The sequence below is a fragment of the Coenobita brevimanus genome, chromosome 29 (genome assembly GCF_032717465.1).
Source record: "Coenobita brevimanus isolate Jiangsu-jjx chromosome 29, ASM3271746v2, whole genome shotgun sequence".
NCBI lineage: Eukaryota > Metazoa > Arthropoda > Malacostraca > Decapoda > Coenobitidae > Coenobita > Coenobita brevimanus.
Genome location: NC_136982.1, coordinates 43,604,263 through 43,656,762, shown reverse-complemented (window position 1 = coordinate 43,656,762; position 52,500 = coordinate 43,604,263). Strand labels below are relative to the sequence as shown.

The following is a 52,500-nucleotide window of genomic DNA, read 5'->3' as shown; positions in this document are numbered from 1 at the left end:
TGTAGATGAGATGAAGAGAGAGATGAGATGAAGAGAGAGATATGGTTACCACCCAGCGAAGTAAACGGCTTCCAGGGTTAGAGGAAAATATTTTGGTTTGTCATTCAGTGTGGAGTCACCTAAAAAAGTACAGTTTGTTAGGAAAGGAAAATTATCGCAGTAATTTGTTTTTATAAATCTGGATGTGCAAAATCTTCGTGAGAGATAGATAGAGGGAGAGAGAGAGAGAGAGAGAGAGAGAGAGAGAGAGAGAGAGAGAGAAATTAATCACAAAAGGAAAACTAAAATAATCGTAAGTTTTAATATTTTCTCCAAGGCGATGATCGTTTTAGCTCCGCGGCGGGCACAAAGGTAGAGTTTGGGCCGCGACGCACCGACACAATGGCAAGGTCTATGAGTGTCCTGGCCCACAGCTCACTCCACACAATGCCCCTGGTCCAGCTCACAAAGCGTCTTGAAGGACTCTTTGGTGTAGTTTGACCTCGTGTCCATAAGAGGCGAGATGGAGATGAATTTCAGGAGTGAGAATGGATTGGAGAGGAGGAGGGGGAGAGAGGAGGAGGAGGAGGGAGAGGAGGAAGAGTTTGGAGGCGTGAGTTAGGAGGAGAGAATGAGAATTTTAGGAGATGGGTAGGAGGGTTGGAGTGTTTGGAGAGGAGTGGGAGTGTGGAAGTGTTTGGAGAGGATTGATAGTAATGGAGAAGTTTGGAGGCGTGACTTGAAGAGGAGGAGAGAGTGGGAGTGTTTGGAGAAGAGTAAGAGGGTAGAGAGTAACAGGAGAGGAAGAAGAAAGTGGTGAGAGGAGAGTAAGGAGATAGAAGCTAGAAGAGAAGAAAGGAGACAGAGAGAGAGAGAGAGGAGAGGAAAGAAGGAAGAGAGGAGAGTGATGGGAGAGGACCATTCGGAGAAGTTTGGCCCGGTGTCCACAACAAGCGAGGTGGAGATGAGTTTCGGTGAAGAGAATGGATTGGTGAAGAAGAGGAGGAGGAGGAGGAGAGGGGAAGAGGGGAGAGGCGTGACTGAAGAGGAGGAGAGAGTGAGAATGTTTGGAGAGAAGAAAGGGAAGGGTAACTGAGGAGGAGAAGGAGGAGGAGGAGAAGAGTAAAGAAGAGGTGGAAGAGGAGAAGAGTGAAAGACTAACTGGGTGGAAGTAGAGAGGAGAATGATGAGAGAGAAATAAGAAAGAAGTTTGACCCATATGAGAGAGAGAGAGAGAGAGAGAGAGAGAGAGAGAGAGAGAGAGAGAGAGAGAGAGCCTGTATAGTACTGGTGGAAGATATAAATTGCGTAAGAGAATAGCAAAGTGTAAGTTGCAAAATAAATCGGTAAAGAACAAGAGTTACGGTGTCTGCTATAGGGCTCAGTGTCTCCCCCAGGTGTGCACTGAAGGGGGTCATGTATAAGAGGCGTTGCAGTGATATAAATTACTTTGCTGGACAGAAAATCATAATATACAGTGGTTGGAATATGTGTAAATTAATAGCTGGAAATGCATTTTTGTCAATAATCTGCTGTTGCTGCTGCTACTACTACTACTACTGCTACTGTGTGTGTGTGTGTGTGTGTGTGTGTGTGTGTGTGTGTGTGTGTGTGTGTGTGTGTGTGTGTGTGTGTGTGTGTGTGTGTGTGTGTGTGGCTATTTCAACGCCTTTTTTTTTAGTAGAATGACCAAGTTTTTTTTTTTTTTTATGTATCAGACGGCCTTCAAACACCTTTCAGCTCAGCAATTGTAGGTCCTGAGGGTGTATTTTGAGTGTGAGGGGGTGTGTAAGTGGTGTGAGTGACAGTGTCCAGTGGATCTGTGTATTTCAACATATTATTTTATAGTACTTTTTTTCAGAGTTCCCTGGAGTTTTCTGTGCACCTGGCAGCACTTAAGCACCTCTTAACTCAGCAACTGGAGGTCTTGAGCATGTACTGTGAGCGTATGGAGCGTGTCGTGTGCGTGTGAGGTGGCGTGTGTGACAATGAATCGTGTGTGGTGTGTCGTATTTTTTTTTCTCCGGTGATCTTTGTGTTTTTCTGCAAATCTGTCAACATTCAAACACCTTTTAACTCAGCACTTGGATAGCCTGAGCATGTACTGTGAGTGTGAGGAGCGTGTCGTGTGCGTGTGAGGTGGTGTGTGCTGACAATGTACGTGTGTGGTGTGCCCCGTCGCGCTGCCATGTTGTCGCTCTGGCCCTCCCGTGTCACATGGCGGGGGTCACCAGCCCCCCCTGGGTCCTCCAACACGCTACCCCGCCTCGAATCACCCGCCTCTCCTAGTTAGTATCGGGCTTGCAGGATGTTAATTGCCCCATTCTTTATTACCCCTGATAGAGGTTTGCATCTGTAATTGAACCTCCTCCTTGGCTGTGCATAAGGGTGGACTAATTTAAAACATCGACGGGGATATACTTGCTCGGACATGGCCTGCAAGCCTACTGAGTTACCCTACAGGAGCTCCACGCTGGCCCCGCCTCTCCCGGACTTCTTACCTCCTCCCTCTAGCGGACGCTCTGGGAGGTAACTGGGTGGAGGTCCCATGGGAGGAGTCAAATAACGGTGAGGGACAAATGGGACGCTCCGGAGGTACGGGAAGGCATGGAGGGCGGGGCGTTTGGTGTGGTGTGCGCCCAATCAACGCCCCGGCCGGTGAGCCCCGCTGCGTGCACCAGTGGGCGAGCAAGACCCCCCGTGGAGCCCAGCCAGCCCTACCGCTATAGCCTTAATGATGAATCGCAGGGAGTTCACACGAAGCCCAGGTGCTGTGGTGGTCGTAGCGCGTCGCACCGCTCCGGCGGAGTCAGTCGCACGCTCGGGCGCGCATTACACGGAGTGCCGCAGTGAAACAGTTCAGTGCCGGTAGTGAAGTGTTGTGATATAAACCTGACCGACCGGGAGTGGCATTGTTCAAGACCGGGAGTGGCATTGACAAGACCGGAAGTGGCAGTGTCAGCACTGGAATTGTATGGTCAAGACCGGGATTTGCGCGGCCCAGACCGGGATCTGCATGGTGTAGATCGAGAGCTGAATTTTCAAGACCGGGAGCTGCATTGTCCAGGCACCATGTTGAACCCTTTCATGGACAGTGGCCACATGGGGTCACTGATGGGCCACAAGCTCAGCCCGCCGACGCATCACATGGCCACGGACGGGCTGACGCACACGCAGGGGAACCAGTACAACAACGGGTACGGCATGACGCACCACACCATGCATCACGGCCACATGGGCACCTACCCCCGTGACCTGTTCCTGCGACGGGACCACATGGCCTCCCTGGGAACCCTTGGCACGCACGACCTGGCCAACAACCAACACCACACCATGTTCGGAGCCACTCTAGCGGGCCATGATCCCTCCTCCATGATGTTTCCCGGCCTGCATGACGCGCATCACGGCCACATGAACAACATGAACAGACTGGCCGGCATGGACTGGTCACATCAACAAATGGGTTCACAGTTCCACCACGGCATGAACCACATGAACATGAACCCCATGGCCGCCGCCCATGCCCCAGGCGCCTTTTTCAGATACATGAGACAGCCGATCAAGCAAGAACTCTCGTGCATGTGGGTGGATCCGGACCAGCCGAACCCCAAGAAGCCATGCAATAAGACGTTCACGAGCATGCACGAGATAGTCACGCACATCACGGTGGAGCACGTAGGCGGACCGGAGTGCACGAATCACGCCTGTTTCTGGCAGAGTTGTCCTCGAAATGGGCGAAGCTTCAAGGCCAAGTACAAGCTGGTGAACCACATACGCGTCCACACGGGGGAGAAGCCGTTCCCCTGCCCCTTCCCCGGCTGCGGCAAGGTCTTCGCCCGGTCGGAAAACCTAAAAATCCACAAAAGAACGCATACGGGTGAGTAGGTACAGAAATACACATCATTTATCAGTCAGACACGTAAAAAAAAAAATGATTAAAAAACTGGTCACTGGTCAAATATTTTCTATAGATAAGGCAATACAACACTTCTCTCAACAGCAGAAACTCAAAAAATAAAAAGAATCTGTAGGTAAAGCAAAAAATAATCAACAGGATGGACATGTTTTTTAAATCCATAGTGATCGGTGTTTATTTCATCTATAGAACGGATATATTTATAAATTTCCGCCCGCTTGCCAAATCTTTAAATTCAAAAAAAGGCGCATATATAACAAGACACATATATACGCAAAATAAATAAATCGAATATGCTTCAAAATTTTGTAGTGTTGTTTTGCATTTTCTATATAGGCAGGAAATAATTATAATATCTTTTCCGCTAGCAGACAAAAAAAAAAATACACACACACACATACGGGTCACTAGGCGCAAAAATCCATAAGAAATCTATAAGCGGAAAAAACTGAAAAACGCACAAAAAAAAACAAAAAAATGCGTATTCCTCCATTATGCACAATTTTTATATGCGAGAATTTATATAAACTAAAATACTCATGTAACCAAAAAATATAAAATAAAAATAAAATCTCAAAAAAATTTAATATGGATTGGTGAGTAGATCCAAAAATAGACGGTCTCAAGGTCGGCCATGTTTCAAAATAATATGATTAATCAAATATTTTCTATAATTTTTTTTTTTTACCTTCGCTCGATCAGAGGACTTAAAAATTCACACACACACACACACACACACACACACACACACACACACACACAGACGAATACGTACAGAAATACACACATATTCTGTAACTCGACATATTATAGTAATCAGTAAAAATTTTTCTTTAGGCAGAATATATAAATCTTCTCCCGCTCCGAAAATTAATAGATAGAAAAACAGATAGATACATAGGTGGATATACCGGTTAGTAAATATATCAGGGCAGTTTTCATGTAAGTCGAATCTATTTTTGAAAATGCTATGATCCATTAGTTATCAATTATACATGTTTTCAGGAGGCTGGATATAATTAAAAAAAATATTATAATTCCAAGGCATACATTAATTATAGTCAGAGAGAGAGAGAGAGAGAGAGAGAGAGAGAAAGAGAGAGAGAGGTCTTGAAACGCACTCTTGAAAGTCCACACAACATATCAGAATATTTGTAACAGTTCCATAATTACACACCTATAGATTTTTCCTTAATAATAATAATAATAATAATAATAATAATAATAATAATAATAATAAGTCAGCCCTTCAGAATTGCAGTACTGCCTATATTATTTTTATCTTTTATTTTTTTCTGGGATTACAAATTGATGAAGTGAAAATCCAATCCTTTCAATCCTCTTAGATGTTACTAGTAAAATAAAGACATTCTTCTATTGACCAGATATTTATTGGAACTCTCTCTCTCTCTCTCTCTCTCTCTCTCTCTCTCTCTCTCTCTCTCTATCTATCTATCTATCTATCTCTATCTCTATCTCTCTCTCTCTAACACGTCTGTACTGCGAATTTAACAAGTGCTTTTTAAAGACTTGGAATATTCATATTGATCATAAGTGTTCATTTAGTTAAAATCTTATTCCAGTCAGACACCCTTCTATCTATTGAGGCCCTGCTTGTTTTTCTGACCACCTATCTATCAGCCTGTCGGTCTACCTATAATTTTACCTGTCTATCTGTCTGTCTATTCATCTATCAGTCTATACTCCTATGTCTATCCATTTATAGCTCTGTCTACCACCTATGTATCTTTCATATCTATCTGTCTATCCATCCATCTATCTATCAGTCTATCTGTATCTATCTCTGTCTATTTATGTATCTATTACCAGACACATTAATCCTGGAGGGAGTGGCCATAGACAATATACTTCCCCGCCATCAGTCTGCCCCATCTCCAACTCACTACCGATGTGTGTGTGTGTGTGTGTGAATTTCCTTTCTTGTTTTCTATTAAATATTAACAAATCTTTTCTGTGTGTGTGTGTGTGTGTGTGTGTGTGTGTGTGAGAGAGAGAGAGAGAGAGAGAGAGAGAGAGAGAGAGAGAGAGAGAGAGAGAGAGAGAGAGAGAGAGAGAGAAGGACCGGAAGGAAGGTCATTTATCTCCTTGAAGTTTAAAATGTTGGCCTAAGGCGGTGGTGGATGGGTGTTAGGGGAGGGCGGACGGAGGTATGCCCGCTCGACCGTCTTCTCCTCAGTTATACTCCTTGTTCTCACTCGCGACGCACGCCCTTCACAAGCCTCCTGGTGTGGATTAGTGGAGAAGGGAAGGATTTTGTGTTTTTGTTGGCTAGATTATTTGAAGTTATTACCGATATTTAGAAGTTATTACCGATATTTTTGGAAGTTATTACAGATATTTAGAAGTTATTACCGATATTTTGAAGTTATTACCGATATTTTGAAGTTATTACCGATATTTATTTGAAGTTATTATTGATATATGTTTGAAGTTATCACCGATATTTATGAGAAGTTATTGCCGATATTTCTTAGAAGTTACTACCGATAATTATCTGAAGTTATTACCGATAATTATCTGAAGTTATTACCGATACTTATTTGAAGTTATTACCGTTATTTGTTTGAAGTTATTACGGATATTTATTAGTAAAGTTATTGCCGATATTTTTTTTGAAGTTATTACCGATAATTAGAAGTTATTACGGATATTTATTGGTAAAGTTATTGTCGATATTATTTCTGGGTTAAGTATTCCCTTCTTGATTATTTTTTCCTTTTTTCTAAGAGGTAGAATATCTGGTATTATTGTTCTTGTGGATTTATTATTATTATTATTATTATTATTATTATTATTATTATCATTATTATTATTGTTATTATTACTCCGCTTACAACCATCCTCACTCATCATTTCAGTCTCGTATTCAAAGCTGTTATTATTATTATTATTATTATTATTATTATTATTATTATTATTATTATAGATCAGTTAGTATTAGGAATTATATTTATAAGGAAGTTAGCATCGGTTTTTACTCTTCCTATTACTTCCTGAATTACCATATTTTTGACTAAGTCGCTGAAATGAATGAGTTTGGTTTTGAAAATTATTAATATGAAGAACAGTCGTCCTTACAAATTAGTAGTTGTTCTTGTAGCATAGTTATCGTTTTGTTATTGTTATTTAGGTGTTAGGAATTGTTATTGTTAGATATTATTGTACTGGTATACTCTTTACTGTGCTCCCTCTCTCTTTCTCTCTCTCTCTCTCTCTCTCTCTCTCTCTCTCTCTCTCTCTCTCTCTCTCTCTCTCTCTCTCTCTCTCTCACACACACACACACACACACACACACACACACACACACACACACAAACACACACATACACACACATTCATTACATCATTCTTGTAATTAAATTTAACACCAAAAATCATGATTATTATCATTCTTCTTCTTCTTATTATTATTATTATTATTATTACCATTATTACTATTATTATTATTATTATTATTATTATTATTATTATAGGCAAGTTAAATTCATACGATCTTACTCCAGCTTAGGTAATACCAAAAGTTACCATTTTCGGTATAAGGTATTTAACAGTGACAGGTTAATTAAGTCCAGGTATTTTTTGGAACAGGTGAGGTAATGTTAGTAACTTTAATTGCAAGTTAAAGATAGGAATTATTTTCTTGGAAGTTGTTTTAAGACATTATTGATTTCCTTTGATTTTCTTGGAAGCTGCTTAAAGACAACTATTTCTTCGATTTTCTTGTGAGGTGTTTTAAGACAATGCTATTCTTCTCTGTTTTTCTTTTATTTTCTTAGAAGTTGTTTTAAGACATTATTGTTCTTTGTTTTTCTCTTATTTTCCTGGAAGTTGGACTAAGACATACCTGCTTTTCTTTGATTTTCTTTGATTTTCTTGGAAGTTGTTTTAAGAAATTACCGTTCTTTGTTTTTCTTTCATTTTCTTGGAAGTTGGATTAAGACGTACCTGCTTTTCTTTGATTTTGTTTTATTTTCTTGGAAGATGGATTAATACATACTCGCTTTTCTTTGATGTTCTTGTGAGTTGTTTTAAGACTTTACTGTTTTTCTTGTATTTTCTTCGAAGTTGTTTTCTTTTCTTGGAAGTTATTTTAAGACGTTACTGTTTTTCTTACATTTTCTTGGAAGTTTCTTGAAGACAATATTGTTCCTCTTTCATTTGCTTGGAAGTGGTTTTAAGACAGTGCTGTTTTTCTGTTTATAGTAACATCATGTCTTGTTGTTTTTAAAGTTAGTTAAAATTAGGTATTGTATTTTAGAAAGCGTACTCAACACCTCTTTCTTACCGATTTATTCCTGATTCTGCTCCTTCTTGTGTGTTATTCATGCAGTCTATTTCGATATCTTAACAGACATATGATGCAAACTAGAGGATATTAATGAGTGGTTTGGAAAATAAATCGCTAAGGAAGAGGTGTTAGGGAGCCTCCTTACCCTACGAGAATACGGATCTTAGACATACCCCTTTACTTAGTTACATTACGTTATCATTATTTTTACTGAATGACATCGAGAATTATTATTATTATTATTATTATTATTATTATTATTATTATTATTATTGAAATTAGTTCGTAATATCAAGGATTTTTTTTTTTTTGCTTATTTAACGTTTCTATTATTTTTTTAATTTTGTAAAGAAACTAAAATCGCGTATAATTATTGTTTCGTGTGCTTAATGAAGTTTGTAATTGTTTTTGCTTTAAGTTAAATAATGGAAGGTATTGTTATTATTATTATTATTATTATTATTATTATTATTATTAATACTGCTACTACTACTGTTACTGCTACTACTTAAACTACTACTACTACTACTACTGTTATTATTATTATTATTATTAGTAGTAGTAGTAGTAGTAGTAGTAGTGGTAGTAGTAGTAGTAGTAGTAGTACTGTTCGATGTTAATTAAATCAGGTATTACTATTCTTCTTAGCTACATAAATAAGACAATAATTGCACTTATATATTAATTAACACCAGGAATTAGTGTTTATAAGGCTAATTAACACTAGGTATATTACTGTACCTGCACGTTAATTAATACCAGGTAATTAGGTATATATAAATTGTTTAAAAATAAATGAAGTTCGAAAATCAGGCAGCAATTTATTTTTTACATAGATTATATATTATTATTTTCTATATCTTCGTCAGGCAGTAAATTGTTTTTTTCCATAGGCTATGAATCATTATTTTTTATCAGTATTTTCATATATTAAAAGAAAAATTATGATAATACTGATGTTATAAACGGCTTTTGTCTTTATCTCGCTCCCTTGTGTCACGAGGAAGCAATTTATTCTTTGCGTAACTTAACATATTCCCCTGATTAACTTATTTTTCTGTATGGCACGTTGATATGATGTTCTGTTTTATTCCTACATATTTTATCGGTATTATATTTAACGCGGGAGAATATTCAGCCAAATGCGCCAAATAATATCATACCAATTTAATATGCGCCAAAAAATATCACACCAATTTCTATGCTCATTTCTATTCTGTTGTACTTCACCTATTATTATTATTATTATTATTATTATTATTATTATTATTATTATTTTTGGTCCTGAAAGACATGAACAACGTGAAGAGTAGCACTGAAGTGCAGTATAGAATCTAAATATTCACTTCTATATTTCCCTACGCGATGTTACTCCTGTCTTTCATTTATATAGATTATGTTGAGATGAGAGGAATATTTAACACAGAAAAAAATGCTTAGTTCCATTAATAAGAATAAACCGCTTAGGAGAAGGTGTTTGGGAGTCTCTTACCCCCACGAAGAAGCTATATCACCTTGGCCTGCATTCTCGCTAGGTCAGGAAGCTCCCTAACACCTTTTCCCAGGCGATTTATTTATTATACGGTACTCGTCTGTGTTGCTTCATTTTAATATCGCCAAATTCTGCATAAGTAAGATCCAAAGCGATATTAACCAGACAGATCCCAGAAATAAGTCGCTGAGGGAAGTGTGTTAGGGGACCGATGATAAGAAGGTGCCTTGTGACTCCGCCGCCGCCCGCTCCTGTCCGCCCGCCCGTCCCTGAGCTACGCGAGGCCAGGTAGTCACTCTCACCTGTACCAATTAATCCCTTCACTACGAGAGACCTCCGCCTCTGACCTGAGTAAAATCGTGTAGCGGTAATGAGATGTAATTATCTAACGTGTAATGAGGCTTAATTAACGTGTAAACAAGACAATTACATGACGGTATATGTAACAAAACTTAATTATTTGTTTTTACTGTATCTTTATTGCAATACTGTTACGCAAAATTCATAACGAAATTGAAAGTTAAAATTCCTGGTATAATTCAGTGTTCAAGAATGTTATGGTGAATTGTAGGTAAATGGTTGAATGTGGTAGTGGTGGTGGCAGTGGTCGTGTGGTACTGTGGTAGTGGTGGCTATTGGTGGTGGCAGAGGTGATGGTGGTAGTGGTGGTGGTGGTGGTGGTTGTTGGTAGTGGTGGAAGAAGAGCTGGTGGTCAGAGCAAGGTCCTTCGGTCATAGCTCGGTTTTTGAGGTCTCTCTCTCTCTCTCTCTCTCTCTTCTTCCACTGCCCACCCTTCTCTGATCTTTTTTTCTTCCTTATTCTTCACTTTTACACTCTTTCTCTTCTTTCTCCTCCACACCATTCCCTTCTTCCCTGTAATTTTTCTTTCTTTCCCTGTTCCTCTCTCCCCCTCCTTCTCTTCTCTCTCCCATTTTCCTCCTCCGTGTGATCTTTTCTCTCCACTCTCTCCCTTCTCTTTCTCTCCACTTCCCCTTCCTTCCTTTCCTCCAGTTCCTCTCTCTATTCTACCCATTCTATTCATCTTTCCTTTAGCCTCTCTCCTCAGTCTCTCCTTCCCTTCCTTTTTCTCTCTCCCCCTTTCCTTCCTTCCTCCTTCAGGTGGTTTCTTTTTCCTCTCCACTCTTCTCCCTTCCCTTCCACATTTTTTCACCTCTCCCTTAACCCCTCTCCACCTCCCACTCATTCCTTTTCTCTCTCGTCTCCCTCCCTCTTCTTTTCCAGTCCTCCCTTCCTCTCTCTCCCTCATTCCTCCTTATTTTGGTCTCCATTAATTCTTCTGTTTTCCTCTCCGCTACTTTTCCTCTTCTCTCCACCCTTTTCCTCCCTCCCTCCTTCCCTCCAGTTTCCCGTCCTCTAAGACTCCCTGCTTCCCTCTCTCCCTACCTCCCTCCTTCCCCTCTCTCCTTCCCTACTCCCTTCTGCCAGCTTTCCCTCCCTACCCCCCTCCTTCCCACCAAGTACCCATCCTTCCTCATTCCCATCCCTCTCTGCTTTCCTTCTTCCCTCCAAATTTTCACCCTTCCCTCCATCCTTCCTTCTTTTCCTTCCCTACTCTCACCAGTTTTCCCTTCCTATCTCCCTCCTTCCCTCCAAATCCCCACCCTTCCTTCTTCCCTGTCTCCCTCCCTTCCCTCCTTCCTCCACCTTTCCTCCCTCCTTCCCTCCCTCCCTTGGTCCTAGGCTGTGGTCAGTTATCTCCACTAGGCGTGTTGTGGTGATGTGTGTTATCTTGTACATGCTCAGGAGTCCTTAAACACTTGTATCTTCTCCTTTAACCTTCCCTTCCTCCTTCTCCCTTCCTCCCTTACCTCTCTATCAGTCCCTCTCCCTCCTTCCTCCCTCTAAATTCCCTCCCAACTACCTCCTTCCCATACCTCCTCTCTCCCCCTCTTTCCTCCCCCCCTTCCCTTCTCTTTTCCATTTCCCTTCCTACCTCCCTCTTCTTTCCACATGTCGTCCAACTTTCTTCCTTGCCCATACCTTCTCTCTCCCTCTCTTTCCCTCCCTCCCTCCCTCCTCTCTCCCCTTTCCCTTCCTACCTCCTTCTCTCCAAGTTCCCATCCATTCATCCTCCTTCCCCTCCCTCCTCTCCCTCCTTCCCTCCATGCCTCCCTCCTTCTTTCCAGGTGTGGTAGGTAGGTTGTGGTCACCTTATTTCCACTAGGTGTGTTCTGGTGGTCTCTCTTATCTACGAACACTTGTATCTCAGCTTCCCCTCCTCCTTCTCCCTTTCTCCCTCATCTCTCCGTCATTCCCTCTCCCTCCATTCCTCCCTCACCTCTCCATCATCCCCTCTCCCTCCCTTCCTCCCTCATCTCTCCGTCATTCTATCTCCCTCCCTTCCTCCCTCTTCCCCCCAGATTTCCTCTCACCCTTTCCTCATTCCTTACCTAGTTCCTCCCTCCTTCCCTCACCTCTTACCGATTTTCCCCCTTTCCCTTATCTCTCTATTATTCCCTATCTCTTCTTTTCTCCCTCTTCCCTCCAGATTTCCTGTCACCCTTCCCTCCCTCCTTGCCTTGTATCTCCTTCCTTCCCTTCTCTCTTTCTCTCTCTCTCTCTCTCTCTCTTTTGACTGTGACATTATTTATTACCGCGACTGTACAGCACTATTTTCACTGTTTCATTATACACATTCAAAGTACTATTGCTTCAGGGATCTAAAATTAATCCCTTGTCAATACCGCTGATGCGTGTGTGGTAATTACGCAGTCAGATCTTAGGTAAATTTAATCAGAAAAATAAGCAGAAAAAGAATAGGCACCTTTTCTTTATTTTTTTCCCCTTTTCCACTGTCAACTACCTAAATACCGGTAATTTCTCCACCCTTCTCCATTCGCCATGCTCCTCAGAAATGGTGAACGTTACTCGCGGTTCAGAGGGTCTTTTTTTTTTGTCTTTTTTTTCAACAGTTAATTATCGTTGTAAAGTGTGCCCTTAACTCGTCTGGTTTTAAGGCCTCCCCCTCGTCTTCCTCGGTGCGTCTTTCCCTCTGCCTATGACCTCCAGTATTTAAGCACAGTGTGTGGATCTTGATTTTGTCTTCCTCTTGTCCTGTTTTCTTAAGAAGGGAGAAGTCTAGAAGAATCTCACTCTTTGACTTAATTCTCTTCGTTCCCGTCCTCCTCCTCAGTGCGTCTTTCCCTCTGCCTATGACCTCCAGTATTTAAACACAGTGCATGTGGGTATCTCAGACTAACTGGATCTTGATTTTGGCTTTCTCTTCTACATTCTTAAGAAGGGAGAGGATTAGAAGGTTCCTATTCCTTGCCTTAGTCCTCTCTTGCTGGAAAAATGGTGTGAGAGGCCATCTTGTAAGAAAATATAACCAAGAGTATTTATTTATTTATTCATTTTTGTTAATCCTATAAAATGCCCTGATTCGAGAGTTTTCGTTTTCGTAAATAGACCTTTATCGCCATGGCACTATCACCTCCATTTTTCCCCTGTACCCTACACGAAAAAAAAAAAAAACGAAAAAAGGAAAACGAAAGAAGTATATGGGGAACAGGTGAGCTGAATATTTTACCCCTGATGATGAAGAATATTAGTCAAAAGAGGATGTGAAAAAGTGGGTGTTGGTGAAATGTTAGGTGAACTTTTGTCTCTGGCTGTACATGTCATCGGTGCCACGGATATTGAAAGATTATTATCGTCATTGTCATCGTCATTATCATCGTCATCATTATTATTACACACATCATTATCATCATTAGCATCATTTTTATTATCATTATTTCATTATTATTATTATTATTATTATTATTATTATTATTATTATCAGTAGTAGTAGTAGTAGTAGTAGTAGAAGTAGTTGTAGTAGTAGTGTACAATAAGTAGCTGTAGCAGTAGTATCATAGTCACGCCATTATCATCGTCATTATTTCATCATTATCATCATCATCAATCATCATCATCATCATCATCATCATCATCATCATCCCGGCCATCCCAAGAACGCGCAGGCCACACTTTACAACACCGTCCTTCCTCTTGGCCATAAACCCGACCTTCCACCACCAAAACAAGTGACTCAACAGCCACGCAGACTCATATACTCGTAAGTGTCCTGCCCAGGGAGACACGGGTACTGGGCAGGAGGGGAGGGCACTGGGCAGGAGGGGTGGGTATTAGGAAGAAGAAATGGGTATTGGGAGAGAAACAGGGGTGTGAGAGATAGGTATGTTACTGGTGAGGAAAAGACAGTTTGTAAGAGGTAATTGGTACTGAGCAGGCGGAACGATTATTGGGCAAGAGGTGAGGGGTATTGGGCATATGTGGGTATTGGGCAAGAGAGACATGGGTAAAAGGGAGATAGGTATGGTATTAGTGGGCAAGAAACAGGATATGGTGGGCAAGAAACATTCAGTAAGAGACACCGATTTTGGGCAAGAGGTGTGGATATTGGGCAGGTGTGAGTATTGGGCAAGAGAGACACAGGTATATAGAGACACGTGAAGGTCCTCAGGCAGCCCGATCTACCTTGAACAACAAATAAAAGACGTCAATTTTGCAAAGTTAGAATGTGAGTAGGAAGGAGGCTTGAGAGGATAGCTTAGGGAACTGAATATAGCAAACTTAACAATTCCCGCACGAGACCCAACATGTAAACACCCTCGCTCATACCATCACACTGCCCTGAATGAGGTGAGACAGTCTTGGCATGTGTTAGCAAGTGGTAGCAAGATTTTTACAAGGATGAGACTCAAGTGCGTTTAAGTCTAAGGAATGGTTTGGCGTTTAGGGGTCACAGAATGCTGCTCAGGGAGGAGGGACTGGTGACTCTGGCTTTAGATATCAGAATCAAGTAGCCTCGGCTCCAGTTCCTACGCTCCCGGTGGTAATCTGGACAGGAGGTAGAGGGTAGTTGAGGTAGTTTGAGGTGTGAGGTGTCCGGGCATCCCTTAAGCAGGCCACCCACGGCTGAGGCGATGGCATCAGTAAGGTTCATTAGGAGAAGGTCCCCAGCACACGGTTTACCACACTCTCAGATTTAGGCGAGATTTTGACCCATAACAGATTACTGGCCTTGTTCTGGTGGGCTGCGGACGCTTTCTGTCACGTCTTCCTTAGTAATCTGCTTCGCCTATTCCACATTAACCCCTCTAATACTATAACATTTTTTTTTTTAGTTTGTTTCATGTTTATCTCTCTATTATCGTTACTTCTATGGCCACTGCTCTTCTACGTTGTCTGCCTGCTTCCCTCCTTCATTACAACCAGCTCTCAGCACCCGTCTGGCAGCTCACTCTCACCCCTTCTCTGTCCAGCTTTCTACATAGGAGTTAATCGGTACTCTCAGTCCTTCATGTAGGCACCAGGTCAATTCTGGAACTATCTTTCTCATTCTGGATTTCCCTCTGCCCATGACCTCCAGTCTTTCAAATGCAATGTGTCCAGATGTCTCGAAATTCACGGCTCTTGAATTAGACTCTCTCTTATATTTATTTATTTATTTATTTATTTTACAGAAATCGAAACTATATAAAAACTTAATCATAGTTCCGGAAAGTGCTAGAATTTGGCTCCATGAATTCCGAAACCCCAAGGACGAGCGAGGGAAGGACTGAAGGCAGGTAAGCATACAAATAAATACCTTCCCAGTCCCGTCTGAAGAAAACTGACAACTGACGAAATAGAGTGAAAAACCCCATCTCTACCAGTGCGTGTTTCAGATGGTTCGATTCTTCCCATATAGTTTCGTCAAATTTTAGGGATGATACATGTTTCCTTGACGCGCCTGCTTAATCAACTTGTATATAGCGTGGTCATGTTTTCACGGATTTTTCTCGCGTTTCCGAGAGGCCAACGCTCGCATTAGTTCCGGGTTATTGGGTGGCCTTCCTTCGGTGATCTTCCCTTCGGTGGTCACTCTTTGCCCTACCCCTCCTCTCACCTCCCCACGCCTCTCATCTCCCCACTCCTCTCACCTCCCCACTCCCCGCCACTCCACTAAATCCCTTTTGTCTATCATCTCATCTTTCTGTCTATCTGTCACCCTCCTACTCCTCTCTACTCCACCCCTTTCCACTCCTCTCCACTCCACTACACTACTTTGTCTATCACCTTACCTCTTCTCCACTCCTCTCCACTTCACCCCTCCCTACTGCACTCCACTTCACCCCTCCCTACTCCTCTCCACTTAACCCCTTTTCTATTTATCTATATATCTATCCATTTATCTATCTATCTGTCTAGAGAGACAGACAGACAGGCAGACAGACAGACAGACAGAGACAGAGACAGAGTTATACATACAAACTAAACAACAGCATTTAACCTTCACCTTACCACAACACCTGTCACACCTTGCAACCAGGTACGCCCATAAATACATCCACTACCCTGTTAGCCAAAGCAGAGTGTAGATGGAGGCTCAGAGGTACCATATATTGACCACACACACACACACACACACACACACACACACACACACACACACACACACACACACACACACACACGCACACACTACCTCTGCCACCCATCTCACCTCCACACACCTTAATTGGTTAACCTTCACTCCATATTTACCTTGACGTCTTTGGCCTTTCGCAGTTGCTCCCGAAATACATCGTTTGTGTTTTCTAATTGTTCCCTTTATACGATTTTGCTGGGCCTCTCGTAGTGAAGGGGTTAATAGTAATCCCCATTAATCCCCTGTTATAATAATTGTAATCCCTAGCTTTCTAAATGCTCAAGTTGCTCTTCTGTAATCCGCCATCCTCCTTTCAAGGGAGAGGGGAGTAGATGAGGGAGGTAAGGTATAACAGGGCAACTCCACCGCTGTGTCAGTGTAACCACGAGAAGGCCCCCCCTCTCCAGCACCTTAGGATAACACACACACACACACACACACACACACACACACACACACGAGAGAGAGAGAGAGAGAGAGAGAGAGAGAGACAGACAGACAGACAGACAGAGACAGAGAGAGACTGGCAACCCCTTCACAACGAGAGTCCTCCCTAAACAGAAAAAAAAAATGGTTTAGGAGTCACAAGAGTAAAATAAAAAATACTCTTCATAACACAGAAGGAATTTTAAGGTCTGACTAAAGAAATCTCAGCACATTGGGGACGACAGGAAAGAGAAAATTGGACTCGAAATATATCCACCAATAATGTGTAAGGAGAGAACGTGTGTGGTACGAGGGATGGGGAGAGAAGGAGCTGAGGTTAGGGGAGGTGGGGAGGAAAGGGAGACGATGGGTGTGGGGAGGAGGACGTGGGGATGGTTGGGATGGAGAGTGAGGAAGAGAGACAGAGAGTGTGGGAAATGTGCGGGGGAGAGGGATGGGGAAAGTGAGGGAGGGAGAGATGTGATGGTTGAGTGGGGTTGGTTAAGTTGTGTGTGGGGAGGGTGGGTTCCTGTGTGTGTGTGTGTGTGTGTGTGTGTGTGTAACAGGGAACATTAGGAAGGGAGAGAGGCAGACAGGACTGTAGATAGGAATTCGAAGCAGACAGAATTAGATAGCAACAGGAAAGGTGACATAAAAAAACAGCAGAATAGGAAAGCAGGCAGGGCAGGGAGACAGAGGGGTAGGCATAAGAAACAGCAGACAGGGAAGAAAGCAGAGGATGAGACGGGAAGAAAAACAAACAGGGAGACGGAGTAGCATTAAATAAAGCAAGGGAAGAGAACTGAACAGGGAAACAGAGACAGGAGGGAGGTGAGACAGAGAGGGAAAGAGAGCAGTAGGAAGGCTCACAGAAAGGAGAGTGGGCAAGGGAAAGGAAGAGCACAGAAACAGACAGGAACAGAGCAGTAGAGACACAGACGGAAGCAGAGACAGGCAAGGTGGTAGGTAGGGAGGCAGAGGAAGACAGGGTTGGAGACCATAGGGAAACCAGAAAGGGAAGGGAGTAGGATAGGGAAAAAAAGGGCAGAGAACAGTAGATGGAAAAGGGATACAGACAGTGAGAATATTAGAAGGGAAAAGACAGAGTGGCAGACAAGGCAATAGGCAGGGAGTTGAGACAGACAGAGAACAGACAGCAATATGGGGAAGCAGACAAGGCGACAGGGAGGCAGACAGAGGGATAGAGAGGCAGGCAGGGCGGCAGACAGGGTGGCAGAGGCAGAGGGGCGAGGTAGGGAGGTCTGGTGTGGACGGCGGGGGGATCAATACCCCAGATCGGGTATTGTGACCGCGTTCTGACACCCGCCATTTGTATCGTCGCTAACCGGGGGAGGGGCGACGATACCTCCTAGACGACTGGTTGGGAGAGTCACCTGGGGATCGCTTAACACATCCTCTTTAGCGATTTATTTTCTGCAGAACTTAAACGACGGATCTGTACAGTAAAGTCATCTGGGGCCCTAAATTTGGGTGTGGATGGATCTCTTAACACACCTTCCTTAGCGATTTATTTTTTTTACAAGGCCGTATTTTAGTAAGCAAAGAAGATAACCTAGCACTTTGTCACTATACTCTCCTTACTCTGACTTGGCCAAAAATATGATAATGATGATGATGACGATGGCGATGATGATGATAAGTATAATGATGATGATGATGGCGGTGATGACAATGATAAATATAATGATGATAATGATGGTGACGATGACAATGATAAATATTATGATGATGATGATGATGGCGTTGATGATGACAATGATAAATATAACAATGATGATGACGATGAAGATGATAAATATAATAATGATGATTTGTCTTCCAATAATTCCGCCAAATCACTCAGGTAAACGCACGTAACTCCAAAGCAAAACCTGATTCAGTCCGGTTTCTCGAGTTTCAGCTCAGAATCGATCCTGAGACCTTTTGTGGCACCAAAAGTAGGAGACGGGTGATGGAGATTGGGGAAGAGGGATGGAGGAGGAGGGAGAGGGAGGGAGGGAGATGGAGGGAGCGAGGGGGGAAAGGGAGTAGAATGGAGGAAAGGGAAAGGATGGAAAGAAAATATGGCGAGAAATATGGAAAAGGAGGCGCAGAATCAGAAATAGACCAAGATTATTCACATTTCTCATAATTTCTTCACTACCACACACACACACACACACACACACACACACACATTCACACAAGCAGAGCCGTATCTACGTGTATTAGTATGAGTGGGATATGCTTACGTGCGCATGTATTTATGTTTACGTGCACAGGTATAAGAATGTGAGCTATGTACGTGCGCGTGTGTAAAAATATAAGCTTACGTGTACATATGTAAGCACAGAAGTCAGATATCTTTACGTGCGCATCTATAAAATCACAAGTGAGATATATATACAATCGTACGTGCAAAATTATGAGATGTTTACGTGCACATTTATTCATGTCTACGTGGAAGTGTATTATATTTACGTGCGCACGTAGAGGAATATAAGTGAGATATGTTTACGTGCGCATGTGTGTGGCCATTAAGGTGTAATAATCTTAGAATGTGGCTGAGACATGCTTCCGCTGGGGAAAGGAGGAGCGAGAGTGAGTTTGTTGTGTGTGTAGGGTGTAATGGCTGGATCGCGTGCACAAAACTTTCTCTCTCTCTCTCTCTCTCTCTCTCTCTCTCGTAGTCTGCCATACCTTACCTTGCTCCGCCTCGCGCTTCTTGTTCTTCGTCATTTTTTCTCTATTTCGTTTCATCGTCATATTTTTCTTTCGTCGTCCCCGTTCTCTCTCTCTCTCTCTCTCTCTCTCTCTCTCTCTCTCTCTCTCTCTCTCTCTCTCTCTCATCGTCATCATCATTTATCTCTTTCATCTTACCCCTGCATATCTCTCCCTCTTTCTTCCTTCCTTCCTTCCTCTTATCTTCTCCTCCTAGTCTTCCTTCCTTCCCCTTTCTCCTCTTTCTCTCTGTTCCTTTTTCATCATCATATTCCTCCTTCTCCTCCTTCCTTCCTCCTCATTCTTCTTCCTTCACTCTCCACCTTGCATGTCTTCCTCTTTTCCATCGTTATCTTCCTTCGTCCATCTTTCTGCCTCTTATATATCTCCATGCCGTACTGTTTCATCATCATCATCATCATCATCATCATCATCATCATCATCTTTTCCCTACCCATCTGCTCCTTCATACCAAACTGAACAAAAACGCGTGACGGTAACAAGACGAAACATTTAAAAAAATCATCACCATAACCTGCTGAAGGGAATCGTGTGACAGTGAAAGGAATAAAAGCACAAAGGAGCGTCACCATACCTGAGCTGGTTAATTCATCACGCTCACCTGTCAGCGGATGTTATTACCTGTATGGGAGGAGGGGCTATGGTGGCTATGGTGGTCTATGGTGGTCCGAGCTGCCATACGTCACAATCAAGATGACTAATTGCACACAAATGGAGATGGAAGTTATCGTGGAGTCAGCGCTATCGTAATTATATCTTTTCTTTAATATAGGTGGGATATAAAGAGTGGGAAAAAAGCCAGGAGAAGCGTAGGGTCCCAGGGCTAGACTATCACCATTATCACCAGCCATAGATCATCATTATCGAGATTAATTACACGCAAATGTAGATGGAGAGTATCGCCTGGTCACCGGTAATATAGATCTCATTATTAGTTCATTATATGGGAGTAAAAGAGTAATATCCATTCTTATATTACCTTTATATTAGTAGGAGGGGAATAAGGTAAGTTTTATTGCTATATTATCTTTCTTTTATAGGAGGGAAGAAGAGGGTAATATCTGTTATATTTTAATTTTCACTTGCATTCGTAGGAGACTGAGGGTGGGAAATAATACTTCAGAATATTACCATACATCATAGTCACGAATTACACACACACACACACACACACACACAGATGGAACTTAGAGTAGGGGCAGCGATAAAAGACACCATTTGTTTTTTTTTATATTTTGGAAGGGAAATATCGAAATAAAAAAGGAATATTTAGACCCATACTTCCCACTGGAAATATATAAGTCCGAAGAGAGGAGTATCACCATTACCGTGACTAATTACATGCAGGAAGAGATGATAATTATGTAAGTGACCAGGAATAAGATAATATATACATGCAACCTTAGTTTTTTTTCCATTTTCTTTTAATATTAATCTAGTTTGCATTAATTAAACACGGGAGGTTGTTAAGGTATAATTGATGTAATAGATAAAATTAATCGGTGACGATGTGGTGCTGCGAAATCTCCAAAATCAGGGAAAATACGGGACAAGTCAGCCATATTTCGCTGGTACAGACCTCACAGTACTTAAGAGATTTCGTAATACCTCTTCATTAGCTATTAATTTCGCCTATTTCACTTTTACACTGCCTCCTACGGTGCCTGTAACTTTATTATCAAAGTTTACATAAAAAATACAAGATAGAATTGCAAGGAGTAACAGGGAAAATTAATATATAGCCAAGAAAGAGAGGCGCCGAAACCTCCGATGTGAACGTAAACAAAGGCGGGAGATGGCGGTCGGTTTCATCCCTAAGATTTAAGATGCGAGTCAGTGCGGTGGACGTGACCCCGGCTACCGTCATTACGCCTTGCCTGTCGGAGGGCCTGCCGCTCAAAGGGTAGGGTAGGGACGATACGTAATTAGCACTCAGGCTCCTATGACTCACTGCTTAATTAACCTATCCTAACCTAGCCCGTGCGCGGAGATGATGGTGGTGGTGGCGGTGGTGGTGTTGGTGGTGGTGGTGGTGGTGGTGGTGGTGGTGTGTGTGTGTGTGTGTGTGTGTGTGTGTGTGTGTGTGTGTGTGTGTGAGAGAGAGAGAGAGAGAGAGAGAGAGAGAGAGAGAGACTATCCAAATGAAGTTTAGGATTTTTTGATAAATATAATAAAAGTTAGCACTATCCTCTGATCATCTGGCAAAAAAAAATAATTAATAAAAAGAATTGGACGGTCCTCTGCTCATCTAGTGACTATTGATCTAGCGAAATTTTGGACTGTCTGTTGATCTAGCAAAAGTTATTCCTGTTCTTCGTTCATCTTACAAAAATTAATACTGTTCTCACTAACTCAGCACGTATAGAACGAGTATATTGAAGAGGAAAATCAAAAAATATCGTTCACGCCTGTGCTATCAACACCTCGGCGCCCTGCTAGAGTTACCCCGAAGGAGGGCGTGTGTGAGGCTCGCGTGCTAGGAGGCGGCCAACGTCAACAGCCCCCCCCTTGTCAACTTATTTACCGCCTCGTGTCAGGGGATTTCAGGGCCCCCTCATACTCCCTTATCCTCCCTCATACTGCGGTCTTTCTCCCTCATACCGTAGTTTCTTCCCCCCTCTATTGTCGTCTTTCTCTTTCATACTGTGATCTTTTTCCCTTATACCGTGTGTCTTGATTCCTTATATTGTGATCTTTTTTCCTGATATCATGGTCTTTCTCCCTTATATCGTGGTGTCTTATAACGTGCTGTCTTTTCCCCTCCCTGCCTCCCTCATACTACCTCATACTGTGATCTTTTTTCTTCCTCATAATGTGGTTTTTCTCCCTCATATCGTAGTGTCTCTCTTCCTCATACCATGGTCAATATTCCACATACCATTTTCTTTCTCCTTATACCTTAGTGTCTTTCTCCTCATACCTTGTGTCTTTCTCCTTACCCTGCTGTCTGAATGAGTGTACAGGGCTTGGTAAGATTCCTAGCACCCCTTATTTAGATATTTATTAGTAGATTAAACCTTTATTGTTACCTGTATATTATCAGACATTTATATGGTGAAGAGATTTACATAATTTTAATATTTAGTGATGATATTAACGTGGTTTTGATATACAGATACTTTTGCATGAATTACATACAAACAGCTCGACGTTACAGCGTAGATATGAAATGATAAGAGTTGTATATTGCTTCTTATAATACGTCTTAGCATTGTCTTGCATATGTCGTCATCTTGTCTTTCTGATACCGTAATAACCTAAAAAAAAACAGCACACACACACACACACACACACACACACACACACACACACACACACACACACACACACACACACACACACGCAAGAACATCAGCCTACCCAAAATAGAAACCAACCAACACGAAAGAGATACTACTAAGCCTTTTATTCCACCGAAAACATGACACTCTCCCTCCGTATTGTTGGTTTCGTGTTGATATTCGTGTGTGGCGTGCGTGTGGCCCCGTGTGACGAAATGGAGTGTCATTATCACTCTTAATGCCACACTTCCTGGGTGTGTTATCATGCGAAATTGTCTTGTCCTGAGAGAACTTGTATAAGCAAATGTTGAGATGGTCGTGATGGTGGTGGTGTGTGTGGTGGAGGGGGAGGAGGTTTGAGGGGTGTTGTGGGTGGGTTGTGGGGTGGTGTAGGGTGGTAATGGTGTGTTGCGTGCGTGTGTGTGTGTGTGTGTGTGTGTGTGTGTGTGTGTGTGTGTGTGTGGCGATGGTAGTGTATGGGGGTTCGTGGTGTGCAACAGAATATCGTGTGTGTAGTGTTTGACAATGTGCGGCGTCTGGCGGTGTGTATGTGTGGTGTGTGGCGGTGTGTGGTGTGCGGTGTTTGACAGTGTGTGGCGTCTGGCGGTGTGTATGTGTGAGGTGTACCGGGGTGTGGTGTGCGGTGTTTGACGGTGTTTGGCAGTGGTGGTGGTGTGTGGTCGCTTCTTAGGTGGCCCCAGCTCACTCAAACAGGCGCCATGAACCCGCCAATATTGCAGCAAAAACACGGCCTTCCCTCACGAACACCTCAACGTCCAAATTGACTGAGAAAAAACAGAGAAACACTGAATCAAACGGCCTCAAAGCATTTCCCAATTAACTCCACAGTGAGCAGGGAATCAATTGGGTTTTATATTTTTCCTGGTCACCATTAGATTATTTTATCCGGGTCTAAAAGGCTATTAAATGCCCAGTGACGAGAGGAACGGAAGCAGTAATCCAATCTCTTCAACATGACCACGATTATATTTCTTTTGCAATCTGTTTCGCTTGGCTCATTGCCCACATTAGACAACATTACGACTGTGCATCCCTTCCACAGCCCTTCTTCGTGACTAGCACCATATTTTAGCGTTATTGCCACAGCTCAGCACTCAAGACAGCGGGATGGCAATTTTACGCCAGGTGAAAGTGAACAAGGTATACTGCAATTTGTCTGATGGTTGGGTAAAGCATTATAATCCGGTAATGTCAAATACTTAGATGAATTAGCAGTGAATTAGAGGTTAGAAGAGGTCTTTTATTTTTTTTTCTAAGCTTTTCTCTCACACGTCGGTTAGATCTTAGTGGAATTAGTCCTTCTTTCCAACATACAACCTCGCCATCGGCCAACAACCCCTCTTATATCTGTGCTTCCTATGTCCTCCTTTGTGTTCATATTTTTCAGTTCCTTCTTTCATATTTCAGTGATCAAGTATATCCTCTCTCTCTCTCTCTCTCTCTCTCTCTCTCTCTCTCTCTCTCTCTCTCTCTCTCTCTCTCTCTCTCTCAGCTTGGGTCTCTCCACCTTGGCGACACAGACGAGTTTCCTCCCCGTCACCTCTCCACATCTCTGCCACTGACACCTACCTTCCTCCCTCCTTCCCTCCCTCCTTCTCTCTCTCTCCATGCCTTCACTCCTCTCCCTCCATCCCTCCCTCCATCACTATCTCCCTCACTTCACCTCCTCCATCGTCTTTCACCATCTCATTTACCTCTTCATCAGCTCACTTTCCTTCATATTTCCTTCTTCCTTCCCTTCCTTCATCTCTTTCTCTCCTTCCTCTCCGCACCCCTCCTTCCATCCCACCCTCCTCCACTTCCTTTTTTCCTCTCTTTACCTCTACCTCCTTCCCTTCCTCTCTCACCACTTCCATCAACCTCCAATCTTTCCATGTCTTCCTCCGTCTCTCCCTCTTTCCTTCCTTCCTTTCTTCCTCTCTTTCTTCCTTCCCTCCTTCCTTTATTTCTTCCTTCCTTCCCTCCTTTCCTCCACTTCCCTCACTTTCCATCCTTCCCTTTTCCACCTCTCTCACATCTTCATTTTTTTTTAAATGTATCTCTTTTTTCTTCTATCATTTTCTTTGCTCATATATCTTTCTCCTTCCTCTCTCTCTCTCTCTCTCTCTCTCTCTCTCTCTCATGGCATATTACTCCTCAGCCGCCATTTGCTGGGTCGATCAACCTCCATCACATCCTTCTCTCTCCCTTTCTTTACTTTCGCTGTCTATCTATCTATCTATCTATCTATCTGTCTGTCTGTATGTCATTCTATTTTTCTATCTATATATATTTTTCTTTCAATTTATGTCTATCGTTCTGTCTTCATCTTTTTCAATTTCTTCACGCCTGTCTGACTTCCTGCCATTCTATCTATCTATCTGTCTATCTAAATTTCTCTTCCTACCCGTCTCTATCAGCCTATCTGTCTATCTACCCATCTATCTGTCCATTGATCTATCTAGTTATCTCTCTATTTACCTGTCTATTCACTAACGCCGCATGCTGTGAGGAGAATTATAGAAGGGATTGAATCTTCTCCCCTGACATCCTGCCCCCCCTATCAAAGTGAGCTCTCTTTATTTTCTCACTCTCTCACTTTTCCCTCCTATAAGCATATGAAAGAGACACGGGGCGCCTAAACACATAAATAAACCCATGAATAAATAGTGAAAATGGGGATCTTTCTCAACAATGGCGGGGGGGGGGGTGGAAGGTGGGAGGGGGGACATCCATGGGTGAAACACAGCTGATACCTATAGATCTCTCTCTCTCTCTCTCTCTCTCTTCCTCACTTTACATCTCGCTAATGGCCCTTCTTCCCCTCTCTTCTCTTCCTCCTTACTTACCTCTCTCTCTCTCTCTCTCTCTCTCTCTCTAATATTTTCTCGTAATTTATGGGGTATAATCCGAGGGGCGGTTCGTGGGGGGGGGGAAGCTGGTCACAATCGCTAAGAGTTCCTGTCATTGTCTGAGAGAGAGAGAGAGAGAGAGAGAGAGTCCAGAGACCACATTTCCAGTCCTGGGATGTCTTCTAAACACATACTCCTTAGCGATTCATTCTATATATGCCTTAGTATTTCTTTTTTGAATATCCCTCTTTCGCCTATTTTGGTATATCTCTTTCAAATATTTTTCCTTTTATTCTTTTTACACACCCTTTTACTGTGAACGTAGTTTGGATTTACACCACACGAGAGAAAATCGACTTACAATGATTGACAAACTATGAAGAGAGATTTGAGGACTTGGTGAGGAGCCTGCCCTTCTCCTTCCCTACCTTTCCTTCCTCCCTATTGACACTTCCTTTTAACACATCTTTTAAATAGGTAACAAGGAAATAGCGTTCTAGATTTACAGCCAATTATCTCCCCGCCTCCTCTGCTTTCCAATTAACATTTCATTTTCACTTACACCTTTTAAAATAGGAAGCAACGGAATATCGCGGACCACTTTGAGGGTGAGACTGACGAGGAGAGTGTATGTGAGTGAGGTGGAGGGGGGGGGAGAGGGAGAGGGAGGCCAAGGATGAGATGGAGGGATGGAGTGGAGAGGTATAATTATGAGAGAGGCGTGTGTGCGCCGGGAGCAGGGCAGTGAAAAGGCGGGGGACAGAGCGACATGGAGGCGATTTGTCTGTGGCCACCCCTTACGGGATTAAGGCGTCTGGCGATAGATAGATAGAATAGACTTTGAGGGCAGGTGTAACCCAATTTTTGAGTCTGTGTCAATCACCAAAATTTCGGATATGAACGCAAATCATCACTCATATTTCACTGACTAATTTCGCTCTCTCATTTCAGACACCCTTTTGCTAGGCTGTGAAATCTGTCTAATTCCGGCAACATGAATTTCAGAATAGAGTAAAAAACATCCATGAAATACAGACTTCAGAAGGACCAAGTATTAGTATAGGTCCAAGGAAATTAAATGCGATATAAATCTATCTATCTATCTATTGCCAGACGCCTCAATCCCGAACGGGGTGGCCACAAACAACTCGCCTCCACGTCGCCCTGTCCCCCGCCATTTCACTGCCCTGCTCCCAACTCACACCCCCCTCCCTCATATAAATAAATAAAATAATTAAAAATAATATACTCCTTTCATATTAACTTGGTATACCCTCTTTCCACCCTCAATAGTGCCCATTCGTAGCAGTAAAGGTGCACTAGTAGATGATGCTAGTCACGAAGAAGTGCTGTGAGTAGTATGTAGATCAGTAGCACTATCTTTTTTTACCTTATTAGGGGGAAAATCGTGGCCGAATTAGGGTGAAGGAATGCTAGTCACGAGGAAGTGCTAGGAAACCCCCTATGACCCCTGCGGAGAGGTTTGCAGGTAAAGAAGATATACGCCTCTCTCCCCCCTCTTCTCTCTCTCTCTCTCTCTCTCTCTCTAATCGCCTTTGATAACCCGCGGCTGCTCATACGAAAGACGGTTTTACGGCAGCTGGGTCGTGAGATGCCCATTATTATCATTATTATTTTTTTTGTGATAAATTGCTCTATCCTGGCCACCCCGAAGCGTTGGTACCTCGTTAATAATAAATAATGATAATAAATAATGGGGTTTTATTAGTGGGTGTCAGTAAGCTTGTTTTATGGTCTTTATTTTCATTATTGGGATTATTTTTATTGTTATTATTATTATTATCGTGATGGTGATGATGATGATGATGATGATGATGATGATGACGATTATTGTTGTTGTTGTTGTTATTATTATTATTATTATTATTATTATTATTATTATTACTACTACTACTACTACTACTACTACTATATTCATCAACAGTGAGTTTTTTTTTACTGAAGGACAGGGGAAGGCAACTGAGGGATGGAGGTAATGGAGGGAGAAGAAAGGAAGGGAGAGAAGGGCTAGCAGAAGGAAAGGGAGGGAGGAGGGGGGGGAGGAAGGAAAGGAAGAGTGAAAGGGGAAAAGGGGAGGGAGGGAGGAGATAGGGGAGGGAGAGGAAGGGAGGGGGAGTAAAAGGAAGGGGGAGTTGGAAGGGAAGAAATAGAGGAAAAGAGGAGAAGTAAGAGGGATAGGAGATGGAAGGTAGGAAAATGAGAGAGAGGGAAGGGGTAAGAGGGAGGAGAGATAGGGGAGGGAAGGAGGAAAGGAGGGGAGAGGAGAGAAGGAGGGAGGGAGGGAGGGGACAGGGTGGTTAAAAAGTACGCCACATTGAGAGGAAAGAGAGTAAATTCCACTTGAGATCATTTCAAGAATTTTCCACTCCTTTGTGTCCCTTAGAAATCAGACATCATATTCCCCTTCTGCCCTTCAAACCCCGTGGACAACTCTACATGAAGGTCGCGCGTTCGATTCCTGTGTGGCCGAATTCCCGTATGGCTTCGGTGGATTACGTAAAATTTCTTCTTTGGCGATTTGTTTTATTTATTTACTTATTTATTTTTTGTATCCTCTTGTCAATTTTAAAGTTATTTCGTGATGTCTTTTCCTCAGCGATTTATTCTGCCTCATATTCTTTGGCCTGTTACTGTTGCAAGCTATGACGATCTTTTATCAGTGTTCGTACGAGCGAGCGAAGCGAGCGAGCGAGTACACTTACACTCTAAGTTTGCTCCCCAGGTTAGCAGGTGTGTAGAGGTGTATATTGGAACGGCCTGTGTTGTGGAATTTTTGAAGTTACGGCTTGAATTTTTCGATTTTGAAATCAACGTGGAAAATTAATATGACCGTGGGATGTACAGTCTCTCAAAATTCACCCAAATTATTATAAATGCAAAAAATGATCTTAATAGTGTCGTAGCGCTGGAATTACTGAAGTTGCTGAAGTTGGGATTACTTAAAAGGCCTCATTTGTTTGGGTTTCCTGAGTAATTCAAGGTGGGTCACTTAATTTGCGAAAAGTGAGTCATTAATTGCGATTTTTATGAGTTTTTTTTGAGTGGCCGAATTTGACGTCTGGTGTAGCTGTCGCCATTCGCCAAACGCGCGAATTTTGGCGCGAGTCGCAGGTCACGATTTCTCTCTCATCTGTGGTCACTTCAGCCTCAGCAATAAATAAATAAATAAATAAATAAACAGATAAATGATGTCTCTTCTTCCCTCGTATACAGTACATATCTCTCTCCTTCCTTCCTGCCTTCTCTCTCTCCCTCTCTCTCTCTCTCTCTCTCTCAAACCAAGTCGCAAGGTCGTGGATGCGGAGGGAGGCAATCCGTATATCTTCTGGGTGGGTGGGTGCGAATGAGGCGGCGGTCGGGGTGGGATGTGTGTGTGTGTGTGTGTGTGTGTGTGTGTGTGTGTGTGTGTGTGTGTGCGGCGGGACACAGTGATCAAGGAGGCGTGAGGAACAGACCTACGTACACAGCCACTGCCACTACTACTACTACTACTACTACTACCACCGTCAGTATGAGAGCAGCGCATATTACGAACGGAACTGCGCATAAATCGACCAGTGCAGAAGGATAAGCGCACATACAAGAAAAGCGCAGTGAGAGTTACTAGGAGAGCAGACACAGTACTAGTCGAACTGCACACGGTACCAGCAGAACAGCGCAGAGTAAGAGCAGAACAGCAGTACACAAGGAGAGCAGCGCCCATTACAGCAGACGGGCAGTGTCATTAGAGTTAAGTAGCACATATGAAGAAAAGCAGACAAGGGGAACAGTGGATATTGCCAGCAGAGAAGCAGTGTAAAGCAGGGCAGTGAATATAAACAGCAGAGAAACAGTGAATAGGAAAGCAGTGAATGATACCAGCAGAAAAGCAGCAGAAGACGGGAATAGCGCATATTGGTGAGGGAAAAGCAGTGCATATTATCAGCACTGAAATCTAGGGCATTGAAGCTCAGAGTACATCAGCAGCAGCAGCAACAGTAGCAGCAACAACAACATCAGCAACAGTAGCAGCAGGAACAACATCAGCAGCAGCAACAGTAGCAGTAGCAACAGAAGTAGCAGCATCCAAACCTTTCCCCACCACAGTATTTTAGTAGGTAACGCTCAGAAGGGGAAAAAAATAGCCTAAGGGACACAGAAAGCTTTTAAATTTCCTGAGACCACCTTTCAAAAACAAATAAAATGAAGGAAAAAACATGAGTGAATAGAAAAGGGGAAAAAAAGAAGATTCTGAGACAACTCCTCACACCTGTCCAATTAACGTTAAGGGAAATAGGAAGCAGTGACCGTAATTAAATAAGGGTGCTTAAGATATGAAGGGAGGGATGAGGGCACTTGAGGCGTCCTTTTGTGTGTGTGCGTGTGTGTGTGTCTGTGCGTGTGTGTGTGGGGGGAGGGTGATGAGGAGAGATAGAACTGATAGATGCGGTGAGATGGGACAGAGATAGGTGGATAAGGTTATTAGATGAGGCAGATCGACAGAGGACGATAGGCTGTTGGAACAAATATCTATCTATCTATCTCTTTATCTGTCTGTCTTTCTATCTGTCTGTCAGTCCGTCCATCTATAAACAAAGCTTCCTTGCTATACTGAACTAAAGAAAATTATTACAGTTCACAAAATCTGTATTGTAGCGACCACAAGAATTCAGTTCCTCTCCTGATTCTTGTCCTTTTAGCGAGCTTCATTCCCTTTCCTTCCCCCCCCTCTGCCTCCCTCCAATTTCTCTCTCTCTCCTCCTGGACCCCCGTTTCTTTCCCCCAGATTTTCCCACTCACCCCTCCTCCTGGTTCCCCCCTCCATCCCCCTCCAAATACTCTCCCCATCCCCTCCAAGTCGAGTTGTCTCCACATAGCAAAGACCCCAAACTCCTTCCCCACTCAGGTGATAGCCAGGTGTAGTCAGATTGAAGGATGAATTCGAATAGTAACCAAGGAGACTCATTCCAACTCTTCAAAAAGCTTCATCACATTTCAAGCATCCATAATTTAGTAGTCGAATTTTGGGAGATGGTCAGTTCCGTCAGATGAAAATGAATAAATTACAGTATCCCCTCTTCCTCCATCTCCTTCTCCCCAGACTTTCTCTCTTCCCCCCCCCCTATTCTTCGTCCTTCTCCCTCAGTCTCCTCAAACTTCCTCCCCCCTCCATCTTCCTCCTTCTTCTCCATCTCCTACCTCCCGCTCCTCCGTCTTTTCCTTCTCCTCCATCTCTTCAAACTTCTTTCCTTCCTCCCTCCTCCCTCCTCCTCCTAATCCTCTCCTCCTCTCCCCCAGTCTTTCCTTCTCATGGGTATCAAGTCCTTTCCCTTTCATCCCAACTCGGTTCAATTCTATCACTGTCCATTTCAATCTACGATGCTGATTTCTAGCACTCGTCAGGGAAAAAACTTTATAAAGATTCTCAACACACGATTACAAGTTAGTTTCCTTAGTAGTTAGTCAAGTTACGTCCAGAAATCAAGCTGAGTTACGTGGAGAGCCAGACAGACAAATGTGGAAGTGAAGGAGCGTGGCGGTGTTGTGTGATTGAAAGCGTTAAGGAGAAATGCTCTGAGGTGGTTTGGGCATGCTGGAAGAGAGGAGAATGAGAGGTTGACTGTGTGTGTGTGTGTGTGTGTGTGTGTGTGTGTGTGTGTGTGTGTGTGTGTGTGTGTGTGTGTGTGGTGGAGGAGGGAGGAGGAGGAGCAGCAGACCGAGTATGAGATGGAGGGATTGGATGGAGAGATATACTGTAGGGGGGAAGGGATGTGAACTGAAGGGAGTGCAACCTAATGACAGGGGACAGGGTGACATGGGGGCGATTTGTTTGTGGCCACCCCTTATGGAATTAAGGCGTTTAAGTGTAGATAGATAGACAGGTAGATAGATGAATTAAAAGTTAGATAGACAAGTAGATAGATATTCTTTGGTTGGGTATTTCACCTTACCACGCATCTAGTTTGGCTACGAATTATTTGACAGATTTATGAAAGAAGATAAAAAAATTAGAACCCTTTTTAAAAACACCTTAAGCTAAGAAAACATTATAGCTTCTGTCCCTGGTTTCTTAGGTCTCAGAGTGGCCAGGTCTCCTTGCGCCTTAACTTTTTCTTCAAGGTGTTAGGCTTCAATTCTCACCTGTCTCCTGCTACGTCAGGTGTGGGATTAGGTCGTTTACCTTTTCCTACGTCTTTCTTCACAGGCTGAGTCTCCATGCTTGGGTCTTTCTATCAAGGAATTTATTTTTTTCACTAAATTACTGCCTCTTTCTATTTTATTTATTTATTTATTGCGTTATTTATTTAGTTTTATTTATCTTCTAACTGTAAAGATGTAAATAAGTGTCTAGGTTAATGAGTTGTTTAGGAAGAAATGGAGCTTTTGAAGTAAAAAACAGACTATTATTATTATTATTATTATTATTATTATTATTATCATTATTATTACTACTACTGCAACTGCTGCTGCTGCTGCTGCTACTACCACTACTACTATTACTCTTATTATTATTATTATTATTGTTATTATTATTATTATTATTATTATTACTGTTATTATTATTATTAAAGTGTATGTCCCAATAATATAACATCTTTTCCATACTAATCTTTCAAAATTTAACCATCTTAAATAGACTTTCATGTTTTCTTTCCATTTTCACATAGATAGATAGACAGATAGATAGACAGACAGACAGATAGATAGATAGATGTAACCTTAAGAAAAAAAAAATCCCCCTTATCCAAGATTTCCCTCCCCATTAATCCTTCAATCCTATGCAATCTTTTTTTTTATTATTATTATTGCTGTCTAAAAATCCTACATGTGTAGAGCTCAGGCCGCGTACACACACACACACACACACACACACACACACACACACACACACACACACACACACACTTAATGGCACGTGATAAAAAGGTTAACAAGCTGACGGACGGAGAGAGAGAGAGAGAGAGAGAGGGAGGGGGGGGGGAGACCAACGCAGTTACCAACAACCACAACCCACCAACATTTTCCCTGCGCGTCGTGTCCTTCTTGCTCTCCAGAAAATCCACAAAAAAACACACCAAAAAAACACACACGAAAAAAACAGCAACAACTTCCATATACGCAGCTTCAAAACACAAACACACACACACACACACACACACGCCAGGTAAAATTTTGAAAGTAGAAGAAGTAGGAGAGATTTAAAACTTTGGTATATATCACGAAATTAATGTTCAGTCGTAGGCATCAGGGAAATTGAGGGGGAAAAAGAGGGGAAAGAGAGGGGAAAGAGAGGGGTAAAAGAGAGGAGAAAGAGAGGGGAAAGAGAGGGAAAAGAGAGAAAAAAGAGAGGGGAAAGAGAGGGGAAAAAGAGGGGTAGCAATTTGGTTTCGATTCAACACGCCGCCCAGAGGAACTGTTGCTGACACCCCACACCCCGAGGGGAGGTTGATTCTCTCTCCTTCTCTCTCTCTCTCTCTCTCTCTCTCTCTCTCTCTCTCTCTCTAATTGGCGCACAACACCCCCCTTCGCACCTCAATCATGTACACACCCGCGCCAAATCTACCGCCAAAGAGATGTAAATGATGATGTCACAACCACTTCCTTGAGGCTTCAGGTCCCCAATTAAACCTTTGAATCCAGGGACTCTCTCTCTCTCTCTCTCTCTCTCTCTAGTACACTCACTTCAACTTGGCCCAAATTTCCATCCTTTTTGAAGCCCATTTCCCGTAGCTCAACGTCGACGAAAGGAAACATCACCACTCCACATTGCTTGCACTTCTTCGTGACTAGCACCATGGCTTCAGCTAGGTCAGGAAAGGTCAGGAAAGCAGGAAGGACAAGGAAAATATAGTACAAATTCCCTTCATGGTCTCCCGATCCTTCCGCAAAAAGTATCTTAGTAACGAGAAGGAAAATATCTTAAGCTATTTTGTGCTACTTAAGAATAGTAAGTGCGATCATGTGAGTAACCTATTTGCACGAGTTATTTGGAGTCTGGAAGGAGAGTGAGGACGACAAGGGTGTAGGGTGAGGGGTAAGGTGAGCATAGGATAGGGTGGTGGCGTAGGGTGGTGTAGGGTGAGGGGTAAGGTGTGCATAGGATAGGGTGGTGGTGTAGGGTGGTGTAGGGTGAGGGGTAAGGTGTGCATAGAATAGGGTGGTGGTGTAGGGTGGTGTAGGGTGAGGGGTAAGGTGTGCATAGGATAGGGTGGTGGTGTAGGGCAGCGTACGGTGTAGGATAGGGTGTGGGATATAGAGAATAGGGTGGACTATGGTGAAGGTTTGGAGAGTCTAGGGTGTAAGTAGGATGATGATGTAGGGTGCAAGGGATGCCAGGTAGGATGATATTAGGTGAGAGACAGGGTGATGTGAGGTAATGTAAGGTGTGGGGTAGGGTGGTGTAGGGTGTAGTGTGGTGTTGGGTGGTGTAGGGTGTGGTGTAGGGTGTGGGTGCTATGTTAGTTTATTGTTCGTTTTTTTTGTACAGGAACAATCGCTTAAAAACAGTACACACACCTACTATAATTAGTTTATGATAAATTCTTGCATCACCTCAGTCGTCTACGTTATTTTACTGCACATACCTAAACATATAAAGAAGTATAACCGATGCTGAGAGAGAGAGAGAGAGAGAGACGGCCTGTTGGAACCTTACCTCTCCAAACCAACCAACCACCCGCCAACTTAACAACACTACCTCTCTTTTCACCTGGAGATATTTTAGCGAACTGCAAGAAACCCACACATTCGATCGCCAAAGTTACTCCCAAGTTAGCGGTATCGATGGAGTGTGCTTTAGAGGGGTGTAGGGAGGTGTGGAGGGTGTGGGAGGGGAGGGAAAGGGAAGGGAGACTGACTAGGAGAGCTGTGTTTCAGGGAGAGGCCAGGTGTAGTAGTGAGCCGAGGTAGAATAGAGACTAATGAAGACAAGGATTTAGGTGCGCTTGTGGTCTCCCTTCCTTCCTTCCTCCTGCACCACCACCACCATACGCCACCCTGCCTCATACCACATCCTAACACCCTACCTAGCACCCTATCTAGCACCCAGTATCACCCTAGACACTAATCAATACATGGAATGGGAGGTTCGCTTGTGGTCTCCCGTTCTTCCCTCCTTCCATCCTTCCTTCCTTCCTTCCTTCCTTCCTTCCTTCCTCCTTCACCATCATACCACCACATACCACCCTCCTCCATGTTACACACCGTCTTACCCTACACCATCACCTTACACCACCCTACCCTACACCCTGCCTCATCCTACACCACCCTACCTTACTCTATACACCATCACCTTACCTAACCTACACCACCCTACCTCGTCATACCTTTCTCTCTCTCTCTCTCTCTCTCTCTCTCTCTCTATTACGTAAGAAGCAGGCGTAATGATTTATAACCTGTCCTTTTACCTGCCTCACCTCCATCTCAGTAAATAATAAGCTACCTGGGCGATGGAGAGAGACACCTTGAAGTGGAGAGTAAATTCAACTAGTAACCAAGGAGACTCATCCATACCTCACTTCGTAGGCCATAATTCTTGTAGGGTAAGGAGGCTCCGTAACACCTCTTTCTAAGCGATTTATTTTCCTTATTACACCTTATTACCCTTCCCTGTGTTACATAAACTATTGTAATATCGCCATACACTGCATAAATATAATACAAGAGGATATTAACCAGCCATATCCAAAAATAAATCGCTAAGGAAGAGGTGCTAGGCGAACTTTTTCCCTGACTTCACAGTACCTTCCATCCGTAATCGCAATGACAGAGCGACTTCCGTACCCCCATTCATTACCATTTACCTCACCGTTTGTCACCGTAATGCTCACAATTTTCCCCTTTATCATACATCATCATCATCATCAACATCATCATCATCATCAACCACCTCTCTCCCCCCTTCATTAGGAAACTCATTACTTCTGTCATCATCGTTACTTTCATGGACCTCTGTGTCAGTCTAGCAGAAATTACTCACTGCTATCTTCATCATCGTACAATTTAGCGTCATCTGTATCGTTGTAGCGGGTTTTTAATGTGGGAATTTTTGACCATTATTTCTGGCTACCGACGTTTGATTTTATTCGTTTCCCGTCTTTTGTAAATTGAAAAACAGCTCTAGTAACTCTAAAAAAAAAAAAAAAAGTGCACGTATTCTTCTTTTTCCTTTTATCTGTCTATCTCTCCCTCTATCTTTCATTCTTTGTTTCTTTCTTTTCCCTAATGAGTGGCCTCTCGTCCTTTTGAGATTATTTGGAGACAGCCTTTTAATGAGAGAGTGTACAGGTCAACTCTGGAACTGTCTCCCTCTGTCTGTGTTTCCTACTTCCTATGATCGCCGGTCTTTCAAACACAGTATGTCCAGGCATCTCGAAATGAACGGATCTTGAATTTAACTCTCTGTTGCATTGTTTTTGTTTTTTCTTGGAGGGAACGGTTTGCGGGCTCCTGGCCTTTGGTTCCTTCTTCCTTGCGTTAAAAACATTGGCCACACATAAACTCGAGACAGCCTGTGTGAAGTGGAGGTCTGGCTACAATTTCAAATGTTCATATATCACATTTACAGTACGTGGCCATTTTAACTAATAATTCACATCTTCTTTCATTCATGTCAGTGCCACCATCAAACATGCTATTCAAGGTTGTCCATCTATCTATCTATTGCCATACGCCATAATCCCGTAAGGGGTGGCCACAAACAAATCGCCTCCATGTCGCCCTGTCCCCCGCCATTTCACTGCCCTGCTTCAAGGTTGTCAAGTGTACTAAATGGCTGACCTCTGCTGCACACTAATGCTGTCCCAGGTACTTATGTTGTCAACTGTACCATAACTGAAACTCTGGAAGGTTTCGCTTCGGCAGGTAAAGTCGTCTGGTGTTATAGTCGATTCATTCTAACTTGGCTCAAATTTTCATTTTTTTGCAGCTTGTATCACGTAGCTCAGTGGCAGAGAAAGACAATACTGTGGTTGTACATCCTCTCTGTAGCACCTCTTCGTGACTAGCATCGTATTCTAGTGACAATCTGTTGTTATAACTCAGTACTCAAGATGGAGGGATGGCAATTTTAGGCCAAGATAAAGTGAACAGAGTATAGACGGAGTAAATAATATAAGGTATCTCATGAGGTGTTAAGTATCTCAAGACAGCAAACGTAAATTATCTTCATCTAGCTACTTCAAGACGATTTTATTCAGTTGACAGGAGTCCTTTCGTAGTGAAGGGATTAACAGTCTCCCCTACTAATTGTACTAACTCTAACGACCCAATAAATGCGTTAGGAAGTACTCTAACGTGCAGTACAGACCGGGTACTGCTGGTGACATGAAAAACATGCTATTTTTCTCCCCACTGCCTCTGACCCCTGCTGAGCTCCCTGTTTTTCCTCGGGGTGGGGGCCAAGGCAGTGCTGAGTGCCAAGACGCTGACGCAAGCTAGAATAGGGGAATGTGGTAATAGAGGCGTGTTATTGATGCTGTGCTGAGTTAGAGAGGAAGTTATAGGGCAGAGGAATAGTATGGTCGAGTCGTATTATAGATGAAGTGCTGAGTAGAAGAATTTATAGGGCAGACGAATGTTATGATAAAGCCGAATTATAGATTTAGTGCTGAGTTAGAGAAGAAGTTATAGGATGGGGGAACGATGGAGTAGAGTCGTATTATAGATGAAGTGCTGAGTGGCATAACAAAATGGTATAGAGTAGAGCAGTGCTGATAGAGAGCTGTATTACCGAGGAAGTGCTGAGTGGAGAAATGAGACGCTGACTAGAACTGGAGCAGAATATTATAGAGGAGAATATTACAGAGCGGTATCCCCGATTCACTGGTAACTGCTAGAACAGGGGAATATTTTGACAGTCCTGTGTTATTGGTGCAGTGTAGAGTGGGGGAGACAGACGCAAGACAAAGAATATTATGGTGAAGGATTAATCGATTCAGTGCCGAGAGGCGAAGGAAAACACTGGCAAAAGTACTATCGCAAATTGCAACATGTGAGCAATCGCAGGCTGCAGCAGGACTACCGTAAGTTATGAGAGGAAAAATTAAAGGTTGCAACAGTGAATTTATTGTAAGTAGCGAGAGAAATTATCGTAAGTAGCAAGAGAAATGATCGTAAGAGAGAAATTATCGTAAGTAGCTAGAGAAATTATCGTAAGTAGCGAGAGAAATTATCGTAAGTAGCAAGAGAAATTATCTTAAGTAGCGAGAGAAATTATCGTAAGTAGCAAAGGAAAATATCGTAAGTAGTGAGAGAAATTATCGTAAGTAGCGAGTGAAATTACCGTAAGTAGCGAGAGAAATTATCGTAAGTAGCGAGACAAATTATCGTAAGCAGCGAGAGAAATTATCGTAAGTAACGAGAGAAATTATCGTAAGTAACGAGAGAAATTATCGTAAGTAACGAGAGAAATTATCGTATGTAGCGAGAGAAATTATTGTAAGCAGCTAAAGAAATTATCGTAAGTAGCGAGAAAAAATATCGTAAGTTGAGAAATTTTCGTAAGTAGTGATGGAGATTATTGTAAATGGAGGGAAAAATTATCGTAGGTAATTTCTTCGCCCGACCAACCTACCGCCACCCCACCCATGGACCCCCCTCTCCCCCCACGCCCCCATGGACCCCCCCCCTCTCCCCCTCCACGCCCAGTATTGTTATCCAGCCTCTGTCGGTTATAACAGAGAGAGAGAGAGAGAGAGAGAGAGAGAGAGAGAGAGAGAGAGAGAGAGAGAGAGAGAGAGAGAGAGAGAGAGAGAGAGAGAGAGAGAGAATTACGCTTATATCTTACATAACTGACTGGATAAGTAGGAGAGGACGCAAGGTGAGAAGAGAGAGAGAGAGAGAGAGAGAGAGAGAGAGAGAGAGAGAGAGAGAATATCTGGAGCTAAATATTTGTTGGGAGACAAGAGAGAAAGAGCTGAGAGTGAAAGACTGAGGGTAGGGTGGAAGGAGGGGAGGGGTGAGAGAGAGATGACTGGAGGGAGGGAGGGCGGAGGGGAGGGAAGGGTAGAGAGGGAGGGAGGGCGGAGGAGAGGGAAGGGCAGAGAGGGAGGGAGGGAGGGAGGGAGGGAGGTAGCCTGAGTTGGAGCACGTGCTATAGTTCCCTCACTACTCTGAGATATGAGAAAAGGGGGCTACCATGGCCTATGAGAGGAGGGGCTACCATGACCCTACAGGGGCTACCGTAACTTTAAAGGGGCTACCATGACCTTAAAGAGGCTGCCATGGCCTATGAGAAGAGGGGCTGCCATAACCATACAGGGGCTACCATGAACTTAAAAGGGCTACCATGACCTCACCAGCCCTAAGTACCTTGTTTGTCGTAGGCCACGCGTCAGTGTTGGCCCAGACTCTCCTTTTCTCAACCATCGTGTCTGTATGCTCTTCTCCTCGATCATATTTTTAGTTAGGAGACTCCCCAGTGCACCTCGTACCTACCTGCTTGTCTCGAAATTTGGCTCGTTTCTGTTCAAAGACTTCGCGTAATTATGGAAAGTGTTGAGACTGCTTCTAGCCCGTCGAAGTTCGAGTCTTCTTAGATTAAATAAAATCGTATGGAGATGAGATTATACAGTAATTAAATACACGCGACTGCACTGAAGAGACGGATAATCTTCAGTATTCCTGTCAGCTAAAGAGACTCGCTAGGGCCACTCCTTGCCCCTGTCTCTCTGCCTTGGCCTTACAAGTGTTAAGTACCGTGTATCGTAGGCCACGCGCCAGTGTTGTCAGAGGCTCGCTATACGATACCGGGGGATCGTTTGCTCCCAGGGGCTCGCCGCTACCTCTCTTCCTCACCAGTTTACTTTCGCTTACTGGATGTCAATTTTGGCTTTTATGTAGTATTCTAGGACTGGGATTTGAAGATATAATTGAGTGTCTGCCTCAGTGACTCTTGTATAGATCAGAGGTATGAATCTGGTCCCTGTTCTTGTTCTTACTTCATATTTGTTTTTGTTTTTTTCATTTTCGTGTGTGTGTGTGTGTGTGTGTGTGTGTGTGTGTGTGTGTGTGTGTGTGTGTGTGTGTGTGTATGTGTGTGTTTTAGTTTGAGCCGAGAATTCGTCTGAACGTGAACCCGGTGGACCACAGGCTAAAATTCCCCTAATCCCGGAGTCCACCATCGTCCCTTTCTGGGGATAGGGAGGAAGGTGATGAACGTTTGCATAACAGAACAGATGCACCACCCGGCCATATCAGTGTCACCACATGAAGGCGTCCATGAAATAAAAAAAAAAGATATATAAAACCGCATTCAAGAGCACATTAAGGCGAGGCAAATAAATCGCTAGGGAGAAGGTGCAAAGGATCCCCCTAAGCCCACGAGAATAGGGCCGCCTTATGGTTATCCCCCTAAAGAAACCCCCGCTATAAATGTCGAGTTTTATTTCCACCCTTCTTTATTATATTTTTTTCTCCCTCTCTCCTGCAGTAAAGGAACCTCACAGCTTAGCCTCCCGTGTAAAGATCCCAGTGACTATAAATTTAATCCCAGTGCCTGTGGACAAGGAGACAAATATTTAACAGATCAGTGACGGGGTTAAAGATGACCTGCTGACGTGGGTGATTCTGGGGGTGCCGGAGATGGACGCCTTCACGTGGTGGCACCCATTTAGCCTATCGGATCAACTGCCTGGTTATACACTTTCAGTTCCATGATTGACTACAGGTGGGCTACTTCGGTCTGCAGTCCACAGGGTTTACGTTTCCGATGAACCAGGGGCTACTACTACTACTACTACAATATTACTACTACTTCTGCTGCTACTACAACTACTACCACCACCATTGACTTCCTTACCCACCGCCTCAGCACAGCCTTCCCCATTCATCCTCTCAGCCCCTTTCTTCCCTCTTCCTCCCCCTCTGAATGGGCCTTATTGAACCTTATTTCAAGCAGCCGACCTTTATAAGAATAGGGCAGTCCTTAGCCGTGGAAATGGTAGTGTAAACTTGGTGATCATCTCTGTTATTTGGACACTCGTGCCCCTACAGAGCTGCATTCTTAGACGGAGATGAATAGAGATGAATAAGTTATGTTTCTCTTAGTTATATTTTATGCCCATCACCAGGAAGCTTTACGTAGTGATTTTAATAATGATAAGTCCATGTTTTTATTTCCTGCTTGCTATAATTGTGAATATACAGGATTATATTAATATTCTGATGACTATACTATTTCTGCATTTTTTTTTTCCATTGCATAAAAGGCCTTCCTCCTCAGTGGAAGAGTGATAGCCAGAATGCATCTCTCCTCTGCTAGCCAAGTACGAATCAGGATAGGGTGTCGAGGAAGCGTTTATGAAAGGTGATGTGATGTGTTGGCTCTGTGTGTGTGTGTGTGTGTGTGTGTGTGTGTGTGTGTGTGTGTGTTATGCGAGAGTTGAAGGGCTGTATTGGCTGTGTGTGTGTGTGTGTGTGTGTGTGTGTGTGTGTGTGTGTGTGTGTGTGTGTGTGTGTGTGTGTGTTACCCTCTGGACAATTTCCTGTGCCTGGGGCTCCCTGTCCCGTATTCTCGTCGGGTAAGGAGTCTCTCTAACACCTCTTCTTTAGCAACTTATTTTCCAAACCACACATTAACATCCTCTTTTTTTTTTCTGCTTAGATTTTATTAATGTCGACACAGATTACACGAATATCACACAAGAATACAGTAACGGAGCAGAATCGGGAATAAACCGGTAAGGAAGAGGTGTTAGGGAGCTTCCTACCCACACTAGACTCCTGTTCCCTTACGTCCCGCAGTACCGGCCATTTAGCCCTGATTACCGACCATACGGCCATGTGGTGCCTCGGGGCTAGGATGGTCACAGCGGGGGGCCTAGGGTGTGTGTGTGTGTGTGTGTGTGTGTGTGTGTGTGTGTGTGTGTGTGTGTGTGTGTGTGTGTGTGTGTGTGTGTGTGTGCCGGGTACTTGAAATTTATAAAACTAAATCATTAAACCTTAATATGTGTGCGTAGATTTTTTTTTCCTTCCTTTTTCACCTCCTCATTGCCTCGTCCTAGTTTGCGATGCGTGGAAGGGACCAAGACCCACAGAACAGAACAAGGGACGGCGTGGGGTGGTTTACGACGGGTGGGTTAAGGAGGAGGAGGTGGAATGGGGGTTACTTGTCCTCGGTTGACGGGTCTCGTTGGCCAGACGGACATGGGTTATTCAACAACAACAACACTAATAATAATAATAATAATAATAATAATAATAATAATAATGAATAACCGGTAGAAATTTCCCTGAAGCATCATAGCAAATACAATTACTCGTATCAGTGTACAGAGAAACATACCAAGCCTCCCTCAGTTTACAAAAATTAGCCAGCAGAGGAAAGTGCGAAGCAAGACGTGAAAATATTACATCAACTCCTCATCCTCGAGTGCACAGAGAGACACGTATCTTCCCAAAGTCTAACGAATACATAGCGGAATTATCGAAGCCTCTGAAACCCCCAGTGGCAGAGATGGGGGTTCTCACCGTACTTCGCCAGCTTCAAATTGTCTTCAGACGAAATTGGGAAGATAGTTATTTTTCAGGCAGTACTTGGAGGGATGGAGTTGAGAGGTATATGAGGGAGTGGGGAGTGAGTTGGGGGGAGGGCATTCAAATGGTGGGTGACAGATCGACTTGGAGGCGTTTTGTCTGCGGCCACCCTTTGCGGGATTAGGGCGTCGGGCTATAGATAGACAGATAGACGTGAACCAGAGAAAGAGGCATCAGAGACCAAAGATGTGAATTGCTAGTCACTTGGAAACGAGGCCTGTCATGATACCTACCCCGCTGTCAGAGTTAATTTGACCTCCCCTCACGCTGACTGATGGCTGACACGCGCTGACGACCTTCACCTGGGGGTCAGAGGTCAGCAGGTAGCTCACATAAAAACCGTCTAGCCGTAGGGAAGAATAAAATCGTCTGGAGGAGTTTACTATCCTCATGTTGGCTTCTATACAGGTTAAACTGCTGACTATCGCTTATGGCCTAATAGGAGAAGCCTGGGAGTTGAGGGATTAAAATCGTCTGTCGATTTTGGTCATGCAACCTTAATCGCTTACGTCAACAACAACAAAAATAAAAAAAACAATAACAAACAATAGCAAGAATAGCAACAAGAACAACAATAACTACTACTACTACTACCACTACCACTCCTACTACCACTACTACTACTACTACTACTCCTACTACTACTACTCCTACTACTACTACTACTACCACTACAGCGGTAACAAAAACAGTACTAGCAACAACACCAAGAAAAACAAAAACTCAACAACAAAAACAGTAACAATGACGACAATAACAAAACAATGAAAGTAAATATGTAAACCCTGTGTGTGTGTGTGTGTGTGTGTGTGTGTGTGTGTGTGTGTGTGTGTGTGTGTGTGTGTGTGTGTGTGTGTGTGTGTGTGTGTCCTGTAAGTGTTCTTGATTTACCTTCCTAACCTCAGTAAATGTGTCGACAAAGTTTCTATAGATATTTCTTTCCTGTTGTCTTGTTTTGAGAGTTAAGATGAGAAAAAGGTGATCAGATTCGATTTTTGGATGTCTTTGAGAAAGAAAGAGAGAGAGATCAGAAACTTGACAGAATAACCTCAACCCCTATCCTTTGCAAACATTAATTTCCTCCTTCTCTTCCAGGTGAGAAGCCGTTCAGGTGTGAGTACGAAGGCTGTGACAGACGATTCGCCAACTCCTCGGACCGCAAAAAACACTCCCACGTGCACACCTCGGACAAGCCCTACAACTGCAAGGTCCGTGGCTGCGACAAGTCCTACACCCACCCATCCTCGCTCAGGAAACACATGAAAGTCCACGGAAAGTCCCCGCCACCTTCGGGCTCCGGCTACGAGAGCGACGACTCGACGACGACGAACGGCACCTCCACCTCGTCCTCGCTGGTCTCGTCCTCGAATACCGGCCAGACCTCCCTCGTAACCGGGGGCTCGGGTCTCGGAGGCTCAGGTGGAGGCGGAGGAGGTGGAGGGGGAGGTGGGGGAGGTACGGCAGGCAGCGGACACTCGACGAACCTAAGCGAGTGGTACGTCTGTCAGAGCGCCGCGGGGATGCCAACGCCCCCCAGCAACGAACACAGCCCCGTTGGAAGCCTAACCCACGTCCTACCGCCCACCTCCACGGCGTACTAGCACTCCCTGGCCCCTGGATGCCCGCCCTCCGCCAATCTCCAGCAAGGGTCGTATTCTCGGTAGCACACAGGAAGCGTTTTGGTACCTCTTCCTTATGGGCTTGCTTCTGTGTATGGCACGATGGTAGTTTCCTGTGGGGGTTCAGCCTGCAGTCCACCGGGTTCAGATTCACGTAAACCTCAGACCAAAATGAACCTAGAACCACATCAAAAGCAACTAGTATTCTCCCCTTTGTGTATTTATGCAGACTATATCGATATTAAAGAGATATTAAAAGGCACAGAGGAATATATTAAGCTGTCATAAGGAAAATAAGTCGCTGAGTAAGGAGTGCTGGGAAACCTCGTAAGTCGACTTAAGAGGTTTCCAAGCACCTTTTCCTCAGCGAGTTAGTCTCCAAACTACACATATACTTTTCTCTTACTCATATATGCAGTCTATATTCAAAGTTAATATAGACTGCATACATATATCACAGAGGAGAATACTTAGGCTATAAACAGGAATATTAAATTGTGCTGTGTGCAGAGACAAGCTATAATTGGAGAGGTATTACACAGCATCTTAAATTGGCGAGAAGCGACCCTCACACACAATCTGGAGGCGTCTGGAGGTCGTCTCAGGGGCACCACGTCTTATCCCTCCTTCTCAGCGACTGTACATAGCGTGTACATAGTGTATAGTGTACTGTATATAGTGTACAGACAGCCTATTCACCGTAGGGTCGTTGGTAGGGGAGGATTCGTAAAACATCCTCCCTGGCGATTTATTTTAGGCCTTGATATTCTCTTGTATGTTTTTTTTTTTTTTTTTTTTAATGAGGCCAATCCTTCTGACCTGGGTTCAATTCCATCCAAAGTGGACATTTAAGCGGGTGCTGTAGTATGGCCCTTCATGTTGTCTCACACTTTCGCACCCCATCAAGATCCCTTCAATGACACAGACTACTCTACTCCCTTAGCCCAATACCCCCACGTCCACATCTCACCCTCCACTTCAACACTCCAGCACAGGTCTCCACATTCACATCTCACCCTCAACATACATACATACATACACACACATACATACATACATACATACATATAATTATACATACAAACATACATACACGCTGTACAAGTTAATGTATATCTTTTCAGTATCAATTTGTACCACTAACATACAAGAGAATACTGAGGTGTAATGTGCAAAATAAATCGCTAAGGAAAGGGTGTAACGGAGCCTCCCTACGCCGACGGGAATACGGGCACTCTAAAGGATAAGTTTGTACTGCGCGACCCTGCATGTGACGCGCCCACCAGCAAGGGGGGTCCGCGTCACTGCTATTGAGACCTGAGCTGAGAGCCAAAAACAAACTTAGGATCATTTTTCTCTCGTAATTCTCGGTATTTTTTTTTTTTTATAGTAAGAAGGTTTTAATTCGCTTCCTCCTTCCTGCATAAAGAAAAGCAGTGAGAAAAACAATACTGTGATAATAACAAGAAAACTATATAATCTTGCCATGTTGCTGTCTATCTGTCTGTCTATCTGTCTATTTATCTATCTATCTATCTATCTATCTGTCTATCTATCTATCTGTCTGTCTATCTATCTCCTGTTCTTCCTTGGAAAAAATCAAGAGGGCCAGATCCAGCACTTTGGGAAGGGGGGAGGGGGCTTGATTGTCCCCCCCCCTCTCTCTCACTCTCTCTCTCTCTCTCTCTCTAAGTAATCACAGGTCTGACGAAAATAGGGGGGGAGGGGGAGAGGCGACCCCCATTTCAAATTCCCTTTCATAGTTACAATGGGAAACTATGATATTTTTTTCCTAGGATGGAGACGCAAAGGAGGCACCAGAAACTCCCCTAACTCTTCTTCTTCCTGCAAATCAAAACCTGAGATACGAGAAAAAGATTAAATTTCCCAGGAAGGAGGAGGACCAGGAGAGAACAAAAATCCTCCCAGTTCTCCTGTTCATGTTCAGAATCTTAAGTTACGAGAGAAAATTGATCGTAAGTCTGTTCGTGACTCCAGGCCCTGATTCACAAAGCGATTTTTTATACAACCCTACCAAGGTGCTCAACACAGTTTTTTTTAATCTTTTATTTATTTATCTCACACACACAAATTCTCACCTGTGGAAATTCATACACACCTACACACACACACACGTGTTGTATGTACCTCTGTTTATGTCTGTGTATAGTGTTGTTTATTTTTTTTTTCCCTTCATTAAAACACTAAAACCTAAAATGCCGTGTTTGTGGGAGAGCAGTCTACGTGACCCCTGCCAGGCTTTGACTCTTTCAGTACCTCTATTTCTATACTCCGTTCACTTTAACTAGGCGTAAAATTGTCATCCCTCCATCTTGATTTCTAAGCTGTAACGAAGGATTTACAACGGAATGTGGTGCTAGTCACGAAGAAGTGCTGCGGAAAGGATGCGTATCTTTAGTACCGTCCTCTTTCGAAACAGCTGAGGGAAATGGGCTGCAAAGGACTAAAATCTCCGCCAAGTTAAAGTGAATAAGGTTTAGTTTACTCCTGCTACTGCGAGACGATTTTATTCAGCTAAGGAAAGACCCTGGTGGTAAAGGAGTTGATGAAACTTAAAATCTCTCTCTAAAGGTAAACAAAATCCGCCAGGTGGCAGAAATGAATGATAAAGGGGTGTCTGGCAGGTGTCATGTGGCCGCCTCCCACTGTGTCATTTACCCTCAAACACGTACTGATCTCGTACCGGGATAGAGCTGAGAAATAAAGCAGGTTATCTAAAGACTGACAATTGACGGTCACTTACAGAACGCTTGTGGTTGTTAGATATAGTGAGTCCGGATCCTGTATATTAGATAATGAATTTAGTAATTATACAGAGAAGTCAGACGCGCTCTATCCTCGCAAAAATTCGGGGACTTACCCTCCCCTACAAACAACCTATAAAGTCATGTTATTGGAGTCCTTTCTTAGGCCTCACCCCATCCTAAGGTGGGAAATGAGGTCGGGATGATGATGATGATGATGATGATGATGATGATACACAGTACAGTATATGCTAAGATTTTAAGGGACTTTGGCTACGCTACCTTTTTATTCAATGCTTTATATATCATGAAATGCAGCTGAGCCATTTAATTTCCTCACAGGTGTTTTAAATCTGACCATCACAGTCTGGGGACCGCCCTGCCAACATCATGTACTCAGTTTATGGATCCGTCTCTTAACACTATAGTTGGTGTGTTTTCATCTGACGGAACTGGGTCACTCCAACAATGTCTAAATCGTTGTTGCATAAAGGTGGATGACCCGTAGATATCAGATGAGGTAGGAATGAGTCTCCTTGGTTACTGCTCAAACTGACCCTCCAATCTGACCACGCTTCACCATCAACTGTGCTGTAGTGGGTCAGGCGTCTTTGTCAGGCTAGAACAAATATGCTTTAATATGCTGTCACTAACTTAAAAGTGATGCATATGTGTTACTGCTCTGTAGTGGACTAATATTAATTTTTCCTATACTGATCATGAAGTGTATTATCTCATAGATTTAGAAATATCAATTTTGTACCGCCATGATATATTTCCCATCTACTGTTTCATATCGATATTTAAGTACTGAGGAATATTTAATGGGTAACTTACATGGAAACACTGAAATGATAATACACAAAAGAAACGAGGCATATGTAAAAGCACGTGAGAATACCAAAAAATATCAGTTAATGAGTGGAGATTCCGAAGCCTTTTAAAATATACATAAGGAAGTGTAAGATCATCCATATACACTCTGAACATGGTCACACAAAAACACCTATGCATGTCATCATCATCATCATCATCATCACCTTATTTCCCTCAACCGAAAAAAGCAAGAAGGGTAAAACATTAGCAAACACTCGAAACAACGAAAAACTACCACTACCACCACCACCACCACCAAATCCATCATCATCATCATCATCGTCATATTCCTCCCCTGACAAATCGGACAAGCGGCATGAAAATTTACACACACAGCCAACAAAGCATAACAAAACACCTGTCAAAGTTACCGAAGCATACAGAGAAAACAAGAGCGAAAAACACTGAAAGGCCATCAATAAACTCCCTAATCTATCGTCCCAGTGTGGTGATTGACAAACAGGCCCCGCCCCATCAGCTGACGTCATCAATTTACCGTGTCCTGATTGGCTGTGGCTGACGTCATCAATTTGGCGTGGCCTGATTGGTTGCCTGGTGGATGTCAGGCGCTTGTCATTGGCCGGTGTGTTCGTGGGCTTTGGTATTTCGTCACACGTCTACTTAAGTGATTTATTTCGCATATAAGGCCTTGATGTCCTTCTGCATGTGAATGAAGTAAACTGTTTGGGTATAAGAATGGTATTAGGAGCCTAGGAGAGGGTGTCAAGGCGTAATAGGCAGAGTAAATCGATCAGGAAGAGGCGCGACGAAGCCTCCAAAAACAACACTCCACCTCATTGGCGGAACCGCGGCCACGATAACATCTGTGGGTGTCTCCGCGGGGCGCCTGGCAATAATCCGATATCCATTTTATTGGCAGCTTTGAAAGGGGGTTGGCTAGTCACTCTTTGTTGGGGCTCCGTCATATAATTGAGTGAGCATATAGAGTGGAGCAATATGTCGGTGCAGGGAGGTCAAATTTGGTGATTAGCCACACACGGAATTGTTTTTGTTGTTTAAGTCGATTTGGCGCCTTTTTAAAACTCTTTTGCCTTTTCCAGGAGAGTTGAGGCATTTTATTTTCAGGAAGGTCTATAATAGGTGTTTTTTTTCTTTTCCAGGAGAGTCGATGTACATTGTTTTCTTTTCAAGGAGAGTCTAGGCACTGTTGTCTTTCCCAGGAGGGTCTAAAAGCACTGTTTTCTTTTCCAGGAGGGTCTAGAGGCACTATCTTCTTATCAAAGACGGTGTGGGCACAGTTTTCATTTCCAGGAGGGTGTAGGGGCACTATTTTCTTTTCCAGAAGCTGTGATAGTTACTTTTCCTTTTCCAGGAGAGCCTAGGCACATCATTTTCAGGAGGCCCTAGGATAGATTAGGGTAATTTAGAATTCTAGGATTAGGTTAGCTGAGGTTAGACTGATAAGGCGAGATTATGTCATCATCATCATCACCTTCATCATAATCATCTTCATTATCATCAACATCACTAATCCACTAATCCCACTAAGAAATGAGCTGGATAGGAAGATGGGCGCAGTAAACTAACAGACGCTAGCAAACACGAACACAGACATCTAAGCAAATCCAGGACAAATATGTAGACAACTAAAATAAATCCATGTAAGCTGAGTACATGAAGGGAAACAAAACATAAAATCAGCTTCAGGAAAGATAAGGCAAGACGCAGAATCACAATCGTTGGCCGGAAGGAAGGGACACTTGGAAGCAAAGACGAGACAAAACATAGGCAGCTAAAAAACAAATAAATAAACAAGGGCTAAAAGACAAACACAGCAACAGGGCGAAACCATAATTAAACTGAGATTAACTAATGAACTCTTAGGACAGACACTCCAAGACAGAGGTAGGAAAAAAAAAAAAAAACAGCAAAAACAAAGCCACATTAGTTAAAATAAAAAAACTGCATCATCATTATCATAATCATCATCTTATCTTGTGTTGCCTCATGAGGAACTTAGGGGCCCGGGGCTGGGTAAATCGGTCCTGATATTTAAGATGAGAGTGACCAGCCTTACTCATCCCTGAATGGCATTACATGAGGAATAAACCATCATAGCAAGTCCAGAAATAAATACAAGACCTATCAGAAACAGAATTGTCGAAACAGTACCAGAAGAGCATTAAAAAAAAAAAAAAAATAGCTTCCACACAAAATCCCTTCGATGCTTCAACACACAGACAGGGCATAAGACATCAACAACACCCTACCTACCTACCTACCTACCTGCCTACCTACCCACCAGACCACTTCCACCCTGACACTTTATCACCCCTCTCATAGCACCCCTCATCCCCGCACCCTACCCTTCCCTGCCTCACCCTGCATCCTCACCCTTACATTGCCTTCCTGGTCTCCCACACCCCGCATCTTCACCCTATACCCTTCCCTCTTCAACCTACCCTTGTACTTTCACCCAACACCTCCCCCACCTCAACAACTCCCACCCCACCTTTGCCTTCCTGGACAACTATCATACCCTTCACCCTTACCCACACCCTGCGTTTTCCCATACTCCCCCACACCCTGCACCCTCACCCCCACACCCTGACCACACCCCACGCTTCTCCTTTCACCTTCAGCCCCCATTCCTCCACCTCCCTCCCTCACCCAGCACCCTGCCCTTCCCCACATCCCTGATTCATAGCACCTTCACCCATCTCTCTCCTCCATGACACATCCCCCACTCTGTTCTCCCCCACCCTACACTCGACACCTCTCCACCACTCCATTCTCCCCCACACTCCACTCGCCACCTCCCCACAACAGCCTTCCTCCCCCACACTTGCCCAGCATCCTAAACTCACTCCTTCCCCATCTCCACACCTCTTTCTCCCAGCTTCCTCACCCTCACACAACCCTCCTACCACCCCATCCCTACACCTTCCCCTTCCCCACACCCGCTACACCCACACCCCAACACTCAGCCTCCTCCCCACATCTCCCCTACACCCTCATCTCCACACCCTACCCTTTCCCACAGGCTCTCCCAGCACCTTCCCACACCCTCTCCACGTTCCGAATTCCTGAGTGTATCAACTTGGGTGTTGGAGTTAAGGATATACACCCAACGCCATCGCAGCTTCGAGAATACAGTCGTTAATCTCTCCATCAGCAAGACTAACGAGGGCTAACGAGGGCTAACGAGGGCTAATCACCGCCAACATGCTCTCCTCTGGTAAGTAATCCGGCTGGACAGGATTTCAGCGGATAGTCGTCGGTGTAAACAAATTCCTCTCTTTTGATACGAAGTCGTGTTCTCCTTGGTATTTAGGGGGCTTCGTAGCTCCTCTTCTTTAGCGATTTATTTTGCATACTACCCTTTAATGTCTCTCTGTGTTATTTAGCAATGTCCTTATAATATCGGTATAGCATCATTAATACACTAGCAGAAATGTGCAAAATGAATCGCTAAGAAAGAGGCATTACGTAGCTTCCGATGCCACTCAGAGCGCGGACTTGAGACTCACAAGGCTTACGATAATTTCCGGATCTCGTAACTAAGATTTCTTTTCCTGGGACGAGCAAGGGACATGGAATATTCTTAATTCTCGTTCCTTCGTCCTTCCTACGAAAAAAAAAAAAAAGTTACGACAAAGAGAATCGATCATAAGTTTGTGTCCTCTGTGTCTCTTGTTTACCATTTATTTATTTATTTATTTATTCTTCATGGGAGGTGTGTGTGTGTGTGTGTGTGTGTGTGTGTGTTGAAATGAGGTGTGTATATGTGGTGAGGTGAGTGATAGGGTGGGTGGATGCGGTATGGTGACGCAAAACCGGGTGTAAGTGGGCGGTGGGTGGGTGGTTGGGTATTAGGTGGGGGGGAGCAGGGGTAGCTATAGGAGCAGGAGGAATGTGCCTCTGGGCCGCGCATGCCACACACACCTACCCAGTCCAGCGCTTCTTTCCACTCTGCACCTCCCTTTTTAACATCCCTTCGTCCTTTGCCAATTCTAACAAACTCAAATCCCTTTCCATAATTTTTAACACATGCAAGGGCTTCTCAGGTCTGATATAAAGGGAACTGGGAGATTAGAGATAGAGCTAGTAGGTTAAAGAGTGAGAGAGGTGAGTGAGAGAGTGAGAGAGGAACGTAGGCAGCTGGTCTTGTCTAGAGTTTCACTGGTCTCTTCAGAGGTGTTTATCCCGACTACCGCAGGGAGGTACAATATGCCGCCCTCTCTCTCTCTCTCTCTCTCTCTCTCTCTCTCTCTCTCTCTCCGTGTCTGTCTACATTTTATTTTCGCCACCATGTGTATGTTCACGTGCCTTTCGCTTTCATCTGTGTGTGTGTGTGTGTGTGTGTGTGTGTGTGTGTGTGTGTGTACAATGCCAAATTCACTCTCACTCTAGGTATGTGTACGATATGTCTCTCTCTCTCTCTCTCTCTCTCTCTCTCTCTCTCTCTCTCTCCAGTAACCACGTCCAAAAATGCCTTCTCACCTTGAATGCTGAGTTATAACCTACGATTCAACGCCAGAATAAGATGCTAGTCACGAAGAAGTGCTATGAAATGGGTGAAGAGCTATAATATTATCTTCTCCTGCCACTATATAGAGGGCGGTCCATATATTGCACCCCCTTAACACTAATTGGTGGCAGGAGTCAATTGTGTGTTGTGAGGAAGGCCCATCCTGCTGGTGTGGGCGCGCAGATATTTTTGGCTGCCATGTTAAGCTATAAATCACACCGCCGTAACTGGACACACACACACACACACACACACACACACACACACACACACACACACACACACACACACACACACACACACACACGAAAAAGGTTGTGGGAACTAAACAATGCTGGGTAGTCAATGGTAACCCTGACTCTTTCGTCCCCGCAAAACACGAGAGAGCAACAGCCGAGAGAAAAACCGAGGCGCAATGTGTGGACCTCCCTACATAGACCAATAGACACATCAGTAAAGCCATGAAAGTCGATACCCTTGGTCAGTAAGTCGAGGTGGTGATGTGTACGTAAACAATAATGGGGGTGAGGTAATGGGCGTATGCGCGTAGAGAGGAATGCAAAGGAGTGCAAGGGAGTACAAAGGAGTTCAAAGGAGTGTATAGGGGTTCAAAGGAGTGCAAAGGAGTACAAAGGAGTACAGAGGAGTTCAAAGGAGTGCAAAGAAGTACAGAGGAGGGCAAAGGAGTACAAAGGAGTACAGAGGAGTTCAAAGGAGTGCAAAGAAGTACAGAGGAGGGCAAAGGAGTTCAAAGGAGTACGAGGGAAAATACACTG

At 43.7% G+C, this 52,500-nt stretch overlaps 1 protein-coding gene across 1 annotated transcript; it reads left to right on the top strand.

The window, feature by feature from the left end:
• The first annotated feature begins 3,051 nt into the window (after window positions 1-3,051).
• Window positions 3,052-43,573, top strand: LOC145394961 (zinc finger protein ZIC 1-like). The gene is made up of 2 exons (XM_080268710.1): window positions 3,052-3,856; window positions 43,068-43,573. Exons 1-2 carry the CDS (start codon window positions 3,052-3,054, stop codon window positions 43,571-43,573), a joined length of 1,311 nt encoding a protein of 436 aa, XP_080124836.1.
• Window positions 43,574-52,500: the final 8,927 nt, after the last annotated feature.

What these genes read in the sequence shown, in the direction of transcription:
- LOC145394961 (XM_080268710.1), top strand. Translation starts at nt 3,052, where the DNA reads ATGTTGAACCCTTTCATGGACAGTGGCCACATGGGGTCACTGATGGGC. An exon ending in CCACAAAAGAACGCATACGG is followed by an intron (nt 3,857 to 43,067) that starts GTGAGTAGGTAC and finishes CTTCTCTTCCAG; the next exon opens with GTGAGAAGCCGTTCAGGTGT.